General features: G+C 46.0%; 1 long non-coding RNA gene across 4 annotated transcripts; it reads left to right on the forward strand.

Moving 5' to 3' along the window:
- Positions 1-625: 625 nt before the first annotated feature.
- Positions 626-17472, forward strand: LOC138116660 (uncharacterized). 4 transcript variants are annotated; one of them, XR_011154277.1, is made up of 6 exons: positions 626-707; positions 10691-10788; positions 11398-11718; positions 12956-13061; positions 14579-14723; positions 14922-17472. It is a non-coding gene; the product is annotated as an uncharacterized lncRNA (long non-coding RNA). The 4 variants fall into 4 exon arrangements; XR_011154276.1 differs by having other exon boundaries at positions 14579-17472; XR_011154279.1 differs by having other exon boundaries at positions 10691-10741; positions 11414-11718; positions 14579-17472.
- Positions 17473-71327: the final 53855 nt, after the last annotated feature.

The raw sequence follows: 71327 nt of genomic DNA on the forward strand, positions 1-71327 counted from the left end.
AAAGGACTTGGGGAAAGAGGACCATCATTTCCAGGCAGAAATTTTTCTGAGGAGGATATTTTTGTGCCTGGCTAAGGAGAGACACAAAAAGGTCAGAGAAAATTAAAATCACATGCTCAGAACATTTTGAAGCAGGTGTTTTTCCTAAGCCAGAATTCAGTCTTCGGAGGGTGCATCCTGGGATTTACATACCTCCTACATTTCACCTGTTGCAGTAGTACTACTGGAGCACTAATGGTTTCATACCCCCAGCAGTCTGGTTTCTTTGGACCCAGCTCAACAACAGTGCTTTAAACCACTGCAATTTCTGCAGCTTGCACCATGCCTCAGACAAGCTCTCCGGTCTGGCTGCTCATCGCTGCATTTCACTTGGCATGTAGGCTATGGATGAGGAATGCACAGAATTTCCTTTTCCACCCCGTCAGATCCTCTGTCTCGAGCCTGGCCCAGCCCCAAGAGCACAACGGATGCAGCTGGAGAAGGGCAGGTCCAATCTTGCTGCTAAGCCCCAGTGACACTTAACCTCCTCTGCTGTGCGATCCGCCAGCAGCTGGAGGTGGATGCGAGTAAGCGGCCAAGCATCAGCTGCAGCCTGTTGAAATAGCTCGTTTGTGAGGGGAGAGGAGTTTATTTCCCAGGCTGGAGGAGGTGATAGAGCCTAGAGCTCCTGTGGGAGAAGGAGGAGGTGGCCTTGAATCTGAATGAAGGTGTTTTCCTGATTTTGCATCTTGATTTGTCCCTTTGTGTTGGGCTGTGTGAGCAGATAATGGGACCACAGGCTCTGCCTGCTGAGGGTTGCTGCCAGCAGCTTTGTCCCGATGGGAAAACTGACTGCAACTAATTGTAATTCCTTGGTGTCAGCTGTAGTTGGGAATCAATAGGGAGCTTTGAGCTATCAAATAAGGAGACCTGCTAATCCCTTGTGTTGCTCCAGGAAAGGTGTTAGGGAGGAGTGTTCACTCTTTGGGGCAAACACTTCTTGGTGCCACTGGTGCTCTGTGAGACAGAGAAGCTTTCCCACAGGTCTGGTGGCTTGGTCTTTGTTGCAAGGCGGGCTGTAAACACAGGATCAAATTCTGTCTTATCTCATCCTTAAAAATTATTTTTCTTGGCCTGGGATGGAACATTCACTGGCTTCTTTCCTAAAGCAGCTGTACAGCAAAGATGGGATTGAATGAACCTTTTTCCCTTGAGCTTAGGAACAACTCAGGATGGGTAGAAGGCTGCTATTGCATCACTGGTACAGAAATAACTATAATTCACACCATGTACAAAGATACCAGAGTCTGATTGCTATCAGGGATGGCTGTACTGGTCACAACTCTCTTTATTGCATCAGAAAAACAAGTTATAGCCCAAGGATGTTGCTGAGAAATGGAGAAGAGGTTTTAGTTTTGTTTGGTCTTTTCTTTTTTCTTTTTCTGGTGGAATTATCCCAGCAAACAGTGTATAAATTGCTGGAAGAAAGTCGGACTTCAAAAGACATTAGAAAGTATTCCTCTTCCTCCCCAGACTATAGATTTCCTTTATTGGAAAAACAGTGCCTTGAAAATAGCCTGTAATAAAATTTACTGTTTAATTAGACTTCATTTAATTTATGTATTTAATTTTGCTGGAATGGTTAAAGACTACTGATGTTGAGGGAATTTCCTTTTTGTTTCTCCTATGTTATCTGAGAATTGTTAGGACTGTGAAATGTTCTCTTCTGGTTTTGCTAGGAGGTCTTCCTTAGCGGTGTAGAGGCAAGTTTGCCTAATAATGTTTATTAACTTAATCAAAATATTAACAAAGACCTCTTTTAAACAAAGTGCTGGCTAGGCACTGGAATGAAATAACTGTTAACAAAACCTATGAGTTTAAACTAGAAAGGAGCTTTCTGCATTCAGCTTTGTGTTCCTAATGGTGTCATTATTTTGCTATTTAGTACCCATATAGAGCTCAACTCTCCCTTGAATTTTTTGCATCAAAAGATTAAAGAGAAATGAAAGGTAATTTCTACAGAGAAGTTTTTCAGGCTTCTCTAGCCAGCAAAAAGAAATCTAAGCTTAATCCTACATATTGAAGTCTCTGGCTTTTTGACCAATTGGGTTGGATTTAGTTTAACCCAAAGCAATTGTCAGGTCATGGTGACTCTGGAAACAATTTTTTTTTTTTTTTAAACTGAACCACTTTGTTCTTGTCTCTTCCCTTCTGTTGCCATAAAGCAAAAGGCTTCAGTTGTCTTTTCTCCAGAGAGATCAGCAGCAGCAGAACAAGTGCTGTGCTAATGAAATCCTGTCTTGGTTTAATCTAAGCAGGGATTTGGGATAAACTCTGTTTGTTCAGTGACCCCCCCAGCACAGACGTGCCCTGGGGATGGCTCAGGCTGTGGGACAGTCCTGTGGGCTGAACCCGAGGAGTGCTTTGCAGTGCTGGTGCTATCCCCAGCTCCTGGTGCTTTGCTGGCTATCCCAGGGATGGAGTGGAGGGGGAAAGGTAACTCTGGTCTCCTCTGCATCACTGGGAATTGTTTCATAAGGTGATCAGCCACCAAAGCAATGCCTTGGCACCCTCCTCACTGTGCTGGAGATGCTGAGCACTGATGGTAAGGAGGAGAAATGCTCCCATCCTGCTGCTTGGCAGAGCATCCCAGGGCACTGAGCCACTCGTGCAGGCTGTACATGATGTACCAAGTTGTCTGCAGCAGGCAGGTAAGGGCACAGCCCCACCTGACCAGTGTGTGGTGTGGAAAAGTCCCTCCCAGCCTCTGAAGCATGTTGCAGTGATGCAGGATGTAGAAAATGGACAGCATTTGAAGTGTTTCCTTATAGGATAATCAGAGGAAGTCATTGTATTAAATATCCATTTGTGTCATTAGCCTTTTATTTGGTGCTTTGTCCAGACATCCTGTTTGCTTCCCCTTTGAAGTAATGAATATATTTCCCGTGTGCTGGGTCTGATCCGAAGCGCCGATGTAAAAGCGAAGTGAGCTGAGACCAGTCTGAGACTCAGTGGGGAAGGACATCCCCAGACTCGCCTGATGTGAGGAGTTTTGGAAAATACAGAGCAGTGTTTATTGGTTGTCCTTAAACCACACCCCTGCCCTGCCCAGAGGTCATAGTTACCTGCTCCCTGTGCTACAGGGGAGGAGTTTCTGGCATTTGGGACCTCACGCTGTTGTGGTGGGACATTGCAGAAACATCACTGGGTCATCCTGACTGGTCCAGAGATCTGCTGCAGCTCCCAGGGTTCACAGAGCAAATGCTGAGCCGTAATTCTGTACATTAGGAGGTATAAGGTATAGAGTTTTGACCTCTCAGTCTGTAAACTTGGAAAGCCACAAAACTGCTCTACATCCCACTCCCTGTCACCTTCCAGTTCTTGCTGAGGGAGTTCCTTCCCCGCTTCAGCTGGCAGTAGTGTCCAGCTACTTGTCTGCAGTAATTGCTTCATACCTGCTGCCTTAGCCATCCTCGGGGATTGAACCTGGGATCTGCCAGCTGGCAGCAAAAGCCACCGTTTCTAAATTCATGTCTGGGAAAAGAGGTGGAGGTTTTGTATATGGGGCCTGGAGGTGGGGCATGACATATCCTAATGAATGGACTATAGCCACATGCAAGGTGCATGTTAAATACCATGAGGAATGTTGTGCCAGCACGTGGGATCCTGCCCAACAAGCAGCTGGAGGAGCTGCAGAACCCTCTTGAAGACCTGACTAGAGTGGGGAGGGCTAGAGGGAGGGAAACCAACTCTTTGTGTCTAGCCAACAAGTGCAAGCCTCTTTTGTGCCAGGCTGGGAAGGGTTAAGCAGGGAAGCACAGCCCCTGAGGACCCAGGCTGTTGTTCTATGCAGATTGGCTTGTTCTTGTTTCTTCTATTGATCGAAATCACTCAGAGCTGTGCCTGTAACAAACTGCCTTAAATCATTGCAATCATAATAAGCACACCTTGGTAAATAATGCATGAGATGTCCATAAGCCTATATTCATTAGAAGGAAGGTGCATATGGACCTTGGTAATCATCGGGGCTTGAGAGAGGGCTTGGCTGGTTGGATTGAGATGTAGTAGCTGCTAAGGATGAGCCCTGAACTGAGATGGGTTTCAGGAAGGCTCCCCAGCCCCTCAAGATGTTGGAAACATAGACGGGCTCCTTTTCACATTCATGAATTTTGCATGAGATGTTTAAAACGCCTCCAAGGTTCACAGCATAATACAGGTTGGGCGGAAGCAGGCTTGTGGCAAGTCTCCAAATAGCATAATAGCAAGGCATCACAATTAATAGTGTTTAATATATCTTAGTGACAACAAAACGCAGTGGGTAACAAGTTTTGCTGTGAAAGCCTCACAGCCAAGTTAATGGTCTGGATATTAGAAGCCTTTGTTTTAAAATGCCAATTAAAAATGCTTAGTTTTCTATTTGTCTTGAGGAGTAGTGTTGAGTGTGGAGCTTCTTTAGGGCAGTTTTGCTTGGGCTGGGGGTTGGAGTAATGCTTTGGTCAGACCCCAGAGCACGGCAGGCTGGGATGCTGTAGCCTTCATTAGAAGGTTCACAGGGCAATCTGCAGGAAAAATTGGTTGTGCAGTAATTTCCACCTCCTTTTCATTCTAGGGAGATGACTTTTTTGTTTGTGTTAAGTGGCAGTGATAAGTTTGGCTTTTGTATGGTTAGAGGAGACCGAGGAGGAGGCAGAAACATTCCTGGTTGTATCAGACAGCTGTGGATGGTGATGGGTCATTTCACTCCATTCTGGTTTCTGGCAAGTGAGAATTAAAGGGGGTGTGAGGGCATCGTGTCTCAGCGATGACTTCATTTGGCTGTCTAAACAAACAGCCGTTCCTCACCAGGTGCAAAAGGTCTTGTATTTGTTTTTTTCCTTCATGAAGGGAAAAGAAATACCTAAAGTTAAAATCGCACCAGTGGGTTGTGTCTGCTGGACAGCCCTGGTGGTCCCTGCTTCCTGCAAAGCAGTGGTGATTTCATAGGGAAAACTCACTCGTCTGTGCTCAGCCCCTGTGGGGTGCCTGCATGGACAGATGGGTGGGTTCAAAAGCCCAGAGCCCCAGATTCAGACCTTGTGCTCACACTGGTTGACTCTAGGCTGGCTGTATGCAGCATGCAGGTCTGCTGGGAGCACCCACAGTGGGCTGTGTAAGGCCTGAGGTTGCACAGGACATGAAGGAAAGCTGCCAGTAAGTCCCTGGAGGTTTGTGCTGGTGGAGGGGTGAGCCTCTGGTGTGCTTGATCTACTTGAGGTTGACTGGCTTCTCCTGGAACGCAGCTGTGGGAACTGATCTTGTGCATGGTCCATGAGTCTGGCCTTGAGAAGCGCTGAACCTGTCTGGTAACTCAATTTGCAGCTCGCTTCCAGCTGTTCTCCTGCCCCATCCTTCACCGGTACTTGCAGAGAATCACAGCATGGTTTCAGCGTGAAGGGACCTTAAAATTCACCTAGTTCCACCCCTCTGCCATGGGAAAGGATACTTCCCACTAGACCAGGTTGCTCAATGCCCCATCCAACCTGGTCTCAAAAGCATCTGAATGTTTACCTCACCATGAATCAAACCTCAGCAATCCCACTTTTCTTTAAGTCAGGAAGCAAGAAATTTGGAAGTGCTGAGAAGTCTACTGTCCCTGTAAAATGTCCTCTCTGTGACTGCCAGGAGATCAGCTGGTTGGAAGGACACTTCAGCTTCATTTCTTCCTGAACCAAACCAGAACATTTTATAGATGCAAATAATTTAAACTTATGTTGGACCCTTAAGTAGGCTGCATCTCAGATAAAATTAAAACCCCATCTCTCCTGTTGGCAGCCACTTCTTAAACTTTCATTGAACTGCTCTACCTTCATCTCCAAAGCTGTATTTTTGTCCTTGACACTGTTCCCAGAAAGCTGTTGCAAAAATTCACAGCTGGTGGCTATGCTTAAATATAAGGAAGAATAGCAAAAATTTTCCTCTCTAAAAGTACATTTCTGAGTGCCAAGCTCAGCCTTATCTCCAGGAACAGTCTGAGGAGCTTGAGATGATTTTTGAGTTCAGGGTTGTTTTTTTTTCCAGAATCATTTCTTTTTGCTTCTTTCTAGTGTAATTAAAGAAATAAATCCCCTAGCAGCTCAACCCACATAAAGCAGAGTTCCCTACAGAAAAGTGATGATCCTAGCTAGCTTGTAGTTAAACTATATTTTTTTCTATATTTTTAGCTGTCTCATTTGTCACAGAGAGTTTCAGAATGACAAAGAGAGAAAAGATCAGTAAATTTTCAGCTGGTCCACTTGGACTGGAGATGAAAGATGAGCAAACGCAAGGAAAAAAGGGGGGAAATATTTCCCAGCCTGCCTTCACAGCTTCAGGTGCTGCTGGCCTTTGCACTGGCAATTTGTAGCCATGAAACTGTCAGTCTGGCCAAGCTCCCGGGAAGTGGAGCTGCAGCATGAACATCCCATGCAGGGATGTGGATGCTGGGGCCGAGTGTGGTGTGCAGCACATCTGCTGGCTTGGCTGCTCGGGGAGGGAGGAGCGCATCAGACTCGCTTTCTTTGGTAACCTGAGCCAGGATTTGAGCCACGGCCTCCAGAGGTGAAAGGCTAACACTCTGGCCTCCCTCCCTGCCACTGAGCCCCCCTTTTTGCTTTGTTAAAGCGATGCTCTAACTTTGGGAAATCACTCCTGCAACCCCCAGCCGATGGCTGAAGGGAGAGCGCCCTGCTTGGCACGCAGGGATGACGAGCAGCCAGTGCTGGCTGCTGGGCACTTGGCTCTGTGATGGTCAGCGAACAGGCTGCAAAGAAAGCTCAGCACGATCTTGGACAAAAGGAGGGGATAATCAACTGGAAAACTTGCTGGGTTCAATCATGGGCTGGCTGCCCTCACCCCTAACCATTCCCACCCACCCCCTCCCCACCAAAGTCTGTCTCACAAGTCGTTTTCTCTAAGGTCTCAGCACAGCATGCAGAGGTATTAGGCTCATAAAGGGCTTCTTATTCACACAAAGTCCTGTGGATACCATGGAAGCTTGCACAGATTGCTTCTGGGTGAGGCCACAATGCTGGAAGTGGAAGGGGCTGGGATGTTCTTAAGGCTGGGAAATCCAGGCTGCAAAGAAGAAGAGGGGTAGTTAAAGCCCATAAATAGTTCTCTACTAATGAAATTGCTGGGTGGGGAAAAGGGGAAAATAGCTCTTTTTTAAAGCAGATGAGGCAAACATGCCTCCCAACATATTTTCTGCTCATAAAACTCAGCCTGGGTTTCTAGGTAACTAGTGGAGATACCCCAGGGAGAAGTCTCTAAGGGTTTCCCACAGTTGCCAGCTTTGAGTAACCAAATGCTGGCTATCAAGTTAATTTGGCACAGAGGGTGGCTCATCCCATCCCACCTCTCCTGAGACTCACTTGTGTATGGAGCAAACCTGAAAGCCTGGGGGTCCTTCACCCACTGTTGGGATCCAACATTCACCAAGTGCAAGAGTAAGAGAGATCATTTTTATATGACCCAATCTGACATCCTGGCTAGCTCTGCTGAAATTCCAGTTTTGTTCTCTCTCTGAGCGTTGTCCTGGCTCCTGGGACTGTTCATCCTCCCACAGAGACATGCCCCTTGGATGGCTTATTCACCTGCTGAATCAGGATTCAGAATCTGATGGATGTTCAAAATATTCTGATCTCACTCTGGATCTTACTGGTTTTTTCTTTATGTTGTTTGACTTCTAAATTACTTTATTTCATTTTACTTCTAAATTGCTTTGTTTCTAAGCAGCTGTTACTTTCTGGAGCTAAAATTCTCTGCTGGTCTCAGGCTCCCCTGCATTTTTGCTTATAGTCCTGCTGTGCTTTGTAATGAGGTAGTGAGTCAGGTCAGTTACCAAAGGCATGGAGAGGTTCAGATGTTGGGATGGATATTTTTTCCTCGCTGGCCATGCTTTACTTGCAGGACCAGGCTGCAAACAGTGGCAGATAAGCAAGGAAGAGGGCTCCTTCCTTCCAGTGTGAGAGATGGAGCTGGGAGTGCCCAGTGCTTTTATTAAAATTATTTTGAATATTTCTCCCTGACTCTGAGATATTTGGGTTTACCCCAGTTAGTGGAAATAAGCTGTCAGATCCCAGCTGAGACTTGACGTGAGCTGAGGCATTTAAAACAAATCAAACTGGATGAACATTTGGCTTACATGGGACTTTTTATATACTGATTCCTCATCTTTACTGGGATTCAGACAAGTTAATTCAGTGTGTGAATGATTATCTGGTACAATCCTGCAGTGCAAAGCAGTTCAGGGGCTCTTGCCTGTCATAAACTGAATCCTGAGTCCAGGGAAGCCTTGAATGGCAAAGAGGGGGATCCAGGTGGGTTGAATGCCCTAGTGCTGCCTTGTGCACAGGGACAATTTAAATCTGGGTAACATGTTTTATGTGCTAAAAAGAAACCATAGAGAAAGTAAAGAGTAGCTGATCATCACTGTGATATAAGAGGGTCTTGAGCTGGAGAAGATACAGATTCTTTTCCTGTGAGCAGGCAAGGATGCTGGTAGGGACAAACAGAGATCCTTACCCTTGTGCTTGAATTTAACATTACTCATATGCCCATGCAGACTGGTGGCCACACAGTGAAGGTGCCAGGCAGTGCCTATATCTTTCCCCTCATAAGGAGAAAGGTGAGCTGCTGATGTGTGTGGGTAGGTTAGGAGGGCAGAGATGGCATGTGCCTGCTTCCAGAAGGCCAAGGCAGAGGCAGGATGACTGAATATGACTGCAGTGAAATCTGGTGATAAGTGCATTAAAAGGGGGTGGTTTTCTGCAGATGCAGAGGTCAGGTGTGACTACAAAGGCTGAGAAAATTCTTAGCACCTCAGGATTAATTAACACATTCTGCCGGTCTCTGCAAAGTAGAAGGAGCTGTAAATGAAACAACAAACTTGTGCACTGGCAAGTGAAGAGATTGTTATCTTAATGAAAGTCTCAAAAAGATTGTCTGGTGAACGACCAGACGGTCCAGAGCAATCTTGGCAGGCCTAGGACTGGCCAGTCCCTGTGGCTGGCAGAGGTGCTGGGCAATCCCACCAGCTGCTCTCACCTTTCCAACGTGCCCTGTGCTGTAGCTGTTCTTCTGGGTCTTGCTCCTGCTCGTTTTGCCCTAATGGCCAGTTTCTGCTTCCTGATGTGCCTGTCCTTGTCCCCGCTCCCAGACAACCTGTTGTCCCATGCCAGGATATCATTGTTCGGGGCCTGTCATTCCCTCCCAAAAGCCAAGGAATTCACAGGATGGTGTGGTGTGCCTGAGCCTGTCCTGACCTCTCTCTTGCTTTGGTACACCTGCTCTCTCTGTACTTCCTTGGCTCTTGGCTCGCCTGAGCATCCCTTTAGCATGGGCATGCAGTTTAGTACAATCCCAGATTTTTGTTTTCTGATATCTACTCCAAAACCATTTCTAGCTGGGCTCTAACCACTTAGGCATATTTTCTAGCTTATATGATAGTTTGAAGCCCACAGGAGCTGTTAATATCTGTTGAGGTGTTCAGCAGAGGCTGACGTGTGTGGGGAGCAGAGGACTGTATGTTCTGTACATCCCTCCCGCCCCGAAGCCATTGTTTTATCCTCAGATCTATTTTATTCTCCCCACTAGACACTTTGGGAAGACAGATATAAATTAAAAGCAAATTATGCAACCTGATACCATCAGTCAACAGACACCTATCTCTGCCCACATACCCCGAATAAATGAAACAACCATTGTATCTGACTGCAGACTGTGGAAAAGCTGAGGAAGAGATTTGAAGGTCAAAACACTCAGATGCTGTATCCATCATGTGTTTGGGCAGATTTTGAATAGTGCTGCATCAAGCAACTGTCTCTCTCTTTGTGGTTGTGCTTGGAAGCACTGGCTGTTTCAGGTGACAGCTATTGGATCAAAAAGCAGAAGCGGTGGCATGAAATTCCCTTCAGAGGGAAGATGGATGGTGTGCATTTCTGTTCAATGTACAGAGTAGCTGATGCAGTCTGGGATCTGCTTCTGCTATGGGGAGTTTTCTCTGCAGCTGCACAGACCTGTGGGGCGTGCTGACAGCCGGGTGAGGGGGTGCAGGATGTCCAGTGCTCCTTTATTGTGGGAAGGGGTGCAGGATGCCACTTCTCACTGTAACCTCCCCAGGAGCTCAGTTCTACCTGTGCTGGTAATCAGGGTTGGCTGTATCTCATTCCTGCCTTCTGACCAGTGAGAGATCTGGTGTCTCTGCATCCATCCCACATCTTGCACTCCATCCATCCAGGCATCCACCACTTCCCCCCAGCTGCAGTTCAACATCACCTGTGGAAATATGTTTCCCTGTTAAGTCCGTGCTTGCAAAGCTTGCAAAGACTCCAGACACGGAAACCCAAGTGCTCTGCAACCAGCTGGGTGCTGTTTATTGCCCCCAAAGCTCTCTGTAATTGCAGAAGCTGGGCAGGGCTGGGCTGCAGGCTCCTGTTTCATGGCAGGCAGATGAGCACAGCAGTTATTCTCTCACACTTTCTTCCACATGAGGATTTTGTGTCTCTGCATGAGATGCAGGTCTGGCTGCTCAGTGTGAGCTCACAGAGCTTGGCAAGAGCCCCTGTCGCCCCTTCATCTCTGCCCAGCTTTTCCTTGTGGGTCGTGGAGGGGTAAGCCCCACATTGGAGGGTTGCTCCAGCTGGTGTCCATAAAAGACATCCCACATTTTGTGTTTCTGTCCTGTTCTCCACAGAGCTGAAGAGGTAAATTTTCCTCTGCAAAGCCACTGTTCTGCTGGAGAAGGGTAAGGCCAGAGCTGTCCTGACTGACTCTGCACTCCCATGGTGGAAGGTGAGGCATAAAATGAGGCATTTGGAGGAGGTTAATGGAAGAAGAAGGTGAGCCCAGAGGTTCAGCTTGAGGGGCCCATGGAGCAGAGACCTTGAAACCTATGTCCTTGGCACTGAGGACGGCCTTCTCCATGGTGTGCTTTCCACTGGTACCTGCCAAACTTCTCCAATCCCGATTTAGCTGATTACACAAGAAGCTGTCATTGTCACAGTTTCTGGAGATGGCATTCCCTTCCTCACATTTGCTTCTGTGGCTGTGCAGTGGGAGCAGGAGCGTATTTCTTCTGCTTGGTCAAGAAAAGCATCTAAGCTCTCTCCTTGGTATTACTGCATTTCCCAGGAGCATCCAGCTTTTGAAATGCCATTTCCCCTGGTATTAGGAGTTCTGGAAGCTGCAGGCAGCCAGGAGATCGGTATCTTTAACCATATCATGAGGACTTCTTTCGGGAAAAGGCAACTGTATAAGAAATTGTCATGGGTGCATGAATGAAGTGTTGAAAATCAGATGAGGGGCAGAGCTTACGGGGAAAGGTGTGTCTCTGGGTGTGCTGAAAGGAAATGTTATCTCCAAATTGCTCATTAAAATCTTCATTTTAATGTCCTGATTCAGATCCTGTTTATTCCAGTGCAATCAGGAGGAGCAAAGCCCATGCCAGGGATGTGGCAGTATCCAGCTAGTTCAGCAGGAGGAATTTGGGAGCAGAGGCAATCCCTGCATCTTGGACTCCTTACTGTGTTGGAGTACAGAGCAGCTATAACCCGACCTCAAAATCTGCCCCATTTGAGGGACTTTTGCTGTCAGTATTGAACACAACCCCCAGCTGTTGAATCTTTGGTCTACCTGGCTCTGTCCATCAGTGAGTCAGTCCTTGGTCTGCTGCTCTGGAGATCCAGTAACGCTGCGTTGGCAGATTTTCGAGGCGGTTTGCAGGTAGTCATTCAAACACTGTTCAAAACCCTCATCTACTAAGTCAGTAGCAAGGCAGCTTCCAGAGCTCTGCTCTATTCCAGCCAGCTAGAAATTACACTATTTTCCAATTTCATTATTACCTCTGTTTTTTATTATAGCATCATTATAGTGAGAAAACTGGAAAGGAAGTGGGGATTGTATAATGCAGGAAATAGTGAATTAATACCTCTACCATATGATGGAACCGTGCAGAGCTGTGACTGTGTCAGGAAAATATAAAGCAAATAAAGATCATGCTGGCTGGGTGAGGATGGGACTTTTCCACTTGCTCAGAGGAGTATTAAGTTGCAAAAAGAATTATTTCTCAGAAGTGCAAGATCTGCATTTTCTCTTCTCATGCACGTGCTCTTGCTTTTGATTAAAGCCATAGTAGGGATATTGAATATGGAGAGGGAAAAGAAGCTTTTATGGTATGTAGATGGGCTTTAGCACATCAGCAAAAGAAAGCTGATTTATCGCCTGAGAAATCGTGTCAGGGCATTTTAAGGAGGGGGCTACGTATGGTTATAACAAAGAATTGTCTATTCCTTATCATCTGCTTACCCAGTGCTAAATCCTGAGGAGGGTTTATTGGCTCTTGAGCATTTGTATCTACTGGCTTTGGTGGGCTGGGGTCTGAATAGGAAAGTGCAGCTTGTGACAGCCAGGAATGTGGAGGGGTTTGTCTTTTTTATTCTGACAGAGTAGGCAGTTCTAAACAGTGCAAAACATCTTTTTATTCTTTTCCCTGACACTTTTTGAATCACATTTGTATTTTCAGGCTCACTGACCTTACACTGACATGCACAAATCAGGCAAATAACCTGCTATTTGCTATTTGTCCCCCTGAAATTTCTGGTGGAACATTGAAATTCCACTGCTATAATACATGGAAATGGCTTTGCCTGCAGTTTCTACGGATGCTCAGCTAAAAGCCTTTGCAAAATGTATCCCTTAAAAACCCCATTTTGTTTATAGCAACATCGGCAGGTAATTAAATACGCATATGTATCATTTTTATTTTGACACTGCCTTTGGAGAAGTGCAGGGATTAGTTGGGGTAACCAGCTCTGCACACAACCCGTGGTGCGGTTGTCAGACCTCAGCAAATGTGCTTTTATAACAGCTTGTTACTCCCCTCGCTGAGCTGCAAAGAGATGCAGCTTTTAGAAACAATTTCTTATTTATGTATCTCATGATCATTCCAAACGCCTGACAGCGCCGGGATGAAGATGCCACTTAGCTGAGTAAATGCCTTCGGAAGAGCTGCCGGCACAGTGATAGCGAAGGGGAGAGCACAAGTATCAGTTGGGAAGCATCAATGGGTGAGGAACTATGAATTTTAAAGGATAAAATCCGGATTATACGTTTCTAGAGGCTCTTGAAGGTTTAAACTCTTTACAGCCTGTTGAGAGCAGAATGATCTCTGACTTCCTGCGGGGAGGCCAGCACCGGGGTGGAAGGATGCAGCTGTGTTACCGGCGTGGAGCAGCTGGACAAGGCTGGGAGGGATGCAAAGAGGGATTTTACATCACCTGAAAACGCAGGGAGGAGGTGGAAGGGAGTGACCTAACCTTCGATGAGTGCCTGGAAAGGCAACAGCTCTTGGGCACCTTCCTGCTGCGAGCGGGATCAGCACGGCGGGCTGGGGCAACCCCCAGCAATGCTTTCAAAGTCCAAGAGTTATATAGGAAAATTATGGGATGTGAAATAAAGTACTAGGTGATCGATGAAAAACATACGTTTATTGAGATGTAACAGTCAATTGCATGGCTGTTAAACAGCTATAACTGCGTATTAAATAATCAGTTCAGCTGGTATTTATTTAATACAATCGCAGCCTATTAAACCTGATTTAAGTACAGAGTTAAGTGTCTCTGGGACACACAGCTGAAAATGGTGCCAGGAACATTTTATGTTGCCTGAAACCCTTTGTGGAAAACTCCCACAAACACAGACTCTGCTGAACTATCCTTTGCTTGATGGGGGAAAAAAGATGAGATTCTTAATTTTGACCTGGACTGCGGGAGAATTATCTGCAACTTTCACCTAGACCCAGACCTAATGTGGATGCCTAATTTCTGCAGATCAAAAATATTTGAGTAACTTTTTGGAACTGTTCCTTTCCAGATTTTTGTATGGTTTATTTTGCTTTACTTGCACATCTTTGCTCCCCTGATTGCCTGATACTTATGCAGTTATTCACACCAGCACAAAGTGAGTCCAAAGTAAATGTAAAATGCTGCTAAATCAACACGGGATTTACTCTGACCTGGCTGGGCTTACAAATGGGAGATGTGAACTAGGAGCGGCTCACGCTCTGGAAATGCGAGGTCGGAGGACCCGAGGGAATGTGTGGTCCTCAACTCCCAACAACTTCCCTTTTTGTTTCCACCAGCTCCCGGGGGTTTGTGCCCATCTCACAGGCATCAGTGTGGTTTATTCGATGAGTGTTCAAGTGCTGCTCTAAAGGGAGCTGGTGGCAAAGATCTCGGAGTGAGCACACAGCAATACCTGGGATGAAAGTTATATCTGTTGCTTCGTGGAATTGCTGCTATAGATATTCTGGGTTTGGGTCAAAGTTTTCCCATTTTTGCTTATTTTATGCCTCTTCTTTCTCCTTTTTAGTGACAAATGAAACCAAGTGAAGACTCTTGTCTTTCAAAATAAGTATCCAGACCGAATACCACATAAACTGCATATGGTGTGCATTATAGATTTATTTTCATGAGAGCTTGCAAAGAAAAACTGCTGAAGTCAGGGCAGACCCTAACTCATTAACCCACGATGCCAGGGCTGTCTGTGGTGTTTTATGTGCAGATTATTTGTGTTTCTTTTACAGGTCTTTGTCTCTTTCTCTGGTTTCCTGTACCAATATGTCATTTCACTGTTCCCGGGGTGTGGAAGTGCTGTGAAGAGCTGATGGCAATTTATTCTTCCCATCAGAGATGTCTTCCCTGATTGTGCCAAACACAAGAGGAGAGGCGGTGAGTGAAACCACGCCGGCTGTGATCCTGCCTCCCAAAATCTCTCCTGTCTTGCAGCAGGGGTAGAAAGGAGCCAGGATTGCGCTTAGCGGGCAGATCCCGGTTCCTGTGGAACCTGAATGTCTCTGTGTAATGAATGCTGCCGCCGCCATGCCCGTTCCCCTCCCTCCGGCTAATTATCCCGTGTTTAACACCCAGACAAAACCCCGCTGCACCTGCACCGCCTCGGGAAGCACAATGCCGGCACAGCCAACAAAGCGGCGTGGCAGGGACCCCACCGGCATCCCTTGCAAGCACTACTTAGAAAAAGGATAAGAGAAAAGGGGAGGAAAAAAAGAAAAAAAGAAAAAAAAAAGAGGAGGAGGAGATTCGCTCGCTTGGACTTTTTCACTGCTGGAGAGAATGGGTGAAAGCCCCACAAAAGCGGCTTAATAAAGAGGAGAAGGAGAACAAGTAGAGAGGGGAAGTGCAGGGCAGGCTGAAAGGAAGGAGAGCTTTCCAGGTTGTATTGTTCCCTCCGCCCTCCAGAGATCCTTAGTCAGCGTCTCAAAAGCCGTCGATGACATCAAGTTGATTGGTTTTGCCGCGGCGTTAAAAGTAGGCTGGAGGATCAATGTGTCCCTCTTCCACACGGGACCCACTTGTTAGGAGGACAAAACGGGTCTCATTCATGGCACTACAAAGCGGGGAGCTCTGCTTTGATGTGATGGTGGATGGCCCCTTCACCTGTTCCTTTCCTTGGGAGGAACTGGGAGAGGTATTTTTGTCTGCCTTTTTTGGCCAAGATCTTCCTAAAAATCGCTGCAGTTCAGCAACAGGTGAAGTTATTAATTTAAAAAAAAATACAAAAAATTATCTAATGAGAAGAATATAAATAATTTTTTACCTTCCATCCAAAAGTGTGGACTTGTTTCTCCCTGGTCCATACACATATGAAAGGAAACCTTATGTAGAACCTGGGGGTTTTTTTTAATGGATGGGTCAGGTGATTATTTGGCTCAATTTTAGGACACAACTCTTAGAATATATTGCTGCTTTGCCATAAGTAGTGGTTAAGACACACATGTGCCACATGGAGAGACTCAGGCTCCCACGCTGATGTGGGGCAGCTCAGGAGGGAGCAAAGTGGGGTGCATTGCTCACTGTCACCTGAGGGACAACCTGAACTGCTACGATTTTCTGTGTGATAGATAAGCTGTGCTGCAGGAGGGAAACCAGACAGGGCATGGTTAAATATCTTTCATGAGATTGCCGAAAGAGTGAATGTTGAGGATGGCCACAGACCTCAGGAGATTCTTACTTCCACGCAAGCGTGGCCATATCTGTAATCATCTTTTCTTGTTATTATCAGTGCAGGATGGAAATAATGGAGCCCACACAGCCCAGATGAGGTCCCAGGTCTGTTGTGCAAGGTATTTCTCCTCGGCTTAGTTAGCACTCCCTGACCCACAGTTTGGTGAAGAATTCCTGAGGGAGCTCTTACAAGGCAGAGTCTGCTCCCTGTGAATGAGCTCACTGACGTAAGGATTCACTGCTGCTTGTGCTTAGGAGCTCTGGGACACCCTGAGCACACCCACATCACCTTCACAGCATCCCCAGGAATGCCAGGCATGGTGGATACGGGTGGGTTGTGTGTGACTGACCAGTTGTGGGGTGATGCTGTCAGTGGGCTCTGGCATCTGGGACTGCAGGGCAGCCAATTAGCAGATTGCTCATAACAGCAGCAGTACAGTCATTAGGGCATCAGGCATAACACGGCAGATCTCAAAACACGAGCAGAATACAATCAGGCTTAAGTAGGAGAGTGATCAGAAGGTCAGTCCTGACAAGAATCCCTAGGAGTCTAATATGCTGGACATAAATTAGTATCATTAGCACAAACACCTCAAAAATGGGAAGTAAATTACTTCAGATACTCAAGACAGATGATATCCACGCACCAGGCAGAGCCAGAGAGCCCCTCTCTCAGGGTAGTGCCAATTCTTCCCTCTCCTGTGGGCTGGATAGCAGCAGGGATATGGGACTGACTACTGCTTGATGCTGATGTGAATTCCCCGAACCTCCTGGACAGCAGAGAAGAGAAGGGGCAAAGAAAAGAGATTTTCACCTGGGAACAGATAATTTTTCTGGAAGTACTACTTCAATTCATCCAGAACATGAGCAGCAGAGAAGAAAACTAGTTCACTAACCCAGTCTCCTGCTGTGTCCTCCTACAGTGATAAAAATATGGCTGGAAAATGTCTGTACTGTTTATTACTTTGAAGTCAAATGTGCGCCAGTTATTTTCAGAAACATGGTAGAAGAAATGTTTTCTGGCTGGCTCTGAGTTGCAAGGTCATGTGACAAATTTCCCTTTCCCTGTCCCCCTGCTTTTATACACACATGGAAATGCCGACATGGATATTTTCACGTATATATTAAAAAGTAGACCAAACCTTGATGTGCTGTTTGGAGATGTGTGGCACAGAAATAAATCACAGAGGAGGGCAAGGGAGGAACATGTGCTGCTGCCTGGCAGCTTGGGTTTGCTCAGAGCTGCACAACCGAGCAAGACAGGGCTCTGGAAGAGACAGGTGGATGCAGATCAAACCATGTGAGCCTGTGGGTTTGACAGGGGGTTTAAAGCGTGTTTAGGGAGTAGCTGGAGGGGTTCTGCACAATGCTGACAGCTTCAAGTGGGGAGAGGATTCATGGCAAGGAGAGGGGAGAGGAAAGCTGTTTTCTTTGGTTTTCATGGCTACAAGGTTTAAGAGGGGCTGCAGCCTTGGGGGACTTCATGGAAGTGGTGGAGGAGAGGACACAGAAAACAACTGGGCCAGCCTTCTGCCTCCTACAACCACTTGAAAGTGTCCCAGGACATCAGCTCCAAACAGCCAAGCTAAGTAAATCCAGACTTTAAAGAAATCACAAGGTTAAAGAAGATTATGGAGCTCTTTTGCTTCCTGCATGTCAGATTGCTGTTATTTGCTTTCTGACCCTTGTGATTAGATAAAAGGAAAAAAGCCCTTGGAAAGGTGACTTAGGTGTACCCAGGGCCATGGAAATCAGAGCTGCTGTTCTCACCAGCATGAGATACTAGACCTAGTGCTTAGCAGAGGGCACCGGGAACTAATCCCCTGCCTGCTGCCACCAAGAGCAAGGCAGGTCTGCATGGGGCACCCCACAATTCCCAGCTCTCCACCTTTCCCTCAAAAAGCTGGGCTGTCCTGTGTGTCACACGGGGGCAAGGCTAATTGCATGCCCCGAGTGCTAGAGAACAGCTATGAGCAAAGCTCCCCGGGAGTACTGCCTGCTCCTTACACTCATTATCATTATCCCTGCCTTTCCAAACGGGGATGGATGGACAGACGGACAACCACACGGCCTCGAGAGGATTTTGTGCACAGACCTGTGTACTGATAGAGAGGAGAGCTGTAACGGGGAGGAGGGCAGGGCCTGGGGTTGTCTTGATTGAGTGTTAATGGGTCCCAACTGGGAGGTAGGCTCAGCTGGGTGCCAATTACCCTAATTGATAAGAAGCTCTGATGGGAGCCTTGGAGGAAGCTGGCTCCTCACCGAACTTACTAAAGGGAGGCTGGAAAAGGAAATAGCTGTTGTTGGAAAGGGGGAAGGTTTGAGTTATTGATTTCTTTTTTGTTGTTATTTGTTTGGTTTTTTTGTCATGATTTGGAAACGTGTTATGAGGCAAGTGGAAGAATTCAAAAATAGAACCAAGCGATGTGTTGTGGGTTGAGGTTGCAATGAAACAAGCAAAAATACCCAGAAGAAAGTTTCCCAACAGCAGGTGAGAGAAGGGAGCCTTGGCAGGGCTTCCTGATGGCTGTCTGCTTGTTCAACGACTTGTAAGGAAAAACCAGAGCTGCGTCCTTCTTCTTCTGCTGTGATGCTTTCCCAACGAATGAGTGGGGCTGGGAGGGGAGTGTGTGGAAGCACAGGCTGTGAGGAAATGGTGCTGTGGCTCTGGTTCCCCCCTTGCTGAGTCGCAGCTGTCAGATGCAGAGCTGTCTGCAGGGATTGCAGGGGCTGGTGTGATTGAAGGGGGGTCTTGGGGGGCCTGCAGTAGGATATGGCTCATCCCTGTGTTAGGATGAGGGTGTCTCTCTGAGCTTGGGGTAGCTCTGTACTCGCTGCTCTATCAGACTCTGTCAGTGTTGTGTGGGGAAAAGGGGTCAGTGAGAGCAGCTTTTTGTTCTGTGTCTCTGGGCCTGCTGGCAATGCTGATGTGAGTGATGGCTTTTGCCTGATGGTTTCCTTCCTCCTGGGACCTGGTTATTACCGTTGGAATAGATGGAAATAGGAACTTGTGGTTGTCCTGGAGTCAGAGTTAACCCTTTGTAAATAAGAAGGAAACTGAGGCATGGAGTGGTTCTGCACCAAATGCAGTCCCACAAGCTTAAATTAGTCTGCCAGGTAAATCTAGACTGTAAACACACAAGCACATCTGGTGGCGAAGAATCTTTGCTGTTTGTTTTGCTCCTGGTTTGCTGGGAATACCTGAAGCTTTTCCTTTGCCTGCCAAACTGCTCCATGGCCCTGACTCTCTACTGAGAGCTGGTACTTTTGTTGTCTCAGTCAGAACCCTTTACATCCTTCCCACAAAGGGTTTTCCTTTCCTGTAGGAGGAAGGAGAGCAGCAGGCATTGTACGGCCTTGCTGCAGTGCCAAACACTGGTAATAACCTCATTAGAGGATCCCCTCTTCCTCTTTCTTCCTCTTTAGGACCATAAAGCACTTGCAGATGTGAAGGCAGCTTCCAAGCATGGCTCACCTGCTCTTTACAGTGCTTTGGCTTGATGCAACTCCAGGGAGCTCTTTAGAAAGCCCTGTAAAAGTATCAAAGGGATGACCGGATGCTTTTAAACCCTTGGATAGGGTTTTCTGGCCCAGGCTTTGTTAAAGCTTTGTTTTTCTATGATCAGCCAAGGTAGCTGGGCAGACCAAAGGTGTGGTTTGCCCAGCACCCTGTCTCTGAGGCTGTGTTCCCATTAGTACTGGCTTTGTGCATTGCACTGGTCAGTGATGCTCCTGATCTACATCATCTTTGCCATGTGCAGGACTTGCACTGGTTTTACACTTGCATGCTGAGGAAGCAGGCTCAGAGGGAGCTGGTTGCTATTTACCACAACATAGGCACCCAAGCTGTCAGAATTAATCTGCCAATATTTTTTGGCACTCAAAAAATGCATTTTTGTTGAAATAGTGCATGATATATTTTTTTATTGTGTCTTTGAGCTATAACTGCACAACAAATTTTGGATTTAATGTGGCTTTTCTGAATCAGAGCCTTAGATGATCAATATTAAGGCTTTCGGAAAGAGGTTCAGAAGGGGGCAAGTAAGGAGTGATTCTCCTCATTTTATTCTCTCAGGTGCTGTTAAGCAAACAATGCTGGCCATAACCATATGAATTTTATCTGTCTCTGCTGGTGAAAAAGGAAAAGCACCACAGACATCAGGGAAAGTGGCACAGCCTTGTCCCCAAGTGTGTGCTGCTGACTTATCAGCTTTAAAATTGCTGATGAATGACAAGCTCCTGTAATGATCTAGTTCAGAGGGTACCTTCTTGGAGAAACACAGGGATGCTCCTGGCAGGGTCATTACTGGAAGTCGTTAATCACTGATTTGATATTCAAAGCTGATGGCAAAGTCAAAGCAGGTCAGCATGCTAATGGCCATCAGCGGTGGCAACGACCAATTTCCACAGAATTATTGTCAGTGCAGGCAGCAATAAGCAGCTCAGAAAAGGCAATCTTTTATTTTTAAATGGGAGCTAGTATGGGGTGGGCTGTAGGGGCAGAATGAACTGCTGCCTGACAGGAGGCAGATTTGCTCCTAATTGGGAGAGGCGAGCAGTCAGGAGAGGTACGGCTGTAACTCCAGGGACAAGCAACATTTCCCAGCTGAGACCATCTGCTGTCATTTTTGACAGAGGAATTAAACAAGGTAATGCTTCTGGATAACGTGAGGGAGCTGGTGTGTGTCATGGGTGAGCATTGGTTGGGGGTGAGTCTGTCCTAGGGACTGGAGAGCAGCCCTGCCCCAGTGTGGGAGATGGGCAGAGGTGTTGTCCAGTTTAAAGGTGGAAAATAAATGCTGGCAGTGCTTGAAGTCATTGCTCAGCCCTTGGCTGGGAGCACACTGTCCAGGAAGAAAACAAAAGTGTCCTTCTGTATGTACAGCTGTTTCTGGCAGCCCTAAAGACACCCCAGGAACAGCTAAGGCAGGTTTTGGTGTGTTTTCCCCTAGTCCCAAGGGCTGCTATGGAGGTGCCATCTGGAGCACAATTGCTGTGAACTGTCGGTTTGCCAACACGAACAATTTGTTTTTATTTGCATCCCATAGTTTCCTGCTCTGTTAAAACAGCTGAGTCATTTTTCCACAGATGTGATTTTTTTTTTTTAAAGTATTTTGGTATTTTTCTTTCTGTTTCAAACATCTTAGCGAGTGGCTTTCTGTCAGAAGTTTTCATTTGCTTTTTTTTAAAGGAGAGCACTGGTTCTCACTGGAGCCAGCGCGGTGCTGCCTGGCCGTGCTTCAGAGCAGTGATGGGTTCTTACTCCCGTGCTCGTGGGTGAGGGACTGTTGTGCTACTGGCTGTGAAAAATTGGAGCAAAAAGTCTGTCCCTGCCCTACAAATCTCCCGAACTCCATCCTGTTATCTCAGACGTTTTCCTTGGAAAAGAAAGATTCCAGCATCATGTTAGGCGTTGTTCATGACTGAATTCTTGACTTGATGTATGTGAGTTCAAGAAATCTTGAAGTTATTTCTCTGCAAAAGCACATGTGGTGTGAGAACAATAGCTCTGGAAGTGGAGAGAGCAGGACAAGCACTGTTTGATCACCCTGACCGTCACCAAAGGGCGGTTTCCTCTGGGAATGAGGCAGGAGCTTCCCCAGCCCTCACTTCTCTGCCCTTGTGCTCAAGTGGCCTTTAGCTGGTGCAAGTTTTACTGAAGTGGACACACGTGCACTAGGAATTGGACTTGAGACCAGCAATTAATTTCACATAATACCTTTGTTGTCCCTGACTTGGACCAGATTTGAACTACTGACCTGGAGATGAAAGTCACCACAGTCCCCTAATAGTCCCCTGAGGCAGGTGGGTGAGCAGCTTTCTTGCTGGTTGTGCTAAGAACCCATGGCCAGGCTGTTCCCTGCCTCCCTCAGGTTTAACCCTCTCCCAACCATCTTCATTCTCCCCACCTCCTCCAGCTCTCTTCCTGCTGGGCATGACCAGGATAAAAGGAAGAGCAATGAGAGCCATATGTGGAGCCTTTTAACCCCTCTGCTGTGGCCTGTGGTGAGCCTGGCTGGGGGTGAGTTGTGCAAATCCTGGGGTCTTCTTGGTTGCTTGAGCCTCCAGACGTGGCTTTCAGGGCACTGCATCAAGTGGAAATGTGTTTGTTGGGGAAGAAATGGGAGTGTTCAGGAGTAGAAGACCTGTAACTGGTATCCAGTTTTAGAGCACAAGGCTGCATCTGATTCCTTTCATCTTCATGTGGCCCTCGTGCACCTTTACTCTGCTCTGGTCCCTTGCATCTCCCCATGTGGTGACAATGACTGGTGGGATGTACTGGAAAGCAAATTCCCAGCATCTCTGGTGCTGCAAACACATGGAATTACCCCTTCCCATAATATCATCTATAATCCTCTTCCTGATGTAGACAAGGAAAGCCCCTCTGACCTTGCATCTTTCAGACAAGATGCAAGATCATCCATTTTCTTGTCCTTTGTGCTGCTGAGCCGTAAACCTGAAACTCCAGAAGCCAGTGTAAGACTGACGTGCCCTCAGGTGGGGAGGTAAATTGAGCGTGGTTAAGTTTCACTCTGTAGCCAGAGGTTTATAGCTGAAGCTCTCTTGCCTCGAGGACCTTCAGAAACAGTGCTTGATATGTATTTCTGAAAGGGGATTAGCCAAACCTGAAAGTATTCCTGAACAGCTCCACCTGAACAGGGCAGGCAGGGAGTGCCTGTCTCATGTCTCTCACCTTGTTTCTGGCCTGTCTCCTTGGCTCCTTTTGATATCCCAGGGCTCCTGGTCTGGCCCTGACTTGGCTGTGATGCCCTGACTGGGATCTAGGCTGGGTAAGGAGCAAAACAGAGAACTCTTCTCATCAGATGTCCAAGCACTGTGAATTATCTGTAGTTGCCATCCTGTTCCCAGCAATCTCCAGCAGCCACTGGGATGAGAAGTAACCCCTCAGTACTGGTGGTTGGTCTTGTTCCCACTTGCAGCAGAGGTGCCACAGTTTGTGCTGCAAACCCAGTGAGAGCTGGATCTGCACAGTGCCGAGTCTTGTTGCTGTGGTTGCATAGTGGGGAGATGGGCTTCTCTGAGGTGTGCTTTATGAAGCCTAAAAGCCATGTGAGAGGAAGGAAAAGTGAACTACACCCTGCTAAAATATCCTGATTTGGTGCTACTCATGAAGTGCCTGCTGTGGTCTGGTGAGCACCAAGAAGTGACAGGCGTGCTCTGGCAGCAGTGAGGTTTGTGCAGCAGAGAACTCCCACCCTGGAATGCAAAAGATTTTATGGGAACTAATAAATTAAACCTCAGTATTGACTCTAAAAATGTGGTGGTAATGAACCAGCCTGGATTTACAGATAAGGGGACAGGGCACAGAGTAATGTGCTTGTTTCCCTGTGCTTGCAGGACCTTCCATCAGTGTGGATGGGATGACATCCAGGAGTCTGTCTCTCCTGCACAATGGGCTTTCCTTCAGGCTCTTGCTCCTTGCCACAATGCACCCAAATGTTCTCTTCCAAAATCCTCCCTCTGATTCTCATGTAGCAGTACATGGGGTACTTGTGACTAGTCTTGGACAGGTTCCTCAGAACAACAGGCTTGTTGTTAACCTGGCATTCTCTGTCCAGGAGTGCCTCACCACTGGACAAAAAAAAAAGTTCGGGAAATCAGGAAAATGCTGATGACTCCATAGTCCCACTGTTTTCCAGAGCTGTGGCTGCTTGGCCATCCCCCTTTCAAGGGCTGGCTGCCAGATTAGTGACTGAGGAGGGGGAACACGTTTCTGCAGGTCCCACGCTGAGGAGCGCGCAGGCAGGCGGGAGCTGTGCAAGCCTTCCACAGCTCCTCGCCAGCTGACATGGAAACACGAGAGGCACCCTTTCCCCAGCTATTTTTTTTTTCCTCAGTCCTCTCCCTCTTTCACAGATGTCTTAAGGACCTTACTAAGTCTCGCATTCAGGCTCTTGGCCCTGACGAAGCAGAAGCTGCCTGCAGGCAGCTTTTGGACAGCTGGATGAAGACATCACTCATCAAGCATCAGCCCTCTCCAGGTAACAAATCTCTTGCTCCTGCTTTGCAGGAATGTCTCAGTCACAGGCTCACACCTGAGGCTGTCAGCCTTCCACGCCCCTCTCTCGGGCTGACCCCCTCCCTGCTCCTGGGACAAGGGAGGGTGAGTGGTGCACACACGTGCTGCTCTGGGGCTTGGCCCCCTGAGCCTGAGCGGGCTCCAGTCCCAGCCAAGCACCTCCCAGTTCACCCAGGGCTGTGGGGAAATCTCAGTGCAGGCAAGAAGGAATCTTGTCCTGTAGGAAGGCAAAAAGCTTCCACGTTGGAAAGGATCATTGGGATCCAGCACTGTCCCCCTCTGTGAGCTCCCTGCAGACCCCTAATCCTTCCTGTCACCTCCCATCCACCCAGCTGGGATGTTCCGCTCAGCCCCCGCTGCTACCTCAGTCTTCTCCTCCCCCCTGCCACATAACAATGATGTTAATAATAACGAAGACTTTAATTTTTTTTCCCCCTGGGGCTACAGAGTGAAATGGGAGCTCATGAGGAAGGATTTACGTGAATGTGAAGGACGTTAGTTCAGGAGGTTGGTCCTGGTCAGTGAATTAGTGTCCCTTAGTGTCTTGCTACAGGGAGATGATGAGATGACAACTTGGTCATCCTGCTGTCATATAGGAGAAAAATGTGTATTTGGAGCAGGAGTGAAGGCTGACAGTCCTGGGAGGGACTATGCCTTCCCTACACTGGGTGGCAGCAGGAGATGGGGCAGCTGTGGAGGCTGTGACTGAACTGCCTGTTCAGATACAGGTTTGGGGTGTAGGGCTATGTCCAGTGAATTTTGGCTAGTGTGCTCCCTAAGGGATCAGGCAGCAAGGTCATATTCCCCTTGTGCAAGAACATGAATGTGGTACCAAGAGAGTATTTTGCCTTAGAAATCGTGTGCAGAGGATGTGATGACCTTGTTCTGCTTTCTGCGTCTCCATAGGGCTTTTGGATTGCGTAGTGTGAAAAGCAAACTTTGAGTACTGTCATCTGCCTCGTGTGCTGGGCTGTGCATGGGGAATGGGCTCTTTGAAGCACTGTAAATTTCTTTTGCTAGGGAAACCTCTCGTAGGACCAACAGGAAATATTTCTGCAGTCTTTGCCATGTGTCCCAAAGCATGAATTGCCTCCAGCACATGGGGAGGGTGCTGAAAATAGCAGCATCCAGACCTTCTTTGGAAAAAAACCTATATATATTCGCATATATAAAGAAATGGACACATGGTAGGCAGCAGGAGAAAGGCAGTGATGGAGCCCTTCCAGGGAAAACAACTCTGTTATGGGTTGTGGAGTAAACACAGATGTCTGGAATTGCAAGTAGCCGGAGGGAGCGGAGCAGAGCCATTGCGTGGTTTGCTGGAGAGGGTTTGCCTCGGGGGCAGGCTGGTGGATGCTGGCTGCAGGGTGAGACAGCAAAGCCCTTCTTGGGAATGAGCTCTGGGAGAGGCATGGCAGCCCTGGCAGTCTCACCAGGCGTCCTGGCTTCTCAACTGCCCGGTTGTGGGCTTGGCTTTTTGTTAAGGGCAGGGAATCTATGGAACAGGAAAAATGCCATCAACTTGGCCAACCCACCATTGTTGGGTGTTTTTATCAGAGTGAAGAGTCAAAGTTTGATTTCCCATGTGTCACTGGGCAATCCCACTTTTGCTCACAGCTTTAAACCACGAGAAAGAGGACCCCGAAAATCAAATACATTGTGGGTGGGAACTGGGAATGTGCCCTGAGAGGGGAACAGAGAGGAACTATCCTTCTCAGACAGATCTGGGTCCTGCACTGAGCTACTGCTGGGTGGAAAAATCATTTATATTTCAGTTACTTAGATATGGAAAACAAAAGGAAGGAAAAAACAACAATTATTTAAAAAGAAAAGTAATGAATCTGTGACAAATAGCTGATCCACTTATTCCCTTCTGAGAGAACAGTCTGGGAGGAGCACCATGAGGGGCTGTAAGGGCACGGCATAGCTCTCCCTCCTCTGCTCTGTGATCTTCCAGCTCTCAGGTTTTGGCCAGCAGAAATCTGTCCATCACCTTTTAGGAATTCTCCATCACTATTTCTTGCATCCATTGTAGCGACTGAAAAAGAATGGAAAATAAATCTTGAAAACTACAGATGAGAAATGTTACAAGGGCATCATCCTTTGGTTAGGCATGTACTTGGAGATATTGTACAAGGTTTCCTTCTGAAACTGAATTTGACTGTATTTCTGAGGGAAGGGAGACCAGAGCTGCAGCTGCAGAAGTGCTGTGCAATGAGACCTGGAGCAGCTCAACTCCCTGCAGTGCAAAGGGACCTGGATTGTGACCTCACCCGGGCTGCAGGCAGTTGCAGGAGGAATAAAAAATAAATCTGGGCTTGTTGCCATGAATAATATGATGTCTTTACATCCTGACCTAATTGTATTAATTCTTCATGGCAAATATCATATGGAAGTGGCTGATTAGTAGCTAGCAATGAGAGTGGTATTGGCCATCTGGTACTGCTCGGTTTGGAAGGACAAAAAAAATCAGGATGAAACAAAACTGAAACACATGAGTCTTTCAGATAATGAATTAGCCAGATTCATTAAATTTTGGTTCAGATTTGTCTCTGCTGACACTTGTGTATGGGCAAGGCACAAGGCAGTGGTGTCTAGGAGGAAAGTGATCCCTGCGAGCTGATGGTGTGCAGTGAATTGTGGTTCTTTTGCACGTAAGAACCCATAAGAAGCAGTGGTATCAGCTCTGTTTTACCTGAGCTACTCACAGGTTTGCTTTCGTTAACCTCATTTTAAGTTTCTATGAGCTTTACCCTGGGAGTGCAGCTCATTCATGAGCAAAATTAATTAAAATCAACCTGTTTTTTTCCTTCTGTGAGTCAAAGTAGAGGAGGGAAATGGATCTTTTTCTTATGTCTTACCTTGGTAAAAGCATCTGAGCTTTGTCTGGCAAGGCAGTCATATAAATCCTTCCCTTTAAACTCTGCTCACCTCTGGCTGCACAGTGACAGGCAGCTCAGAGACAAAAGACCTGTCTGTGATTTTGCTCTTGTTGATTTTTTAAAAATTCTTTTCCTTTCCCTGCAGCCCTGGGTAAAGGTGGTGTGATGGAAAGGCACTCTGCACTGACCTGAGGAATGCAGCAGCTTCTCCTGGGGTTTGGCAGCAAAAATCTCCTGAGGCTGAGGGTCTTCTGGGGTGTGCACGCTTACTGAGTGAGATTTGGCTTCACACACCAAGATATTGGGGATTTTGCTGAAGAATTTTGTTGTTGTTGTTGGAATAAGCCAGAAGGATCCCAGGATAGTTTGGAAAACAGGGTGGGAAGCTTTAAATGAGTACTGGAGGGCTCCAGGGGGATGACAAAGTGGCCGGGTTCCTTGGCTGGGTGGGGAGAGCAGCCAGGGAACCTGGGGTTGAGTCAGAGGTTTCCATCTGTGTAAGGGTTGGCCAGAGGTGAGCTTGAACTCACTGCTCGGCCAAATGTCCTTGCTGCACTGGTCACTGAAAGACCTGGGTGTGCCAAAAGTTTGCTGTGCTCTGCAGCGCTTCCTCCTGGAAGGCTTTGGGGAAAAAAGTTTAATTTATTTTTTTGTTACCAGGGAATTTCCTGTGCTGCACCTGTGAGGGCTGGAAACAAGTGAGTGGTGGCAAGTTTGTTTGGATGAGAGGGTGCTGGAATGGGTGGAGGAAAGAGGATAAAATCTCTTGGCTGAGACTCCAGAGACCATGCCTGTATGTTTCAAACCCAGAACTCTGCTAATCCCATGCTAAACCTCTGGAATCAAGGAGGTCTTGAAGGCAACGTTAAGGATGGTAAAAAGGGGTGGATACATTTCTCAAGCAATTGAATCTGAAATACTATTCAAGGACAATAGCACCATGAATTGGCAGGAGAGCCCTGATCCCTTGGTGCCAGGTATGGTTACAGGGAGGAGCCAAGTGCCTTTGTCTTTATTCCATGTTTATTAGGTGCCTAATGAGCTTTGGTTTTGCTTTTAATTGAAGCCAGCCCTTCCTCCCCCACCCCTCCCCAATAATTAATGATCAACACCATAATCCAACCTGCCTGCCCGACAGACAAGGGGTGCTCTACAACTGTGGCCTTTTTAACAGGCTCCTTATTAAACATTCTTACTGGATAAACAAGCTGAGGGGAGGCTGTGGGGGTAATGTATTTCCCAAACACTCCAGAGTTGCCAAAGCCCTGGACCAAAGTGTGTGTGCTCAGAGCTCTGAGAGGCGTTTGTCAGTGGCTTTACTGACAGATGCTCCTAATTGTGTGTGCCTTTCTCTGAGGGGTGAGTCATGGGCTGCTGGGAGCAGCAAGAGGTTCCAGAGTAACTTTGAGCAGTAGGTGGATATGATTATTGCAAGAAGCCCTAAATTTGTGATGTTCTAGGAGGAGCCAGCTTCCTGGGACACAGCCATCACCTTGCCTCCCTTGTTAAAGGTTGCACTTGATGATCTTAAAGGTCTTTCCCAACTTCAGTGATTCTATTTAGGCAGGTGCTGGAGGATCCAACCTGATGATGTTGCAGGATAAAGGCTTATGTGCTGTGGGCTTGGACTGTGCAGGCATCCCCTTCCCTGGAGGAAGAGCCTTCCCAGTCCTGCTCCAACTTGACTAGATGGGGTCTTTTGCTGGATTTATTTCAATTATGATTATAATGATGGATTTCAGACTTCTGTAGATACTAGAGCTGGTTTCAGGGAAGTATTTCATGGCTGTGGCTGCTCATGGAGACCTGGGCATGGTGACCCCACTATGTCTCACTTGGAATGCAGGAGTTACTCTTCTCCAAGGTGCAGGGCTGCTGCTGGAAATCATGCAGTTGAGCACTGAAGCGTGGCTGTTGTCAGCTAGGAGTTGGAGTGAGACTCTCCTATTTATTTTACTTAAGGACACAATCAGATGAGAATCATTCTTGATCATTGACAAAAGCTCTCTGGGTTTGGAGCCAGTGACCTGCAGGTCAAAGGCTTTGTGGCCTCTTCAGTCCCTGGAGAATTGAGGCTATTGAATGCCAGGTACACCTGGCTGTGACTGCTGCTTTGGGAGCCAAGTGTGCAGCTCCTGAGTGTCCCCTCATTGTCACACTTCAGCTTTTCACTATTTTTTGAGGCTAACAAAGTGGGATGGGAACCAGCAAAGCCTGCAGCTTGTGGTGCATGAGAGCAGGTTCTTTCCTCCCTCACCTTCTTCCCAAATTGTTGTGGCTTGTGTAAAACTCTACCTAACGGTGGATCAGCCCATCACCTCCTGCAATCCCTCTCGGAGATCATCTCATGAAATGCAGGCCATGGATCCTTGGCATTCACTGCCAGCCTTTTTCTTGTGTAGCTCCTATCTATGAACCTGTGATTTCGTGCCTTGAGGAAGCACCTTGGTGATACCATGCCCAAAGGGGGAAGGTAAGTGAGGCCAAATTTGTATTTGATTCCATTTTTTGGCTGGATGGTGTGATGTAATGAGCAGTAGGTGTTGTGTCCACACTGCTGCTTCCAGCAGCTCTAGGATCACTCTGTTTCCCAGACAAGTGGCTCTTTATTTCTCCTGTGGACTCCTGGTGTTTGTTCATTACTAATCTAAAAATAAACAGCATCTTGCTTGGAAGCAAGTCTTTGCCAGCTGACTATGGGGAACCTAAAATATACTGAACTCTGATTCATCAGGGCATGATAAGATTTGATCCCTTTATAACTGGTATGTAGAGGACTGCTTTATAAATAATAATATTATCATGTGATTAATATGACATAGAAGTTATAATTAATAGCAACATCCCATGTGATGGGAAAGGTGAATGCAACCCTATCTGAAACATGTTGAGGCAATAAAGCAAGTGTTAAAAGTACACCTGGCACAGCACTGTATTTAACAAATGCTACAGAACAAATCACAAATAAAAATACAAGCTTCCATTGATGAAAAAATTGGGATAATGATAATGAGTAAGTGACCTCAGCTGCAATGGATGGCACTGTGCAAATACACATAATTATGCAAGTGATTTGCTTAGCATTGATGGTGTCTGTTACGAGGTGAAACCATCCTGGAGCACTGTGGGAAGGTCCATGCAAAGCACAACAGGGCCAGCACTTGCTCACTTGATTTAGAGCTTCACTGAGCTTTGGATAGTCCCTGCAACTGCTCAGCCTCTGGGGGCCTGGAATGGTTTCTGCTACCTGCATCTTCCACATATTTGCTGAGACCAAGGCAGAGAGAACTCCCACCTCCAGGGATCACCAGCCTAGGCAAATATGTACTTGTATTTATTTGGTTTAAACAAAACCAACCACCTCATACCAACCTCAATATATGTTTGTTCATTTGCTCCAGTGTTAGCAGGACCCAAATGTATTGTTTTCAAAACATCCTTGCTTCTCTCCAGCAGTTTTACTGCTTCCAAATATGTTCTGTGCCCCTGCTCAGCAGTAGGTAGTTATTTAAAACAATACATTTCTCTTCTGTGCAGTGCTTTCTCAGAGGTCTTGGCTTGTTCAGGCTTTAACTGGGCTTTAGCATGCAAATTTAATGTGTCATTGTGGCATACTTAGGAATAATTAATATAGAGGGGTTACTTGTAAATTGGTGCTGGGGACAGATTTGAGGCCAACCCCAGCAGTGGTTTTCCTTTAAATGCTCAAAGTGATGACGGGTTTGATGTGAGAGTGTCAAGTGACATTTACTAGTGGGAGGAGGCCAGGAGTATTTATATTTTGGATGTGTGTGGTGGGAGGTTTTTAGGTTTTTTTTTTTTCCCCCTCTTCACTTTTTTCTGTTCCCAAATTTTGCAGCTGTGCTTTGATTTAGATGAAGCGGACAAAGCTGCAAGTTTACAGTGTTCCAGTTCCTTCCCTTGTCAGGGACCAGAATGGCAATTCCAGCAACCCCCTGGGAAAGGGGCTGGGATATTGTACATGTGACATGAAGGCAGATGAACTTATCAAATCTTGGCTAAGATATGGCAAATATTGATGTGTCTGCTATAGCATGAAGCCTCTGTTAAACTTGTCACAGAAGGCTGGAAATACCTTGTGGGTGCAAGGGTCAGCTCTTTTGCTATCCACAAAAGCTGGCTGACCCTTGTTCACTGCAGTCCCCTTCTGGAAGCACAGTGTAAAATATTTGTGATTTTTTTTTTTATTGTAAAATGTAAAAAAAAAAAAAAAAAAAAAAAAAAAAGGAAAGCTGCAAATTCCCTTTTAAACCTGGAGGGATAGGCAAGCCCTCCTGTTTTGGGATGCAAACGAACTTGTTACAGAAAAGGATTGGGAACAAACCTTCCCTGAAACAGCTGGGGCTGTTCCCCATCAGAGTCAGGATGCAGGACCAGATGGTCAGCTCTCCTGTGACAATTCTATTTTTTATTTACATGAAAACACACTTTTAGTTGGGGAAAGAAACCCGTAGCCAATTCTGCTGTGAAGAAATGTAAAGAAAATGAAAAACTTCTCTTTTCTGAGAAGTTCCCTGCCTGTTTGAAGGATGTATCAATAGGAATATCAAATAAGGAGTAAGGAGATCAAGATGGGAAGGCATCAGCTCTTTTTTGGCTTTCAGGGACCAGCAGAAATACAGAGAAAAGTTGCTGGTAGTTGATATATTGACTGGTTTTCATTATAACTTCAGTGTTTCTTTCAGCTGAAAGAGAGGATATGATATGTCTTGATTAAATGAAATGTCATCTCAGTGTTGAATTAATTAGGTAGAACATGGGCAAGGACTTGGTATTGTATTAATTTGGCTGCTCCAGAGAAAACATCAATAGGCTGTTTGTGGATGACAACTTCATACTCTGTCAGCCTCTGCCTAGGATCTCACAGCTCCTTGCAGGTTCAGGTGTGTTAAGCTTGGTAGAGGCAGCGAAATCATTAAAATTTCCCATTTTGTATCAGCTAGAAGCAGCACTAAGAAAACCTGCAGGCTTTTCCTCTGCAGTTCAAAGCAACGGGACTTTGTTTCCCAGAGGTGTGGAGGACTGGACTCTAAATTAACCACTGAAAGCATTTCTGGTCCCTACCAACTTGCACAGGGTTGGTCTCAGAGATGGAAAGAGAAGACCAGATTTCTGTGTTATTCAGTACTGAAGATTTTAAATGAGTATTGAGTCGTTCCCTGCCTGGTGGCTGATTAAGAACCGGCCACAGCCAGGGGTTGGCAAAGATCAAGATCAGTTTTACAAGCAGAGATTGACTCAAGCGAGTTGTCACAGTCTGCTTTTCTGGGAAAAGGCAATTATAACTCAGGAAGTTCTGATGTGAAAATTATTTTGGCAGATATGCTCGTTTTTTAGTAGCTCATGCATGCAAAAGCAGTGGTGAAGATAAGGTGATGGGAAAGGTGAATCAAAGCAAAAGCCTTTGTGTGGGATCATGTTTTGTTTCAGACCTGCTTAAAGAAAATTTAAAGATATTCCCTGGATTTGTCACCATATTTAATAGGTAATTTCAGGCTTGAGGAGAGGATTCCTGGAACTTTGTGAAAGGGCTTAAAACCTGCCTTTATGAAAGAGCCCATGGGCAGAGATACAATGACTGCTCTACCCACAACATCCCAGCCCTGATCTGGGTTACACTTGGGGCAGGGCAGGGTAACAGCAGTGGTTCACTGCCTGCTCAACCCTTCACCCTCCCATAGAGATGGCTAAAAAGGTTCTGTTCCGTATCAAAGTGCAGAGCCCTCCCCTCCAGGTAGTGTCTCAAATCACAGCCATCGTTACTGGCAGTCACTGTGGAAGGCTTTATAGCACAGATGTTGTTTTATGGTTATTATTTATTTTTATGGTTCATTGGATCAAGGCCCCCAGTTTGCTTCATAGCTCTCCAATGTCAACAATTATCAGGCAGCTGCTAATTGGGGCTGGATCAGAAAATCAGCAGCCTTCTATTGCTGAAAATCTCCGTGGGTGACATTTCTGACACCTCCAAAATCAATGGCAACAAGCCCAATGACACTGGGAGAACCAGGAACATATCCTGCTCTCCCATACCCATCTGCAGTGACAGGTCTGCAAACTCTGAATGAAACCTGATTTCCACGCTGATAAAAGCTAATGAAGCATGGAGGAGCATCATTAAGCCATAAGCAGTTTTAGCATTAGAGACTGGATGCAAGGAGGGATCCATTGGGTTTTTTGTTAGTGGTTGTATAACTGAGTGAGACTCTTCTGGAGAGTTCAGCCTTTGGATAAGGATGACAGAAAAGGAGAGACAGACAAAAGACAAGGGGAAAGAAATAATGATGGTGTCCTCAGAAGAAAAAGGAAAGGGTAAAAGGATTAACTTTTTGGACAACATTTCTTAAATTTCAAATTCTTGCACAAGTAGCAAAAAATGGAAAATCAAATGTAGACTAGCCATAATTTGGTTCCAAACCTCCACCCCCTCAATGACCAAAAGAAAGGTCAGACATAATTTTTGGTTTCAAAACTTTAAGATTTTTAAGTTTTGGTTGAGCTTAAGCCTTTAAGTGAAGGTAACCTTTTAAGCTAAATTTAGTTTTGTATGCATTTTCTATGAGGCAAAACTTAAAACCCAGAATTTTCCACATGCTCTAACAGTGGCAGAGATCAAAATGTGCTCCATGATCCTGGCTGTCCTTGGTGCCACCTGTCCCATGGCTTCCAGGTGGCAGATCCTGCAAACTTTGTGACAGCTGGAGTGTAGGAGGGACAGGAGTTGGATACATCTGACCTATTTATTCCACAGGCTTGGATAGCAGGTCACGGACATTTCTCTGAGCTGAGCAAACAATTGACATGTGTGCACTGAGAACAATTTAAAAATGTGCATTTGGTAGATTTTAAATAATAAGACACTGATGTTTTGTGCTGTTTTTCTGAGAAACCACTAAATCTGTCGTGCTCTGCTCATGTGCCGTGCAGGGAAGTTGCAACTCCCCACCCAAGCTGATTCCTCAGCCCTATATTTCACCTTCCTTTTGATGGCTCATTCATTTCAAGCCTTCACATAATAGGCCATTATTCTCAGAGCTGCTATTATATTTTATTAATAGGAGGGGGGGAGTTATTGTCACAAACTCTGAAAGATTTGCACTTGGAGCACTCGTGGCTCTCGAAAAGAGAGCAATTCATTCAGCTGCCTTGCTTGATGGGTGTAGATCTCATCTCTTCCCCTACTTTTCCAGGTCCTACCAGCCTTTGTGTGAGCCATGGGGACAGGTCCCCTCCCAGGGTGGTGGCAGGAGCAGCAGTTTGGTCTGCCAGGAGTTATCCAGAGTGGGATTGCTGCCAGCTGCAGTGCAGGTTACGGGCATGGAGGCTGGGTTAGTGCTGGTGGCTGCAGCCCAGAGGAGCTGAGTTCTCCTCTTGCATCTGTGCGTGTGGGTGTGTGTGTACACGTACAGACAGCCAGAACAAGCCTGTTCCTGTTTGGGAGATCAGTGTCAAAAGTGTATTTTGTAAGAGCTGGCCAGGCTCCTGTTTCCACATTACTAACCAAAAGCAGTTAGATGTTTTTTTGGGTGCCTCTGCTTTTCCAGATCCCTTCGTGGCTCTATCACTCCCTTTAGAAATGGAAAGGACGTGCTCCAGAGCTGCTGTGGAGGTATGTCAGCAGCTCATCCCATTTGGGGGTGCTGGGCATCACATAATAGGGTGGCCAAGGTGTGGCTGCAGCAAGAAGGGAAGGAAAAACCTGTGCTGGGGGGTGGGGACCAGCTTGCAGAAAGGTTTCTGCTCCCCTGGTGCTCACAAGAAAGGGATGAGTACAGACACGTTGGATCCAGCTGTCTCTGTTGGATCCCTTTGTACAAATTGTACCTTCTCAACCCTTCAGAAACATAGGACAAGGATGGGGTTTTTTTACCCTGAAGTGCCTGAACACCTGAGGCTGAAAATTCCCTTCTGTCCTCTGCCTCTCCTTTTTCTCCTTCATTTGTTCCTTCCTTGGTGGGGGGTCAGCTGCTAATTGCAGTGTCCTGCATGTGTCCATCATTGCCCAGTGAAAAGCATCTTCTGGGGGTATTTGAAACACCGTTATACAGCTGGGAGGGGCAAAGAACTAAGGTGTGCTGGAGGAAAGTGGCTTTGTGGCTCATCTGCCTCTGCTAGCTAGAGAGAGGAAGGGGAGTATGGCTTGCTCCAGTCTGTGCATTAACCCGTCCTGCTGCCTCTGGAGTCACAGCTTCTGGGGAGAGGGGGACACAAACAGCAAGAGGTGGCCCTGAGGGGAAATAAGACACCTGTGGTGGGAATCTGCTTTTAGTTACTAGCTATTGCCTGACTGGTTTGGGTTTTTTCTTGTCTTGGACATATTTTTTCTCCAGCTCACTTTTCTGTCAGACCCAGAACAAATGGTGTTTAATCTGCAGATACAGCCCACAGCTGGGATAAATGTATGCATTCCTGCACCTTTGACTAGCTTTAGGTATTTGTCTGGGGGACCAAAAATGCTTCCATATTCTTGGATAAGGGTCGTGTGTTTTATGCAAAGGAGGAATATAAATAGCTACCTATTACAGCAGCAGCAGCTGGTCTTATTAGACTTGCTTGTATCCTAAATGGTCTGTTGCAGTCACCAAGGTGCTGGTTTAGAGCCTGAAAGAGGATGCTGCAGTCTGGTCTGTGGCAGCAGGAGCACAAGTGGGCTGTATGAATTCCCCATGGCCATGCTCTGGGGTGGTGGGTGCTGGAAAATTCCTGTCCCGACACCCAGTCCATGCTTTGAGCTACAGGGCATTCCACCTTTACCTTATGGTGAAGTGGGGAATCACCACCCCTGGAAATGAGCAAAAACCACGTAGATGTGGTGCTTGGGAATGTGGGTGAGTGGTGAATGTGGCAGTACTGGGTTAATGGTTGGACTTGATGACCCTAGAGGTCTTTTCCGGCCTAAATGATTCCGTGATTATTAATGCAAAGGCTCCACTGTCATAAACCAACACTGACAAATTGATATCTGATATGGAAGGATTTGAAGATGATCTTTCCTAGAAGAAACTCTCCCAAACATCATTACTGATGGAGTTGGAAATAGAAATGGGATTTCTTGACCCCCTGTTCAATCTGCAACCAACAGATTCAACTGTTGAAAGAAATCAATTGGGAAGTGAGTGGGTGCTTTGATATTTTAGCTGTTCATTTCCAGTGTTTTTTTGTCCTTTTAAATCATGAACTTCAAATATTCCTGGTTGGCTATGAACGGTATAGTCTGGTTTTCAAAGCTGCTGAGCTGTTAAGAACATTTTGAAAATTAGAATAAGGATGTTGGATGTTCAAATATATCCTCAGGAGCCCAGGTTTAAGCATCTGGGTTTGTATACTTTGTTTTTATTATCTGCACCTTTAAAAAGAGGAAAGCAATTACCATTGTTGCTCACCACTATCATTAATCCAAGCAATATGAAGATAGTTTGTTATGAATCAGTCAATTAATTCTGTTTGTTAATTCATTCTGTTGCAAAATATCAGGCTAAAGAAATTTTCTATACATTAACACAATAAATCTTAATTTGTTACTGCTGTTTTCTGAGTAAACCACAGGCATCAGAAATCAGATTCACTTATTTTTTCCATTTGCTCTGGTTAAGTCCAATTCTTATGCAGTTTCTTCTGTCTCTCTGCTGATTCTTCAGTTTTTAAGATCCCATCACTTCTAGGGATGAGGTTCAAATGTCTTTTTTTGGGAAGAGCTGGTTTGCATCCTGAACTCAGGAGCAAGTGTTGCAGGTCCCAATTTACAAAAAAGGAATGCTAATACTAATTATTTTTGTTGCCTGTTTATCTCTTGATAGTTCCTACAATCCAATTAAAATCATTGCTGTTCCTTGCAGGTGGTATGGACCTTCATTTGAATTTCAGGAGACATGAACAACAGCAGCAGCTTGTGAAGACAACGCTTCTGGGAAGGGTAAATTCACTTTTGAAAATTCACCATGAAATTCACTTTTATTCCAAAAAATAAAATGAAAAGAAATGCAGAGACTGTGGAGCGATCACAAGCCTCCAGCAGTGAAGATTTAAGATGGTAAATACTGTAAACCTTTTAATAACCCTTATATCATGACTTCATTTTAAAGAAATTGAATTAATTAGGTCTTGAATTACCAATAATTTGTGAGAAAGCTGTCAAGAGAAAGCACATCTAAAAAATGTGCTTTTAGAAAAAACAAAATGTGCTTTAGAAAAAAGGCAGTTTTTTGGTTTGGTTTTGTTGGTTTTTTTGATTTTTTTTTTTTTAAAATCACCATCCACTTTCAAATGGCTCCCTGAGAAAATGATCTTTAAACGGCTGAGGGCAATTGGCATAATTATTTAAAGTTGGGCTGGAGAGCTGCAGGCTGCATGTGGGTCCTAGCAGTGAAATGAGAGGTAACGGAGAGGCTGAGCTGTGAGACAGAGATTGCTCTAATGGAAGGCGTCGTGGTGACACTGCATGAACTTAATATTTAGCCAGTGACGTTTACACTCCACAAGAACCCAAGGGAGGCAATTAGGAGGGCTGGAGAAGGAGGGAATAATTTTACCTGTCAGGTTTGTAAGTGGGCAGCTCTCTGAGTGTGTGAGTAGTTGTATGTGTGTGTGAAATATCCAGAAACTAATGAAATAGAGAGGCTTGGCGGGGACTGTCAAGCCTGTGGTTAGAGGTAGGGAAGGAGCTCTTTCCAAACCCACAAGATTTATTTCTGGAGCTGGTGGGTAGGTGGGAGGCAAAGTTAGCAGGCTTTACCCTTCAGGGCTTTCATCTGCTTTAAATTCAGTTGAAAATATTGCCAATTGTAGCAGCAGGCAGGCAAGGTACCCATGTACATCTTACAGGTGACTTCATTACACTTTTATTTAAATTTTTTTCTCTGATTTTTTTCTCCCCCTCAATTTCTCAAGCTGTGACTAAGGAGCCCTAGGTAGGGAAGACTCCAAACTCAGTGCTTGCAGTTCACAGGCCTCCCAATGGTGCAGTACTGCCCAGAACTGACCTGGCAAACCAGAGGTTTCCTTTTGGGCTGGAAAATTAAACGGTGCTAAGCTGGTGTTAAGAGCTGTACAAAAATAGTCCTTGCTCCAGGAGCTTGTTGATACCAGAACTGTTGCAGTGAACACATGTTCCTGTGCTCACAGGAAGGTTTGGCTGAAGTCTGATCTCAGCTTTGTGATCAGCTTGGTCTTCAGTGAGTGATGAACCCTAGATCTTCCATCTCATTGTTTTTGGGAGTGTGGATCTACAGTGTTTTATATCCAAGGCAGATAAAGCTGATGAGTATCACCAAAACTCCACATCCAGAGTCCTTTTTATTGTCAAATTATTAATGATTTTTCCATTTGGACATGTGGGGGTGACATTTTTTTTTTATTTGCCCTCCCCAGACAAACCCTTCACTCTATTTCAGTGCTCACTTGAGGCATGTCTACGTTCCTTGCTGTGCAAGAGGGCACTGGGGACAGGACCTTGGATATAAACCAGATTTCAAACAGCCTGAACCATCTGAGGTCCCTCCCTGATTTGTTTCTAGGACAAACCCCTACTGCAGGTGCTGGGAGGGATTTCAAAGTAGCGGCCAAACATCTCGGGAACTTGGTTCTGGTGCCCTGAACCAAACACCAGCGATGGGTCCAGGTGTTATTGCTTCTCCTCAGCGCCCATGTAGGCACCTGCCCTGCCTCTGCCTGCAGAAATTATTGTCCAAATCCAGTTCATAGAATCATAGAATATCCTGAGTTGGAAGGGACCCACAAGCTGTTGGTGTGAATATGTGGATCAACTGCTGCAGCAAAGCAAATTTATCATCAAGCAGTGCTTTGAGCTAGCACACTTCTGTGGCTCTGAGGCAGTTATTTTGGGGGGAATATATATGAACTAGAGCTTGAAAACTTGGCTTGAGCCGAGGGCAGAGAAGACGCCTCACTTAGCCTGAGGAATGCTTTTGACAGAGACACATTGTCGCCACATCTCTTGGCTGGGAATAAGTTGTACCTTTCCTGCAAATGGAAATATTTCTCTGAAGTCCAACAGCTGCAGGAACAGCAACTTGTCTCTTGATCACGTTTTCAGTTTTAAAACCCATTTCTAGTCCAGCAGTGAGGAGGAAACCCAAAGCTCATTCAAATTAGCTTTTTAATGGAAAAAGTCACATTAAATCTAAACCAATTTCATGATCTTGTCTGAGTCATGACTTTTTAAAGGCTGGGGGCTGAGGCTGCAGTTAACATTGCCTTAGCAATGCTCAGTACTTATCTGTGAGTAGAAAGGTAATGGTGGGGAAGGGCTTGTGGTGTTCTTTTTCTAAGGGCCTGATCACTTAGCTATCTAATTTGGGAAGCAGGACTATCTCTGGCTGACTCTTATCACCCTTTCAGCAAGGCAGATAGCAGCCAGCACATTACTCACTGTTACCCCGTGGATATCTGGTGTCTGAGTATGTGTTACAAAACGTGGCAGCCAGAACAGTGAAACCTCTCAGTGCTGGGCACAGGGAGGTGACTTCAGCCCCATGTGGTACGAGGTGGATGGATTTGTCCTCTGGACTTGTCCTCATCCCCTGACAGAGCCTTGGTGGCTCTGCTCTGTTGCCACTCAGTTACTTCTCCTGGGGATTGAAGGTTGGGGAGGGGATATACCGTGATATAGGAAACTTTCCTTACTTGCTTTATAACTCCAATAATAATGGGCGACTTTATTTATAGTTAGAGAAGAACTTTCATTTTTTCCTATCTCCTGCTGTCTTCTCCCTGACAGCTGGTTGTGAGGCAACAGGGAGGGATTTAACCTCTTACTGGTACTTTGCAGCTTTGTCTTCCCCACAGGGTTTCAATGTGGGTAGCTTGTGTGGGAATTTTTTTGTTTTCTGTTTTGCAGATGGAAAATAGAGACATGCAGTTCAGAGGTGTTAGTAGGGAGTCTTCTGACTTGAAACAAAACCCTCAAACCGCTCTAAAATAATTTGGCAAGTTCTCTCAATGTCTTCTGATGGACCTTATGGATTTTCAGATGCTTGTGATGTATAAAAGTAAAAATGGTCACTGCAGAGGTTGGAAAGTCTGGAGAGCCATGGGTAGGGCCACAAGGCTGGATTGGCAGGAAGGAGGCCGAGGTTGCACTTGCTCATTGTGAGGTGTGACACATCCCACACTGACCAGGGTGACTGAGAAGCACCTGTGGCTTTGTTTCATCATCCTTAAATCTATCCCAGTGCAAACTGGCCCTTTAACAGGGACCCACTGGCATGTGTGCAGAGGGGAGCAGAGACAGAAAGGAAGTAATATTGAGTCACAGCAGTCAAGAAGGATCAAAGATTGGCTATTTTTGACACACAAAAGGGTAAGTGATGCTGAACTCTCTCTAGACTGATTCCAGCTGAACACAAAGCATTTTAACCTCTTAATCCTCACTTCTGAGTTATAGCCCAGACACTGAGGGCTTTGTGGCTTTTTGGAGATTCTCTTCTGCGTGTGACCCTCGTCCCAAGCAAATAACACACACCCCTGGCTGCTGCACAGTGTGTGCCGAGTGTTGAGCATGGTGTCAATCCTGCAAACTCTGTTTTTTTGCCTCCCTCACTGACCATGAGTGGAATTCATGGAAATTCTTACTGAGAAAAGCAATCAGGTTGGATGAGGCTTCGAGCAACCTGGTGTAATGGAAAGTGTCCCTGCCCACGGCAGAGGGGTTGGAATGAGATAATCTTTAAGGTCACTTCCAACCTAAACCACTCTGTGATCTATGAAGTATGGATGTAATACCTCGTTTCCCATTTTGATTTGTGAAGGTGGAACCCCAGTTTCACCTCTCTGTCCTGAGGATAGCCCTAACCTCCTTGAGTTTCCCCTCAGAGAAGCTGTTCCTGGGCTCTCCTTTGCCATCTTCCTGCCTTGGCCATTCACTTATCCCCTCACCGAATCCTGAAGGTTCCTCCATGCTTCCCAGCACATGGACTGGTGTTGTCTATGAATCCACATCCACTGACTGTAGATATGAAAGCACTATTTTGGTTTGAGCCTTGTTTGTATTATTTTTGGTATTTTATATTTGGGCTTGACATAAAACCCAGCGGAGAGACTCTTACTTAGCCAAGGCCATTTCTGCATTCGCTGCAGATGAGCGTGCTGCTCCAGGGAACCAGTTTTATTCCAGGCTTTGCCAGTGATTCATTTCTGGATGCTGCCTGCGTGATTCCCTCTGGGCCTCAGTTTCCTGTTCTGTAAAATGGAGATAATACCCTTTCATGGCACAGGGCTGCTTTGAAGCCTTTACAAAATTACTCTGATGTGTTTGGATGAAAGTTTCTATAAAGCAGATTTTAAAAAGCATGCAGCTCTCATTGAGGGGTTTGTATGGAGTGATCAGGACCCCAGAATTACTTCCCAGGATGAATGTGTCTGTGTTGAACCCTCAGACAATGCTGAACACAGAAACAATATTCATGTAACTCTTCTAAAAGCATCCACTGTTGGTGCCCATGGCAGGGTTTGCTGCTATTCATTCTTTTTGTTTATTTTATGTAAATCCTTTTTCCTTCTCATTGAAAACACAAACAAAAAAAGGGATGACCAAAAAAAAAGAAAGAATTTTGCTCTGTAGGCCCCATAAAATTGATTCATCTTGAAAAAGTTTTTAGCAGGACCAACCCTCTCTGCCTATCGGTGTGATTTTAAAAGAAACTCTCCTCTTTCTACTGACTGTCATATTATGGGCAGAAAAAATACCCTGAAAGCAGAAATGAAAGAGATGCAGAATTTTTGTCTCCTTGCCTTTCTCGCTCCAGTCCCTTTATGTGCTCTCCCACTGCCCCCTCCTCCATCGCCCTCCCTCCTGCTCTGCCTCAGTTCCCATTGAAATGTCAAATGCAGCAGTTGTCTGCGAGTGAAAGAGGGGCTCCCTGGTGGGAACAGGCTGCCCTTCTAACCTGAAGGCCTCGGCTGTTCTCTTCTCCCCTTTTTGGTGTTTCCCATCCCACTTTCTCAGCAGATGTTGTGTGGGGCAGCACAGGCTGTAAAGGAATGAGTTTCTTTTCACCTGGCCATGTGAATGGGCTGGCACAGAAACCCTGGCTTATTCTCTCAGACTCTGGCAACAGCTTACACAGAAAGAGATTGTTTCGAAGAGCTGTCTCTTTTCTTTCTTTCTTTTTTTTTTTTTAGACTAAGATAGGGAAAAAAGGCTGAGAGATGCTGGCTGTATTTTAAGCTTCCTCCTTGGGTGCCAAAGGAGTCCTTGGAGTTTTGTTGCTGCTACTTTTGTTCCTTTTATAGTTTCCATTCAAGCCCCAGGCTTTCAGCTCCCCTTTGTCTTAGTCCTACTTTTCCCAAGCAGTTGACATGAGAATTACTTCAGAAAGATGGTGGAGGTTCATCCAAGAGCGTTGCCCCATTTTAGTCCAGGGCTGTAGTTTTTGACTCTTTGGTGGAAACTTGGAAAAGAGTGACATGTCCCACGTTTCTGCAGGGAAAATATTTAGTTTCAGATGACTTCTGTCTGAAAACATGTGACAACGGTGTGCAAAATTGCACAAACTCGATCCTAGTATTGAGTTTTGTCACTGTGCTACTTGAGATTGGAGAGGCACCTTAAAGGTGGAAGAAATAGGAGGTGAGTTTTCACCTTTTCTCTCTTTTTTTGGCTCCCTGTTTATCTGTTTAACGTGGCTGGTTGTTTTCTGTAGCCTGCTCTCTCTCCCTTACCAGGACCTTGGGCATCTTAGAGTTGGTCAATTGAACCACACCAGAAAGGAACCCAGAAGAGATGTTCCCTCCCCTGCATGGATGTCTTTGCTTGGCACCTCCAGAGCACTGTCACTTATACAGCTCACTTTTGGCTATGTCTCTGTGCTCTGAGCCCAACTCATTATATCTAAACTTTATATATATTCAAGAGCAAATTATGTACACGACTCGTGAATAATTTGATTGCCGGCGTGAGAAATGCACACAGTGCTGATCCTGAGAAATGGAGCTGTCGTTTGCTGATTTAATGAGTAAATAATGAGTTATTCTGAAATACTGTAGGGATATTATGCCAGTGGTTCTCTTTGGGTCTTTATACACTTTTTAACTCCAGTTGGTTTTTTGTTTTGTGTGCATGTGTTTTTTTTAAAAAAAATCTGAAGTTTATTTTTGCAGTGGTGCTTGGAAAGCTGTAAATGATCCACAGGGAATTAACAGACAAAAGTCCCTGGCTCTGCTCCACCCTATTGAAGTTGATGGCAAAGCTCCCATTGAATTCAGTGGAAGTAACAACTAGGCCCTGTGAGAGTAAACAATAAATCAGTTTTATAATCACAATATTTCTCTATGCCCTGTTCTTAGTGCTTTATGTGGTTGAGGTGTTAGGTGGCTGTATGATGATGAAAGGCACAGACAAATCACAAAGATCTCAGGTGAAATACAGGTTTGTGAAGGTGAAATTTCTAAATTGAAAGTTTTGGGTAGACTTCACCTTTCAGGCAGTATTTTGGAAACCTGCATTCCAATTGTGTTAACAAGAATTCATTGTGAGAGGTTGAACTGCCTCTCCATCCATCACGTAGCCAGCAGGTGTAGGAGAACATTTTCCCTTTCCAGTTTGTAAAAAGTGCAGTTTTTAGAGATGTGGGACTGTAGGAATCAGCAAATTGAACCTCCTGCCTGGACAAGTGGACATGTCACAAATCCCATTCAAAAACTAAGCAGGAGGAGATGGATCATCTCCTGTCAGATATCCTGCAAATGTGGTGCCTGTGGTTAGAAGTTTGCAGAAGCTTTTATCCCCCTGTCTGCTCTGGCACATCTCAGAGTTAAAATTATTCTGTTAAATAATAGGAAGGTATAAATAGCTCAGAGGCTTAGTTCTTGTTCAGCCTGTTCCATCAGTGGCCTCCAAGCAATTTGATTAAGGAAACAAATACCAGTATCTTACCTTTTACATGGGGGAACCCATGAATCCATGGCACGGCCAGATATTCAAGGATAGAGTTCAGTCCTTTCCTAAGTCCTAGTCTAGCATCTTATCCCCTGCCTTTTAAAGGCTTTATCCCTAAAACGTGTCTTGAGCTAAGGGCTCCTTATTGTAAAGTTTTCCTATTGATTCCTTCCCTGGAGTTTGTGCCTTTTGGAGGAGATGGGGCATTGCTAATTGCTTCAGCTGTTCTTGACTGTTATGGGGCACTTTGGCAGAACTGTGTAGCCTGAGTGCTTGTGCTTTGTAAAATAACCCTTTGGCCTTGCAGAATGGGAGGATTTACAGGTTTAGCCCTCTTGATTTGTTTTGAATTATTTTGTATGAGCTATTCATGGAGGGTACAGCAGAGCTGAAGGTAAGGCAAGGTTGTTGCTAGACTATCTGAAGATGAGAGCTATGGAAATAAAGTGCTATTGTTGCTGTTCAAGCAATGACACTGACTGAAATAAAAGACATCTGGTTAGGAAATAGCAGCCTGCTTCCAGGGAGCATCCATGGTGTACCTCAGCTTGCCATGAATGCTAGCCCTGCTAGGCAACCAGGAAAGGGATCTACAGGCAGCCATGAGCCAGGCCAAAGAGAGAAAAAGAAAAAAGTCTAACCCTGAGAAAAAGAGGTGCATTCTTCCTAATTGTGCTTTGGAATGGAAGTTCTTTTATCCTTGTCTTTTGTTACATTTTTTCCCTTCCTTTTCACGCCCCAGCAGCACGCTGTGCTTCTCAGTGCTAGAAAGTGTTGGGTGGCCATACCCCACCCTTCCAGCTCTGCCTGGCCTCCAGGTGGGTTTGGGGCTCGTTGTAGGAGAACTGCTGCACCTCTGCATGTTCATCTCCCAGTGTGTGCTCAGGGAGCTGGGTCAGACTGCAGCATTGGCCATGACCCTTGGGAAGGGAGGGTGAAACCTCCCTGAATCTGCTGAAGAACAGAGTCTGGCTATGGTTGATGGCAGAATTGCAGTTTCACCTAAGGATAAATATCCAGCCAAAATTGACAGGATTTTTTGAAGTGGCTGGTGGCTAACATCAAGTTCAAAGTGTTTTGAGCCAAGTACATCTATGTGTATTTAGTTATCATCAAGAGGTGGAATTGAGGGACTAGATTTAATATGTTCATAATGAAATAGCCAGATATATCTGAGCAGTATTTTGAAGAAGGCAGTGGTGGACAGGAAGAGGTGTGAAATAAGATGCCCAGGGTTAGGCAAGAAGTCAGTGGCAGAGAGAATTGAATGTGACTCTCCCCTGCCCAGGCTGTCACCCTCACTTCTAGGCCATCTTTTCTCTCAGCAGTTTATGCTAGTAGACTAAACCTCACACAAAATCAAAGTGTGAAAGACAATAGAAAGTGGGGGGTTGCTCAGGAGAGAGAGAAATGTCTTTAGGCAAGAGCTGAGAGGAGCTCGGGCAGCACAGGGCAGCAGGGCAAGAGCGGTGGCAGCACCAGTGAAAAATGCTCTGAGGTTGTAAGGAAGCAGGACCAGGAGCTGTCTGGGTGAGAATTTCCCCATGGTGATGGTCTCACCTCACACAGACATTTCTTCTTGTCTGTTTTGTCTTTGATGTTTCCCTGTTCTCACTTTATTATTAGATGTGCACTGGCAGCAAATGGTTTCTCAAGCATTTATCAAAATTCTTGACTTAAATAATCAAAATTTATCGGATATGCCTCCTATCTTTAAACACTGAAGCTGTGATACCCTCTGGAGATCCAGAGGTGCTGGAATTAACCTGAGGCATCCCCTCCCTTTCAGCACAGGCTCAGGGTTGAAATGCAGGGAAGGCTGCTGGCAGGGCCAGCTGTAGCTCAGGCAGCAGCCTCAAGAGGGAGAGAAGGCTTTCTCACAGGCTTTTATGACCAATGTTGAAAGGGAAATGCCTTTAGAGAAGAAAAGGCTGGGCTTTCTGGCTGTACAAAACTCAGCCCTGCAAATCTGTTCTGTGGCTTTGTTTTCCCTGATGCTCCTCTTCTACCTAATCCTTCCCTTTGCTCCTGCTGATAGCTGGGGATTACTTTTCTCAACCTGAGGACTTTAAAGCTTAGCCTGGGATGAGGAGTCTCACCTAAAGAGATTCAAGTCTGCACCTTTTCTCCTCTGTCAGAGATGCATCATCCCTGTGTATGACAGGACAAATAGCCTGGACAGGAGGGGAACGAACTGATTATTTCCCTTGAACTGAGGGATGCCCTGGCACTGTGTGGTTGATCACTGGACAAGAGCAGCACAATTGGACAAATGACCAATATAATAGCTAACAAATGGAAAACACCACTGCCAGCAAAGGAGCTGGCTATTTAAAGGCAGCAAGAGGTTTGCAGCACCAGCCCTAGCAACAAGGACAAAAGATATTCCAAACACGAGGCAAAGCCACCATGAACCCACTGTAGCATGCTATTAATAGGAAAGGGGCCTTCATTAATTTCTTAAAGGGTGATGCCAAAACATCAGAAGAAATTTGTGCTGCACATAAAGAAGCAGCACGTAGTACTGTATCTAATTGCCAGAGTAATTATTTTCTGCTATGCAAATTACCAGGAGCAAATCCACTGCATTACATCTATGTGTATTTAATTATCATCAAGAACTGGAGTTGAGGGACTAGATTTAATATGTTCATAATGAAATAGCCAGAATTTGTGTGTGTATTTGCAGAGAACTCGTTATTTTACCACAGCTGGATTTGTTTATTTTAAATAAATCATTATGGCAGATACAGTTTCTGCGTGCTCGCCCATTTGCCGATTTATCGTAAAAATTGCGGTTTCATTTATATGGGTGGTTTCTATCAAACACACATCACCCCTCTTGCTTGCAAGCTTCATGTTTCTGTAGGATTTAAGGAGTAGTTCAATGCAAAGAAAAGCCATTTTGCCCATGGATAATCCAAGACTGGAGGAATAGAAGGAATTAGGATGACCTGGGTGGGTTAAGATTTTGTAATTTTTTGGGTCCTCATACTTACAAGCTTGTTGTGGTTTAAAACCAGGACAAGGATGAAAACTGGAATTCTAGCAACACCCATTTGTAAGCCAAACCTCTTATTGTTCAATGTCTATTTGATGGTGTGCATGAGGCAAGTTAATGCTTTTGGTTTCTAGGGAATATTTAATATTTTCTCATCATAGCAAGAAACAATAGAAGCGTATGCAGGATGCAGGGTTACCATTCTGAACCTGAGATGGTTCTTCCCCCTTAAGCTTCAGCCTTTCTGGGCCAGAGCTTTACTAAAGATATTGGGATATCATTTCAAGGCTCAAGTTATAAGAAAAATATTAAAACTGGGAAGAAATGCTTTTGCCACTTTGTCATGTTTTGGTGGTTTTCTGTTAATGGAGCTCTTGGAAAAAAAGGATCTGAAAGCCAGCAGCGTAGGTGGCTGCCTGGCCAAGAAAAATCATGTTGTGTAGTCCCCAGGAGCAGTGTGTGTGACCTGATCCCGTTAAAAAGTTGGAATCTGCAGCTCTGGAGGAGATGCTCCATGTCAGTCCAAGCTCCCGCCTGGAAAAGTGATCGGTAAGGACAGATTTATTTCCTGTGTCTCCTGCCTTGTAGCTTTGTTCACCTTGATCTGGCAGCAGCAACCTGGATGCAGTTGGCTTCTGCTTAACACCCCATTGTTTGTTGTGGTCACTGCTTCAAAAAGTAGGAGGGAGGCTCCAGGCTGTCCCGTTCCTGACGTGCCAGGTGAAAACGCACGGTTGCAATGCAATTAGAAACACAAACCATTGCCAAGCCTTTGTGTTCCTTTGTTTCCTCTTGCGGGTACCAACTCAAGTTACGAAACACAATGAGCCAGGGGTAACAAAGGGTCACGAAGGTACCGTGCTGTGTCACCGGTAGTGGGTTGGGGCCAGCTTCTGGTGACATTTCCCTGATGGTGCCCACAGGACCCTTTTTCACAGTATCCCCGAGCTGGTTTGTGCATAATTGATGGGCACCCTGAGGTTCTGCCTCCCCCTCCTCCCCAGGACGTCCTTTTCTGTGTTAGTTTATTTTTTAAATAATTAACAGACTTTGTGACTGCCTGTCTATCTGTCCCTCTGGAATTCCTCTCCAGCTGCTCGCACCCCTTTCCACCGCCCCTCCCTTTCCTCCCCAACACGCTTTTCCTTTCACTGTATCTTAAAGGGGTGTCTCTTATTTTTGCTTTGTGCGATGGAACTGCTGAGCACTTTTTGAATGAGATGCCCTTTGCTGCCTGCTGGTGTCCTGAAATCTTTCCTGCCCAGATTCCCTCTCTCCTTCCCATTGAAGGGAACCTTTGATGCAGGGTAGCTCTTGTCTGATGGCACCTTCTCTCCCTCTGAACCACAGCTATAAATTTCCTGTCCCTGTAGCATGAAGGGGTGGGTGCAGCTGGGGATGGACAGGGGACCCCGTTCCCACCCTGTTTGTCCCCTCCTGTGGCTGGTGGTGGCTGCTGTGGTCTGACCCATGCGTGAGTCGGTGTGGCTGATGTGGATATGAGGTTATTCCAGCAACACTCCGTGCACCTTCTGAAGGTATTGGCAGCAAGAACAAGAGCCTGTCCCCTCTCTCTTCCCAGAGCATCCATTTCACTATGGTGCCAAGCAGCAGAGAAGCTGTGGTGCATCTTAATGCTACTGGGAAAATCCGCTCTGGAAGGTGTTGGCTTCCCTTCTGCTGCCATGATTGCCTCTGTTTCCAGAGGAAAGTCCTCTGAGCAGAAGAAGAGAACCCTCAAAGCACAGTGGAGCTGCTGGAGATATTTGCTCTATGTTTTGGGCTTTGTAAAAGTGGTCTGCAGCAGGGATGGATGATGGGGCCCTGGTGGAAATGGTGATTTTTGTGTAAAAGCCTGAGATCCCAGGGCAGTGCTGGTTTCTGGGCACATATTGGGGAGTGAGAAATGCTGATACTAGGCTTGTTGAACTTGAACTTCTTTTCGTTGTCGACAGAAGACTTTGTCAGGTTGTTCCTCTTGACCTCTTATGATGACCATCTAGCCATTTTAATCACTTAATAAATAAACTTACTGCCCATCTCTGCTTGCCTGGGCTTGCTGCTCTCCAGATCCCCATTTTAACTGACACACAGCTTGCAGTGTGGCTGGGGGCTGTGCCAATAACTCCCATATTCCAGGCATGGTAGGCAGATAGGCCCCCTCCCTCCAACACCATCATTCCAAGCAAACATCAGTCAAGCATCCGGCTTTGATGTGGGTCCTGGGCTTGCAGCCTCAAAAGAGGAATCTTTGGAGCCCTGTTTGCGCTGTTTCTTGTGCCAGAAATTGCAGCAATGTCATAACAGCCAAGCAACTGGGTGCTCAGCATGGCAGAGGGAATATTTTGCAGCTCCTCAGCAGACACGGTTTTGCTGGAGAATAATCAAGAGCAGCCTGAGCTCGGCAGGGATTTGGGCTTTGAAAATAGTAATAATAATCAGGGATGGGGAATGGGTGATAGGGCTGCTGTTGGACCATCTGAGGCACTTGTCAGAGGACATTAGCCCTGCAATTAGGAGAACCTGGGGAGGAGGGAAGGGAAGACAGCAAGAGCAGTGCTGCAGCAGGGAGGGCTTTGTGTCAGCATACAAAGCTTTTTTCTCAGCAGGGCTGCTGGGATTTGCTCAGGTCTCCTCCCAGATAAATTAACTCAGTACAACACCTGCTCCTTTAATATGGCCAGGCTAACTCCACTGAAGATCTGGCCTTTCTTTCTCTCTTGCTCTCTTTTTTAAAATTTTCTTCCTTTTTTTTTTTTTTTTTTTTTTTTTTTTTAATGACATTGAAGCAGACTGTGAACTCCCTTCTCCTGTTTTCTTCCACCCCTAAACCACCCTTTCTCATGGAGGGTGAGAATGTTTCCCCCCATAAGAAGGACTGGGGGGAAAAAAACCCAAAAACAGTTGAAAGATTTAGAACAAAACCCCACCAAAAAAAAAAAAAAAAGAAAAAAGCCCAAGCTGGCAAGAGGGAAAGGGTATGTAATTGCTATTCCTTCTGCAGCCCACGAAAGCTGCATGTTTTAACCATCTGAGGAGAGCAGGGAATTTTTCTCTTCCAAGAGAGTCAAATGTGGGGTTTGCATTTTCTTTCTTTTCAGGAGGGGTGTGGGGTTAAAGAGGTGGGCTTCATTTTGCTTGGGATTAGCTAAAGCTCTTTCCACTTTCATGCTGGCAACATGAAGTTTCATCAGCCCTCTGATCCTGCCCTGAATAAAAATATAGCATTACTGTCAAACTGCAGAGCAGAGAGCTCGAACTTAACTGGATTAAAGCACATTTGAGGCAGCGTTCTTGGCTTCATGGAGGGACGTGTGAGGGCTCCTGTGCTCCCAAATTCAGCTCGAGCATAGGGGAGTTCTATTTGTGCTGCTGACTGAAGAGCCTCAGAATTTCCTTCCAGGATGTTTGACCTGATGCTCAGCTCTCCCCTCACTGCAATTCCGTGTATTTATCCTTGACAATGCCCCACGGGCAGCAGGCCCCCTCGTCAGTGGGCTGCACCTCGTATTCATGGAGATGTATGCACGAGTTTAATTGCAAATAAATGCCACATTTGCTTATAGCTTGGTGTTTGCCTTTCCCATGTGAACAAACATCCCTGGCTGCTCCGCTCTGTCCCGCACACACCCTTGAGAACACTTTCACAGCCTGTTTGCTGCCCTTGGCTCTTGATTTGCTCTTTGGACACTTTTCTTGCCAGATTTTGCAGGTTTTTTCTGACCTCTGCTGATGGTCCAACGTGTTGTGGTTTAATGGTGTGTTTTACAAGGAAGCAGAAGCCTTGGAACATCTACTCCTGCCTTGTTGTGTGTTGTGCCTCCCATCTTGGTGAGCGCCTGCAATCTTGGATGTATCCCCATATGTCCGGTAATGAGCATGGGCTAATTGCCTAGGCAGATAGAAAAATAGATAGGTAATTTGTAGCTATTTAATTTTACATTAGGTGGAGGGATGTAGGGGCAGAGGCTAATGTTGTTGGCATTCCTTTTCAGGGTTGTTAACCAGATATGCTGCCTCTGGGGCATAACAATGCCTCCCTCAGTAGAGCTCTAATACTTTTATTACGTTCTTATTAATTTAGCAATGGCCTAAAGTCTGTGAGGCACCTTCCAAGGCATGAACCCTGCCCTGAGGACCTTACAGACTAATTCCAAAGCATGATACAACCAGGGATTACTCAGTGAGGGCAAGGGCCGAATGGAGTAAGAAATGGTTTGTATTAGATAAATGGATAAGGATGAATCAGGGCAAGAGTTAATCACGTTGTTCCTTACAGGCACGTGGGACTAAAGCAGTTCCTTAGGAGATCTGTGGTGTCTTTCAAGCAGGGACCATAGCTGAAGGTGTCTCCTGTCTCCCAGATCCATATGGATGGCTGCTCTGGGAAGCAACGTGCTCCACATGCAAGAAGCTATGTGAGTAAATGGTCTGTCAACAAAAACTTTGGCTGTAACTTCCAAAACTGGCCATGTTCTGTCCCCCGGAAACACCAACAGCTCTCACTCCATCTCCCCTCTCAGCCCTTTGGGGGCAGAGGGCTGGGGGAGGTTTTTTATTTGGAGTGAAATCGTAAAGCTGTGCCTTTTTGCCACAGATTTCAGTTCTTGGGAAGCCACAAACTGATGGTCTCAAACAAAAGAGCTGTGCAGGAGGTTGGGGAAAGGGCCAGAGGCGAGCGGGGGCTGGAAAAGGGTTTATGCTCAGGGGTGGCCAAAGAGCTCCCCTGCTCCCCCCAGCACCTGTCCTCCCTGTCTGAAGCCTGTAAGCTGCCCAGCATGGCCAGAGGCTCGTGGGACAGATGGGTCTGCAACAGCTGAGGGAGCTCAGGGCAGGCGGGATGAAAGCGAGACGAGGAGCCCTCCCCTCAGAGCCTCGGCAGCACAGGCTGGTGTGAGCCAGTGGGGAACATTTGGTGTCCATGTGGCATCTGGCAGCAGAGTTTGCTTCTCTGGCATTTCCTCTGGTGAAAGGAAGAGCAAAGCAATTCCTTTCCAAGCAGCTGCTCCGTTCCACTGGGAGGGAACAGCATCCTCCTCCTCCTCCCTGCCCTGGCCCTTTGGCAGGGTGCTGCATCCCAGCCCCCTAAATTAACACCCCCAGCCCCAGGTAAACATCCTTTACACTCATTTACTCCCTCATATTTTTTTTACTACTGAGAAAAGAAAACCTCTCTGCATCACTTACTTTAAGAACGAGTTGCTGTGGCAACTGGACGCTGCACTCAAAGTGCTCAGCTCTGTCTTCTTGACATCATTGTTTGACTTTGAGTTGCTGGAGCAACAGATCTCTGGGAAGAGCCAGTGAGGCTGAGGTTTCTCTTTCTTTCTTCCTCCACGTTGCTTTTCTTTGGGGCCCGAGAGCACCAGCAATGGTTTGCTTTTCACTGAAGGCACGCACACACTGTTAACATGTGATGGGAAGATGTCAGGCAGTGTTAGAAGAAATGGGGGTAAGGTCAAGGGCTTGTTACAATGGGGGAATTCCTACAAAACTGCAAAAATGCGGAAGAGAATGAATGAGCCGTTATGTGTCCCAGGATCAGAGGGTTAGAGGAGTGCCTCCAGCACACTCAGTGTCAGGCATTTACCCTGTAATATTTTTCTGTTGGTGGTTCTGAGCCCCAGGTTTTCCCAAAGCAGACACGTAGCTGGGGTGACAAGCAGAGAATGTGAAATGCCATCAGATATAACTGTATAAGTCAATACCACAGTGTAGCTCCTTCATTTCCTCTTAATGAAATATTAGACTTAAAGCTTCCTTCCAAAAACTTTTTTCTTGCTGTCAGTGTTGTCTCTGGCCAAAGAGCAGCTGTGTAACCCATCCCACATAACTTTCTTCTGCAGTGGGGTGCAGGAGGGCACATGGGACAGCTGTTTACTTAATTGTGGCTCTCTAAAAGCTGCATGTTCTCCATGGTAATTGTCCAGGGCTCTGGCTGTAGCCACACAGGGTGGTTGGGGGTGCTGCCCATTGGGTGCATCAGCGTTACCCTGTGCCAGCAGCACAGAGGAACCGTGTCCCCATTGGCACAGGGGCATCTTGGTGATGCACTGGGACTTCAAGAACCAGAATAATGTTGTTTGCCAAAATGCTTACAGCCAGGAATGCTCAGCTTCATTTTCCCAGAGTGGGACTCTCTGCTGGGTTTATGCACTGTGGTGGCTGACAACATCCAGGTCCTACCTCAGCATTTTGGGTGAGCAGACACCACGGTCCTGCGCAGAGCTCTTGGTGAAATGTGGCTGGTTTTCATAGAATCACAGACTCCTAGAATGGTTTGAGTTGGAAAGGACCTTTAAGATCATCTAGTTCCACCCCCACTGGCATGGGGTTTCCTCTGGGATTAGTGCTTGCAGAGCTTGAGGTGACAACAGCTACTGACTTGTAGCCTGATGCTGAATTCACAGTTCTTTAGCTCTGAGTTTTGAATTTCTCCCTGGCAGGAGGCTGACCAGGTGTGGTGTAAAGGCCAGGGCAAGAGGGAGGCTGGAGGTGTGATGATGGATGCACTGGAATAAACTTTTGGCATCGTCCATTAAATCAGTAATAAGTGAAATGTCAAAGCAGGGATCGTTTTTTGGCAAACATTTTAACCTTAAAACCTTAACAATAAACTACTGCACTTTTAGCAGGCAAAACGTTTCCTTGATTACCTGATAACACAACCATAGGATTTCAATTTGTATCAGTAAATTAGGAGAGGCCTTAAGTGATGCTGTTGGATGGGCTAGGATGTGTGAAATTTAAAGTGCAGTTTTTAATTGAAAGGGATTTGAAGTTAAATATTAATTATGAAAACTAAATTTGAGAAGTAGTAATAAAAAACATTAAATCTGTTGGTGTCAAGATAAAGGTAAAGGCAACTGTCATTTAAAAGGTATTTAGACTCATAGAATCATTAAGGTTGGAAAAGACCTCTAGGGTCATCAAGTCCCACTGTCAACCCAGCACTGCCGAGTCCATCACTAAACAATATCCCTCAGTGCCACAAAATTACTTAAAAACCTGAGATTTTCTTGTTCTGGGAATTCCTGCTAATCTGTCTGTCCAGCTCATACCAGATTTCCCTATATATACAAAAGTGCAAGCTTTTTCACAATGAAGTTATGGTTTCAGTATTACACCCTCAATGCCCACAAAATACACAGAATTCAAATTAACAAATATACATGCCTCAAAGTCTACACAATGTCAGCCACAAATATGCAGGCAAGAATGCTGGTTGCTAGAGCTTGGAGTTAGCTATTAGTGAACATTTGTATGGTGCTCAGATAATTTGTTCTTAAATGCCACACATGTACCACATGGTTCAGATGTGGTTTGAGGAGCTATAAAATGGGATTTCAGACTGGTTCTGTCCCTACTCTTAAAGCCATGGCTCAGTTAAGGCTCAGATGCATCTCAGCTCTAGGGCTGGCATCCTGAGTCAGGGATTTGTGACTAGCTGGGGTTTGTGGGAGCTTAAAGGCAAGGATGCAGCTGCTTATTAGTGAACTTGTGCACGTGCCAGTCTGCAGTGAAATGTACTTGAAATAACCTATCCTAGATGCCTCTATGAGGATGATGGCCCTGATGATTTAGCTATTTCGGTTCCAGCTTAAATTATTCATGTATTTGAAAACACTCATGAATTATTTGTGTTTTTGCTAAATATATAATTTAAAACCCCAAATCCTTCCAACAAAATATAATATTTATTTATTTCTCACTGCTCTGATGTGCTGCCCCTAACCTGAGACAGCCCTTCAGCCAGCAGCTCGTGGGGAGATACAGAGTCAGGGCACAGTGAAGGCATCAGCATCCCTGCCTAGATCTGTGCCAACAGGGAATCAGCCCCTGTTGCAGCAAGAAAAAGGAAGACTTGTATAAAACTCAGATCTAGACCCAACTTGTTTTCTTTCATTCTGGGCACTGGGTTTTGGGGAATGGTCACTATCTTGCCCACGTGGGTTTAGGATTTAGAGGCTGCTTTCACAAGTTGACACACCTGGACTTAAGGTGCCCAGCAGTGGATCAAAGGAGCTTGATGCCTGTGATGGAAACTCCTGATCTGGTACAAGTTCACCACCTGGTTCAAGTGCATTCAACGGCTTTGTGACACACCTTGATCCTGAGAACCTTTATGCCAAGCCCAGAGCTGTGTGTCAGCTTCACACTGCCATAAGGTGGCCAGCTAACTTAGAGCTGGAGCACATCATATCACGTGCTCAGGCTAATTCAGCAAAAATGTGTTTGTGCTTGATCCAGATCGAATCTGTCCTTCCACGAAACCTCAGAGTACAGCAGATGTGATATTAATAGATGTGGAACCACAGCCTGAGCCTCTCCCCCTCCCCAAACATCTGCAGAGGGGGGGGACGGCAGTGCTGGGAGGAGGCATCCTGCAGGGACAGCACTTCTGCTCTCGTTTAACTGTGTGAACTTCCCAGAGCTTCCATTAATTTTACAGAAAGCACTTTGGCATAACTGACAAAAAACCTCGTCCCTTCACCTCAGGGGATTTGTTTCTTCCAGGGAAAGTTTGAGTACCTGCTCTCTAATGAAGCATCTTAATACACTGTGTAGTTTTTCTCTTTTTTCTTTCCCCTCACAGCTCTTTCACTGCAGTAAAACTGCTTTATCTAGCTATAGTAATTTTTTAACCTCTTTGGGCTTCATATTGTCTTAAAGATCTTGATTTCACCTGGGCATGAACTGCCCAGTGCCACTGCTGAGCCCTTGAGAAATGTCCTTTCCATTTAGGTGCTTCTGAGAGACCAAGATCTGTGTTTTTCCCTAGCAAAAAAAAAAAAAAAAAAAAAAGCCTCAAAGCCTCATGGTTTTCCATGAGATTCCCTGGTCTTTTTTTCTATTGCATTGATAGTACATTCCACCAGAAATCTTTCATTTTCATGGCTTTTGTCATAAGAATTTAGATTTTTCCCCCCCTCCCTATTAGCTGATTAATGTGCTTTCATTTTGTCTTAAGTGTGTGTGTGAGTGTGTGTGCGTGTCCTCAACAAAAGCCTTTTCTCTCTTCATCTCTGTGTTCTGGGACTGAGGCCAAGTTGTGATTGTAATAATGTAATCTCTCCTGAATACTTGAAGTGATGGGAAAAAATGAGATTTTTGAAAATGAAATAGATTAATCTATACAGCTAGAGGGGGGAAATCATGCATTTTAATTAGCTCTTGAGAGTAATTTTCCTTAAAGTAGTACAAGCCAGGTGTGCAAAAGTATTCTCCTGCCTTAAGAGTCTTGTTTCTCCTTCTGGAGTCCTTGGAAAAGATGGTGACAAGTGACAAGTTCATTTGGAATGCTTCTGTTGAAGGGATTGAACATAAGGTAACTTGATGGGACCTGATTTTTTAGAGGTTGTACTTAAGGATGTATCTGAAAATCAAGCTCCTCTCCCCCTAAAAATGCCTCAAACCCTGAAGCAGCTGCTCACTTCGGCTTGCAGGAAGACTCTGGTTTTTTGTGTGCTTGTGCACACAGGGGAACGGTGATTTATCAAGTTGTTTTATTTAACTTTTGTTCAGGATGAGATCATTCCCTAAAAGGTGTTCACAGTTTATTCCCTTGCTGGCTGGGGCTGCTGGCTGTTCTGCAGACAGGAGGGCAGGGAAAGAGGGTGTTTTTCATGAGGCACGGGCTCGGGGCTGTATTGGAAGAGAAAAGCTGAGCTGCTGTAACTCACTGTGTACCTGCTCCTGCTCTGCCTGCTAGGGAAATGAAAATCTCTGGTCCACGGCGTGGTGGCTGTGCCTGTCCTCACAGTCTGGGCTGGTGGGACACCCAGGCAGTGGCTGGTGAACACCTTCTATACAGCCAACATACTCCAGTGACTTTTGATTGTCAGACAACGATCTTCATAACCCTCTGTTGTGAAGCCACCTTAAACATTCACCCTAATTTCCTTTTCTGTTAATGGTGAAGGAGCAGTTTTCTAATGGTACAGAAAATAAAGTGTTGTGACTGGGGCTGGAGAAGCATTTGATTCATTGATGAAGATGTTTATTCATAGAATCATGGAATGGTTTGGTTTGGAAGAGACTTTAAAGATCATCCAGTTCCAACCCCACTGCCACGGACCAGGCCAACTTCCACTAGACCAGGTTGCTCAAAGCCCCATCCAACCTGGCCTTGAACATTTCCAGGGATGAGACAGTTTGGGCAATTTTTGGCTGATTTAGTCTGTTTTTTTTCTCAGAACCACCCCCATTTCTCCTGTTCCAGCTGCATAACAAAAATCTCCCATCCTGGAGTGCTAACAAGCTCCTCTACCTCCTCTTTCAGCCCTGGTCTATAACCAGCTGCAAAGGACACATGATTTCAGAGAATGTGCTGTTTTACCTCAGTCTGAGTTTTATATCCCAGCCAGGCATACTGAAATTTTTCAAACTTCCTTTTCAATCAGTCACTTTGGCATCGTAATGGCTTGGGTTGCTCTTTTCTTAAGTCTGTTTTAATTCTTTACCTTTGTATTTTAGCAGCAAGTTGCCTTGAATTTACAGTTCCTGTTGAATTCCTCTATGAATAGCACCTAGGTTTCCTACTCTGCAGCTGCAAACAAGGTTTAAAAGCTTTTGGGATTTCTTGGCAGCTAATAACTCCCAGACTCCAGCATAGTTCATTTTCAAAATGTTTCTCATGCCTCAATCTGGACAGCGTTATGCAGGTCAGGGAATCCTGTCAGACTGGGGGCCAGGGGAGGATGTTCCATCAAAAGCTTTTTTGGCAAATAGAAAAAAAAAAAAAAGAAGGCCAAAAGGACCTTTAGGAATACTGCTTAATATCCTTTCCATCCAAAATAGGAAAAGCACCTGTAACTGATGCCAAGCACAGGACAAAATAAATAAAAAAAATTCCCCAAGCAAAGACCTCCAACTGGAAATATTTCCTGAATGATCTCACTGAGAATCCCGTAAGTGGCTGGATCAGTTTTTGGGAAGAGGGAACATGGGCTTGAGCTCCATACTGAAAGACAAGAAAAAGCTTCAGGGAAAAAAAATAGCCAAACCCAGATGCAAGCTGTCAGAGGTGCTGGGATTTTTTTCATTCCTGATTGGGACCTTTTGACATTTGCATGGAAAATGTCACAGGAATACAGCAAGACTTGAGCTGAGGAAATGGGTCTAAAAATTGACACAAAATGATGCTTGTAGCTTTCAGCTTGTGCCCACCCTGGTACAGAGGCAGAGCTGAGCAGGGGCAGAGCTTGAAGGACAAGTATTGTCTTTACAGACCTGTATCAGTGCAAGAGGGATGTGGCAGGTGATGGGTTGAGCAGCAGAGGTGTTTAGTGTCACCTTGGACTTGAGCAGTTCATTCAGCTGTGCTGTGTGGTAAATGTGGATAGTTTTGGGGACAGGACACTTCTAGGCTCATGCCCTCAGCTAAATTTCAGGCTCCTCATTATTACAGACTGGCACTTTTAGCAAGAACATCGAGCTCATCACCAAGTTGGGGTTTGTCCTTAACTCTGAGTGGATCTTTGCTTGTGTCTGACCTAGAGTCAGATATTGTCTCTCCTTTTTAATGATGTGTCTGCAATTAGTATTTATTTTAGATTTAATCAGTCAGTGCCTGTCAGCTAAAACCTCAATAATTATGATCTTGTTGTCAGGGAGGAAGGAAATTAAACCTCAGGAGGTCATATCAAAGCTGTGAGTCTGCTCTCAGTGTATTGGGGATCCTGGGCAGGACTGAGTGGATTTAGGGGCATGACACAGAGGAAAATGCACAAGGTTTTTTTTCTGTATATTTGAGCCAAACTGAGGCACTAAGACACATTTGGATGGGTATTTTCACTTATCAAAAATACCTGCTCAGAGCTGGATTTCACTCTTCAGAATTTTTGTGGTGCATGTTCTGCTTCACTTCTGCTCTTCTTCATTTATCACTCCAAAGAAGTTAAACTGGATGTATCCTGAGGCACCAAGTCCACCAATCTTTGCTTCCAGCTGCACTGGAACTGTTACAAGACATTTTCTTTTAGAGGTTAAGAAATATAAGACGACTGGATCATACAGATGAGATGTTTTCAACCTGTAAATTGCAAATGAATAGGAGAGGCCTCCCTCCTATTTTAACTGCCAGGAAAAAGAATCCTGAAATCTTTCTTTTCCATTGCAACATATACTCATGAGATAGAAGAGACTGAGACCTGCCAAAGTAAATCCTCATTGAGAGCCTGCTTGGAGCTTTAGAAAAGATTTGAAGAACTTATCTGAGTTGAATTAATTTGCCTGATCCTAGTGATAATTTGGCTGGAGGTGTTCACTCCCCTCAGATATGCTGCAGGCTGCATGCTGTAGTATTTAGGCACAAATTTAACAAGAACAGAGAGTCTCAGGGAACTTCCACACCACCATGTGAACGCCTTCAGCTCGCCAGACTGATGCACTTCATCAAAGTGGACTTTTCTGTCACAATATGGTTGCTGGATGTGAGGTACAAGCCTGCAACTGCAGGTCTGCTTAGAAGGAGAAGTAATGCATGTGCCATATGGTAGAAATTGATGTCTGGTAATAGATGTTTCATATATTCCAAGAACAACATTTGCTCCAAATGAAAATTCATACTCTTTAACTCTTTTTTAACCTACAGCTTGTTTTTTGAGTTGAGCTTTCTGCTCAACTTAAGGTTCTGCTTTCTCTGAGGCTCCTCAGCATCCGTCACAAGTACTACACCCTTCCTCCACAAATACTCTCTGTGGGCTCAGCTTCACATGTCCCTTCATCCCAGGTGGCCTGCTGGGAGGGCTGCGCAGTGCTGACAGCTTTTAATGAGCTGCAGAAACCCAGGGCAGAGAGGGCTGCTTTCCACAGGGGAGGGCAAGCTTATCTCTTAATTTCCAATCTCAAAAATACTCTGGGGGTGCTGGGAGATGAAGGGCTTGTGTGTGTAAGTGTAAAAGCTAATTACAGCAGGGTTTCTGGCAAGCGAAGATGATGGAAACACCATGACAGAACCATCCCTTGGCAAAGGTCTGGTTAGAGGGGGCATTTCTGTCTCAGGCTCAGTGTGCTCCAGGACTGTGCCATCTCATTGAATGCTTATTTAGGGGAAACAGAGGGAAGAGGCTCCAGCATTACTGAATAGCTCAGTACTTTAGTGCATTTGAAGTTTCATGGTCTGATGCTTCATTTAAAAAAATATATATTTTTTTATAAATTATAGTATTTAGTTGTAAAACAATAAGTTACTTATTGGAGTCTAAAGGAAACAAAAAGAAAAATTACTAAACAATTTGTAAGCCTCAGAGTAAGGCTGAATCTTATTTTCAGGAGAGATGCAATCCTTAAGTACTTCATAAGAATGACCCTGGTAAGTTCTCTTCACATAATTTGAACCTGCCTTGGTTCAGCAATAACAATGCTTCATTCTTTTTGGATATCTTCAGTGAAAATCATCTCTAAATCATCCTTTAGGAACAAACGTGGAAATGCAGTAATGTCTGGGGTGGAGGATGAACAGTGTTCAAATAATGCTGGCACTGCTCAGCACTGAACTTTCCTGGACTGGAAATTAACAAAAATACCATGTTTCTCTGAAGCTTTTAGGGGCATGCAAGGTACCAGAATATGCTTAGTGGATTTAGGAATAACCATGCAAGCCCTGACTGTAGGACTGCCTGGGGTCTCCTCAGAGCTTCATACAGTGATTTATCAAGGGGCAAGTGTTCCCTACTGCTCCCTGACCTCTCCAAGCTTGTCCAGGAGAAAAGGGCATCTACCAAACCCTCATCCTAGGATCTGCAGGATATATGGAGATATGGATAGCTTCAGAAACAGCTGGGCTCTTGGGTATATGATAGGCAAGCAGAGGTCTTCACCTAGGCACAATAGTCCTTCAGCTGCTCCACACACGACACTAAACACATCTAATGTAACATATAAAATACAAAATAATTATGTATACAGTTTGTATATACCCTGGACACAGTTATACTTTTCTCCCTGTCACGTTTGCTTTTCTTCCTCCCCATATAAGACTCTGATCAAGCCGTACAACTTGAAGTACATTTGGGTGGGTCTTGTGAGGCCTTTTCATTCCAGTGGGGCGAAGGACCACGTGGTTCAGAGTCCCATCAAACAGAGTGGCAGAAGCTGTATCTGGTGAAGTCCAGGGGGGTCACATCATCGGTTCAAAATGAGGGAACAAAAACAGAGCAGAGAATTGCAGCCAATGTGCTGGGAAAGACTCCAAGAAAAGAGCAAAGCTGCCTTTTTGTGTGGACAAGATGTGTTAACTGGACAATGGAGTGAAGAAACACCAGGAAACAGAGACCTTCGTTTGCAGAGACAGACTTTATCCAGCATTGCCTCCTTTCTGCTGGACTGGCACGTGTCTGTTCTGGCTGGTGCCAAGAGAAGGTGCAGGGCAGGTGCTGGGCTTCTGTGACAACCTTGAAGACTGTAAATGTCTGTGCTTTGTGATACACAGATCACATATGGCAACAGAGGGAGGTTTTCAAGTCTCCTTTTCCATCATTTCATGAGACTCTGGCTGCAGCAAAGAGAACAGAGTCCTGGGCCTCTTCCCACGTCTGGATGTTTTGCTGGAACAATATCTGTGGTGCACAGACCCAGCTTTTTCCCCAGGTATGAGGGGGAAGAGGAACTCAGGGAGAGATGAGACTGCTGGTAGGAAGGAGAAAGCCTGCATGTATTTTGCATCGTGATCATTTAAGCAGCCCACACTTACACAGGTTATAGTTTTTGGCTTCTCAATTTTAATATGATGGAAGGGTGCCTAGAACGATGGATGACCTCCTTTAGTGGAAGAATGCTTTGTGTAACTGGTAGTCATAAATTCATATCTAAATCTCCAACAAACTGAAAGGCGCTTTTATCTGCCTGAAGAAGATGATGTTGGTTTAAGTATTTTTTTTTTTTTCTGATCATACTGTTTCCTATCAATACAAAATCTCTACAGAGAAGGAGGCTGTGAAGAGAGCTTATGCTGAAATACAGTTCTGTGGGAGATGTTTCACGTTCTCCTGAAGCTAGGCAGGACTACCATCCAGAAATGAGGCAGCTGCTGCAAAATACCCACTCCTCAAAACACCAGTTGGTGTGTCCTTCTGCAACCACTCTCTGATTTCTACCTTGATTTAACCAGTTAGCCCAGTCAGTGCTGGCAGGCTGCATTTTCCTCTCACTTTTCTCAGCCCTGGGAAGAGATGAGTATCTGCCTGACAGTGGCACAGGGAAGAGGAGGTTCCAGGACTCACAGCTTGCAGATGCAGAGATAAAGATGAGAGGACATCTGGTCTCACCCACAGCCTGTGAGACAGGCTCTTGGCAGAGGTTTCTGAAGTGGCTTGAAGTGGGGAGGAGGGAGGGGCTGCTGGGGATCATATGCCCTTCTCCTTTTGAAAACGCAGGAGGGTCCTGGGGAGAGGGCTGGGTGGGAGAAGCTGCCAGATGTGAAGGGATGCTCGGCCAAAGGAAAACTTCCAAAGGCTGAACCTGATTTTCAGGCGTGCCGAGGTGTTCCCATGCAAAGCTTTCAGACTGGTCTCCCTCCTCAACATTGCTCCCAATCAGAATGATTTTCAGGTTAATGGTACACTGCCCCACCCTCAGCCCCCACAACTCGCACATATCAACCAAAGATATACAGGTTTTGGCTTTTTTTCAGGTTCTTGTTATTTAAAGAAAGAATAATCTCAAATAAGCAAAATCTGTGATCAACCTGTAAAGACACTTCAAGGTTGTGTTGTCTGATAAGCACAAATAGAGATTGACTATCTAAAATTCATGTGTTCCCGTGAAGCCCCCCAACTCAGAAGTACAAATATCTCCCACACACAGAATCTCCTAGGGTCAAATTCTCTGCTGGTGTAAACTGGCAGAAATCCATTGACTTCTCCCATAAATCAATTTAATTAAAAGTGTCTTCTGATGTGTCTTTGTTTAGCAATAATGTTAATTTGAGAAGGTGTGATGGCAAGAAAACAAATCCCTTTACATTCCCTCCCTCCAACCCTCTGGCTCAATTTTGTTTGTAAAGAAAATATTTATTTTTTAAAACTGGAACAATAAATGTATTGTTCACATGGAGTCTTTTGTTCTGCCAATACATTCACCCATAAGAAGCTTGTCTGAGGTTGTGTATTGGAGAGGGAGGAGAGAAAGGGCCAACTCACAGGTATAAATTGCCCATATACATAGGGACAATGAGTTCACCTGATAAAATCAGACCACCCTCCCTGCAAAACTATACCTGAAGCATAAAAAAATTTGTACTTTCTGAACTTCTGAAATGCTGTGATTTATTTAAGAACTTTTTTCTTTTATCTTTCCTACAAATCGGACTACTCCACCCAGACTATCCCATTAGGCTCAATTCAGTAAAATGCTCCCGAGCTTAAATTCATCAGCAAATCACTTAAACACATGCTTAACTTTAAGCAAAAGCTTAAGTCCCAGGCATTCAAACCATTCATGTGTGATTTATTCCTGTCCTTTTGGAGAGCAGAAGGAATGTAACTTGGCCAATCCACAGCCGATAAGGACGCAAAACCGAAGTGACAGACCGAGGTGTTGGGAAATATTTGCTTGGCTCTGAACTTGTGTTGGCTGGAACGAGTTCAGATGTTTCCTTGAACTCTGTAGGGAATCCTCATGGGTTTTTTCCTGCTTTTCACGTGGGCTTTAGACAACACGAGGGCTCCTAAGCCCCAGGTGCTCTTGCTCAGCACTTGACAGCATGTAACACTTCAGGACTGCTTTAGGAAAAGAATTGGGACAGATGGCCAGCCTGCTGGATTGCTATGGTTGTCAAGGGTCAGCTCTCAAGTAGGTCTCTCTCAGCCTTCGGTGCATCTGTGATTTTAGATTACTTAAACTGTATGGAATATGTGTCATGAGCATTTTCTCACATTTATGTCCTGTGGGCTCTCCCAAAACCCTGAAGTGTCAGGTGTCACTGTGCCAGTCTTATTTGTCATGTACCAAGACAGTCCCCAAAACAAGTCGTGCCGGAGACTGTCACCACAGTCATTCCTTTAAGCACCCTTGTGATAATTTCATTTCCTCTGGTGGAGGAGCCATCCAAGCTGTGCCCTCAGGTACCAGGTTAAAGCACTCGTGCCTCTGCAAATGACACAGGATGTTTGCAGTGCACTTTCTTCTGGTTTCAGCCCACCTCATCTCTGTCACCAGGGAGGAGCTGTCTCTCAGCCTTCCTTTCTCTGCAGAGCATCCCATGGGCTCCCAGCCCACCATGCAGGCAGGTGCTGGAACCAATGGGATCATCCAGTGGTTTCCAGCAAGAAGGTCCTGGAGTCCGTGGGACTAAAGGAGAAACCTGGGGGGAAATCCAGACATTGAATATACACTTTGTGAGCTAATGCGAGGGTTTTCTTGGAAGTACAGGAGGCTTCAGCTTCCCCGTGGCTGACTTTGGTGGATGGGCTCCAGTCCTACCTCACAGCTCATCACCTCCTGTCTCTGCTCCAGAGGAGGTAAGGGCGACTTTTCCTTGATCTTCACTTCTGCATCCTCCCTGAGTACAAGGGTGCTGTTCTTCCATGTATGGGAAAGGAGCCTGTGTCAGTGCTGCTACAGTGAGACCATCACTGAAACCATATTTGCTTTATTAAATCCGTTTTTCTCAGAGATTTCCCCACATTTTGTTGGATGTGTTGAGCTCATGAGACCTCTCACCTCCTGACATGTTTATAGGCTTTAATAAAGAATCTGATGGACAATTTTATCCTTTGAGGACACAGATTTAAATTTTAGCCTGTGTTAACTGAGGAGATACTGGGGAATCAACTAATATTTCTTACGCAGAAGTCTTACTTAATTCGATCCAAAGCACCTTATTTTACAGAGTTAAACATTACTGCTGGAAATAATTTCAAATTTGCACAACATTGAATCCTAGGAATAGTTCTGAATGAGCTTAAAACTTGTGTGGGGATTGAAAGAGGGAAAAGAATCAGAAAGGGATAAAAGAGAAAAGACTGCAGGAGCTAAAATAAAGAAAGACAATCCCTTCATCACCTGAATAAAACCCAGTAAGTGTTGAAATGAGGTCGAAAGATATTCGTTAAGACTGTGAAGTAGAAAGGCAGCAATTATTTCTTTGGAAAGTCTCTCTTAAGGACTTAAGCAGAAGCCTGGAGGGGGCTGCCTCCAGCTAGAAGGAATTGCCCCTGGCTTTACCAGGAGAGAGGGAAAGAAAGGAAGCAATTACCCACTGAACAATGGCCCATTAAGACGCTCCTTGCTGTTTTCAAACCCAAGCTCTCTCCCCAGTGTGATTTCCAGCTGGGAGAGAGGAGAGGGCCCCGTGGGAGGCAGCAGCTGCAGGCAGGGAGCTCCTCTTTGCTGGCTGGGACAGCCCCGATGGCCAGGCAGGAGATGGAAGGGAGATAGAAATCCCGTGTGACCTCTGAGGATGCTCATTCCTTCAGGAATGGGTAGCTGGAATAGGGTTATCCTGTGGGCCCGGTTTTGGAAAGCCTTCTTCATTCATCAGGTTGGACCAGGGGAGGTTTAAATTGGAAATTAGGAAAAATTTATTTACAGGAAGGGCTGTCAAACATTGGAACAGCATGCCCAGGGAAGTAGTGGAGTCACCATCCCTGCAGGGATTTAGAAGATGTCTGGATGTGGCACTTGGGGACGTGGTTTAGTGGTGGGCTTGGCCGTGCAGGGTTAGTGGTTGGATTTGATGCTCTTAGAGGTTTTTTTCCAACCTAAATGATTCTCTAATTCCTGTTGCTCTCTGCACTGTCTCCTCTGCACCCGCTGACTCCCTCGGCTGTCCTCCATAGCCAAAACTCATCCCTCTGCTCCTGTGGAAGTTAGAAGGAGCTGGGGAGGATTAGTCAAACATGCATAAAGTGGAAATCCTGAGCCCATTTAGAAAAAACACCACTTTTTAAAACTAGAACCCAGATCAAACCATTGCCGTCCCCCTCTCAAACCTGCCTTGCCATCAGAGCACATTGCAGAGCATCTTGCATGCAGCAGAAAGTTTCTGGGGTTTAAAGCATTGCTACAGCGAGATCCGTGGTGGCGTGAAATAAACCAGCAGCACACGTGGCCCAGTGTGAAGGGCAGAGAATACCTTAGAGACAGGAGGTCCTTGCAGCCTCCACCACCCTTCCAGAGCAGGGTGGAAGGAAGGATTGCTCTGTTCACCGCCCACCTGGGAGCACTAGCTTTCAACACATACACACACACACACACACACACACACACACGTTCTCTGGATGGCTGTGCTGCACCTTGGCCTTCCAGGAGCAGGGGCTTCACCCATCTCCATTATTCCCCAGCGCCTGGCTGTGCCGAACAGCCCATGGCACCCGTGTGTCAGGCTGAGTACAGGGAACAGCTGGAGCCTGCTCTGTTTTATGAGGTCTGTAAAGCTCTTGTAGGTGCTTGCAGCCTCTCTGCCCCTCCTCTCCCACTCCAGCCACATCTCCCCCTCCTCCCACAGCCAGGCACCCAGCCTTGGCCTCTGGTCCCAGGGCTGTGCACAGCTGGACAGTATTTTTGGGCTGCTTGAAACAGCCGATTCCCACTGCCTTTCTCAGCCAGCCTCTTTGCTCTCTATGTATGACCTTAAACCCTTCTTCCTGTTCTTCCTCTTGCTGCCTTTTGCTTACACTTTGCTTTCCCTGACCTGTTTCTGCACTTCTCCTCTCCCCATCCTTTCACAATTAGGTCAGAGGGATGCTTTCCCATTTCTAGGACACTTATTTCTCGTTGTCCTCTCTGGGTAGAGTTCTACCTCTTTCCTCACGATTCTGTTACCAGATCTGTATTTCTGTCAAGTTGGTATGAAGGCATTTCTGCAGCCACAGGTTGGTCTGAGGGACTGGATGGGTTTGCTTATCTGGGTGGAAACCACTCCAATGCCTCGGTGGTCTGTGTGCACCCTCCACTCCTGCCAGGCTGCTGGAAGCTGCTGCCTTGTTCATGTGTGTGCTGCCTCACATGTGTTGGAGGGTGTTTTTCCCCCTTCCGTTCTTCTCTGAATAGAGCTGACTTCAATGAGATTTTGTTCTTCATATCTGCAAGTCAAACCACTCGAGAAAATGATGCAAGCAGGGCTGATCCCTGCAATGTCTATGGGTCAGAGGTCAGCAAGGAGACTGGTTTTGTTCCCTGGTCAAAGGAAACTTGTTGCAGTGCCTCTTGGGGTGGTCTCTGCAGGAAGAGCAATAATGGGAAAACCAGCCAAAGCAGGGCTGCCGTGCCCCCAGGGACTTCAGTGTCCATCCAAGCTAGAAGAACCTGATGGATGAAATGTGGATTTCGAGCTCATCTAACAAAATGACCTTGATGCTCTAGGTGTCCTTGCCCATGGCAGAGGGGTTGAAATGAGATGATCTTTAGGGTCACTTTCATCCAAAACATTTCTATGATTCCATGATTCTAGGCAACAACCTGGATATTGCCGTGGATGCAGCCACTGCTGGGCATCAGTGTTGCAGGTCCCTGATGTTTTCATGTCTTTTATAGCACAAGTCTATTCACCCCTGTGGAACAATGGGCCAGACCTGTTCTTGAGTCCCATGAGCAGATTTCTCCTCCATTCATGCTGTGAAGCCTGAAGTTTGCACTATTTTTCACCTGAGCCCTGCTTTGGGGTTTACTGGTGGAGGGCATCTGAAGACAGTAAGGAGTTTGGGTAGGTCTGGGGAGGGTGAGAATAGGTCACAGGTGAACCTACCCACAGGTGGCTCCTCTCTGCTATCTGTTGGGCAGAGATTGGAAATAATTAAAGTCACAGAGCTCAGGTGTTGAGCTGATGGCCCTGCTCAGAGAGTACAAATACCCACCCAGGCCCTGGGAGGGTTGGTTTGTCTGCTGAGTGGTGGGGTCTGCGAGTTGTGGTTCATCCTCCATTGCTGACCAAGGTAGGCTTGTGCTATGGTCTTGCTAATAGGCCTTTTTTGTTCACCTGGGGACAAGGCTGTTGCTCTGTTCTCCTGTCTCACCCCTGTCCTGCTCTTAGCTGGGAATGAGCAGTAGAGCTCGTGTGCAGCCGTGCGTGGCTCCCCTCTGCAAGCTCCTCTGCCTGGCAATCCATAATCCTGATAAAGCACCATCTGGGCTGGAAGTGTGTGAATATCCAACATGACAGCGCCTCAAATTCCTTCTTTATGCTTATTAATAACAAGCTGTAAAAATAGCAGTCAGACAAGATGAGATCATAAGGCTGATCGTGGGATGCCATATGCTGTCTGTTTTACTGAGTGAGGCACACAGAGGAGACCTGTGCTGTCTTGCTGGTGCAGGGTGGGGCTGGGGGGCAGCAAGGGGTGCATGGCCTCTATCCTTTTTAGGATAAACCACGGGAACAGAGAGGTACTGCTGGAAATTGCTGAAAACCTCTGAGTCTGAGGAGCAGCAGGTGTGAACAGGACAACTATTCCATGGGTTTGTGGTGGCTCTATCTGGTTGTGACTCCAGCTGCTCTGTCCTGACCACATAGCTCTGTTTCTTTGAGGTGATGATGCCTTAACAGAAACCAATGATTTTTATTTTTTAAATTTTTTTAAAAAAATTCAGTTTACTGTGAACTTAAGATTTGAAAAAACGCTGAGAGGAAACGTTGGGCCCATTTATGTTTGTATGTGCTTCAAAAAGATGATGTAGCTGTTGGCCAGCTGTGGGATAGCAACATTTTCTATGCTTAAAGGAATTATATTTCCAGCACCTAGCAGTGTCCTGTTTGTCTTTCATAATCCTCTGGCTGAGAAGTGTTAGTGTAGATTAGGGCTCTTCAGACTTTGATAGCTCATGGACAACTATGCAGTGTTAGTGAAGGGCAAGAACCTGCTCCCTGCTGACCCGGGCCAGGGCGCTGTGATTTCTTTTGCCTAGGGGATCTGCCTGTGTTACACCTGGGCTTTGGTTCGTGGCAAACTGCAGAAACAAACTTTCTGAATCTTTCCTCTCTTTAAGGAATTCATTTTCTAGCTCAGGGTGTTGCTCCCTTGGTAATGCCCTGGGCTGTGGAGCTGTGTTTTCTGCTGACCCTTGTGCTGGTGCATCGCTGCCTTGCTGGAGGGGCTGTTTTTGGGGAGGTGACTCTAATACCCAAACCAGCCCCTTGCCCCTCCGGTCCTCAACGAGGCTCAGGTACCAATTAAACCTTGCACAACCAAGAGCAAGCGGGACCTTCGCTAATATCCCTTCCCAAGGCCGCAGGTTCTGCTGTCCCAGGATGTGTGCATGAGTCATTGTCTGGAAATCCAGGTGGCCAGATGTCCTCCAGATACCGCTGGGCTCCTCCAGAAGGGGCCAAGGAGCCGAGGCTGCTCCTTCCCTCCCTCCCTCTCTCGCTCCCCGCGGAGGTGCGGCGCAGGTGAGGAGCTCGCACATCCCTGCGGCGCTGGGGCAGGGAGCCAGCGATTGTGGGGCCGGCCCCGGGGGAGGCATCTGCGGCAGCTGGGTCCATCTCTGCCCCCCACCCTGCTGGGAGGGAGGTAGGGAGGGGGCTGTTGTCACAGCTGCCCCGCAGCACTCGCTCTCCAGCTGCTTTTGGCTGCCGCGCTGGTGGCTTGCAGGGAGCAGAACCAGGGACCCCTGCAGGCCCCCGCTCCAGACAGCTGGGAAAAGGCTCCTTTGGGTTTTCCCGGTGCCAAAGGTTTTTATTTCTTAGCAGAGCATTAATCTAAGGGCTTTGCCCCTCCCTGCTCCCCTCCGGCCCGTGGGCTGCAGGCTCTGTGCAAAGCACAAGCGGACAGTGTTGCTGGCGAGTTTATGTCTGGAGTTTCTGGAGGGAGGCAGAGTCCTGCCTTGGGCTCTGGGTTGTGCTGGCTTTGCAACCAAGATGGTATTCTTTAATTAAAAAAAAAAAAAAAAAAGGTTCATTTTTTTTCCGTGATTTTTCAAATTGTTGAGTAGTCTGGTGGCAATACAAAACGAGGACATTATATTGCTTTTAGACAGTGACACACGAGCTTTTCATGAAAAATCAATAAAATAACTAGTGTTGAACTTAATAAACTTTAAAAAGCTGTGAAACACCAGGGAGTCCTCTTTTGAGGAAGATAATTTTCTTTCCAGAAGGAAAAACAGATTTCTGAGGAATAAGTGTGGCTAGATCTAGGTGGTAACTTGTCGGCAGTGAGTAGTGGTCTCTCTCCTTGCCTCAGATCCACCTCCAGGCTTCCCCATAGCCCTGGGCTGAGCTGTGCCACCAGTGTGCAACTACATTCCATCAGCCTTCATAGCTCAGGCAAATCTCTTCCTTCTTGAAGAGGTAAAATCAGCCAAAGCCCTCAAATTCTGTTGCTGTGAGGAACAGGGCACTGCAAGAAGCAGCTCTGCTTTAGGGCAGCTCCTCCTCATCAATGCAGTTATCCCATGGGCACGTTGTTCCCATCTGTGCCCACCTTGGGGGAGGCAGGGATTAGGGCTCCATAAAGCACTACCATGCTCCAGAAGCAGGGCAGAAACTCCCTTTTTGTATCTGTCCCTGAAGCAATCTTGCTGGAAGGTGAATCAGGGCAATGGCTCTGCAGGAGCCTGTTGTAATTGCCAGATTTAAGATGTTGGGCTCTGAATCAATCTTAGCTTTTACTTTGCTGGCTAATTCAGGCTTGAAAACTGAAGTGACAGCTTATAGCCAGGCTTTTCAGTTTGGCTTGTCCAAGATTGTGCATGTGTGTTATGTGGCTAAATGCAAATAAGCTGCTCCCAGGAAACACAGTCACAAGTGCTAAACTTATTATCTGCATGGGCTGGTGGTGTGAGCGACTGGAGAGCACATAAATTACCTTTTTTCTGCTCAGAGTGAAAGTGATACTGGTGCTGTAGTCCCTGACAGTAAGGAATGACTCTTTCTGGTTGGACGGGTTTGATTGGCTGCTAATTTACTCTTGCTCCTCTCATAATTCAGCACAGCTTTCTTGATGTGCTCTGCCAGCTCTCCCCAATTTGCTGCTAGGAGGATTTTCATGCAAGTGAATTGTGGATTCCAGTTAAAACATGTACGGAGCACGCTCCTGCTTGATGGCTCGGTGCTTGGATGTCGCAGGAAGAGACAGCATTTTGTATAACTGCAAGAAAAAGACCATGTTCTAATTAGTGTAATTTATAGTCCCTTGCAGGCTAAAACAACAGCTGATGAGTCATGGAAGTTCCTTCTTCTGACACTTGCTGAAAGAAATGTTATTTTAGCTCCCATGACTTTTGGGGAGGGGGGAGGAAGAGGGTGTGGAGGAACTGAAATGCCTCACCCCCCTCTCCAGCACCTACATCCTGCAAAGTGTTTCCTGTTTGAAGCTTTCTGGGGTGGTTGCTGTGCAGTGAGGGAACACTGATTATGGCCATGTCTAATTATCAGTCATGGTAGATCCCGGTTTGGGTGCCTGTGTCTGAACTGGAGCACCTGAGCCCACTGTGGTTGCTGGGACAGGAGGTCTCAGTAGCTGCAATAGTGTCAAGTGTTGAATTTATAGCTGAGCAGGCAGAAGGATGAACACTCAAGTTCCCTGTGCTC

The sequence above is a fragment of the Aphelocoma coerulescens genome, chromosome 10, assembly GCF_041296385.1.
Source record: "Aphelocoma coerulescens isolate FSJ_1873_10779 chromosome 10, UR_Acoe_1.0, whole genome shotgun sequence".
Classification (NCBI taxonomy): Eukaryota; Metazoa; Chordata; class Aves; order Passeriformes; family Corvidae; genus Aphelocoma; species Aphelocoma coerulescens.